The sequence below is a fragment of the Schistocerca gregaria genome, chromosome X (genome assembly GCF_023897955.1).
Source record: "Schistocerca gregaria isolate iqSchGreg1 chromosome X, iqSchGreg1.2, whole genome shotgun sequence".
In the NCBI taxonomy this organism is placed as follows: domain Eukaryota; kingdom Metazoa; phylum Arthropoda; class Insecta; order Orthoptera; family Acrididae; genus Schistocerca; species Schistocerca gregaria.
This window is the reverse complement of record NC_064931.1, coordinates 63,883,691-63,955,779: the sequence shown is the minus strand read 5'-3', so window position 1 is coordinate 63,955,779 and position 72,089 is coordinate 63,883,691. Positions and strand designations below refer to the sequence as shown.

The window sequence follows — 72,089 nt, the reverse complement described above, 5'->3', positions numbered from 1 at the left end:
GCTAGAAAATCTTGTCATTAGGGGGACAACCAACAACAGGGAACAATATGTGGAAATAGATCAGGAAATGGATAATGTCATTAGGAAATATATTTCCAAGCTACTGACTGGTAAATATGGTGTGCCACAAGGATCAGTAATCGGTCCTGTTCTGTTCTTACTCTATGTGAATGACCTAAATATAAGCAACGACAGCAGTAAAATATTTCTATATGCTGATGATACAAGTGTTCCAATTACAGGAAACTCAGAAGAAACCCTTGTAAAAAACCGTAAGAGAAGCCACTAACAGGCTAACATATTGCTTTTATAACAATGACTTAATAATAAACACTGGAAAAACTGGAGCTATGTATCATAGCACAAACAAAAAAATCTAATATCACCCAATCTAGAGCTATATGGACAGACAATTACCAAAACAGTCTGTACCAAATTTCTTGGACTTCATCTACAAGACAACTTGAAATGGAAACCGCATATTGAGCAAATGAACAAAAAATTAAGTACTTCTTGTTTTGTGTTACATACATTAAATAATTGTACCAGCTACATCAATCTTCAGTGTGTATATTATGTGGTCATGCGCTCTCACCTTCGGTATGGTATTATATTGTCGGGAAATTTTGGAGATGCGATCAAAACATCCAGAATTAAAAACAAATAACCATGATGGGAGGGGTAGATAACTGCAAATAATGTAGACCATTGTTTCAAACAAAAGATGATTTTTTTGTCCCACCTACCATTAAACACATACAGAACATAAGTCACTTCAAATCTAAATTGTAATCATATTTGGTTGATCACTGCTTTTACACAGTAAATGAATATCTACAAAAATAATTTTTTCTATATTAACCCAATGTAGTCTCATACACAAGAACATTTTTATGTTATCTCTCTGTATATGGCGTAACAACATTTATCCAACTATTCATCATTAATTGATACACTAATGTGTGTTATTATGTATAAAGGTGTATTATATGTAATATTGTCATGTAGAAGAAGGTGTAATTAGATGAATGACGAACACTAACTTCACTTAACAAAGGTTTATTGAGCACTTGCGCATACAAGAGTGCAGAGCAAACTGCCTCCGGCCAGAACACATGCAGTATATATACAGCTACAGAACATTCCAGTACAATGATTCTTCACATTTGTGCATACTTCTAGAATGTACTCAAACCAAATATAGAAATTAAAATTATAGAGTCAAGGTGAATTTCGAACTCACGACCCTCCATGCAACAGTTCAGTACCATATCCACTACACCATGGTGCAACTTCTTTTTTTGGGGGGGGGGGGGAGGGGGGGAGGCGATAGTGGACCGGTGGGGGCTCGGGGGGGGGGGGGGGGGGGCAAAGTGCGCAGGGGTCGAACCCCAAGGCCTGGCCACAGTGTCCCCATCACCCCTCACCACCACCGAGCCTGTGGTGCTTACGGAAGTGGGAGACACAGGAATCAACAGTAGTGGAAGGCGGCGTTGTTTATTTATTTGCATGTGTTTTTGTAATATTCACTATTATCATGAAATCACATGAATACATCGGCGAAATAGAAAAGAAATATAAATTCTGGTTAAAGAAAAAGGAAAAGTAAATAGAAATAAAATCCGCGCAATCTGCGACCTGCTCTCCCATCCGCGGAGGTCAGAATTAGAATCGATCGTAGGCGGTTTAAACTCAGACACCGCCGTGGGAGGAGGAGTAGGTGCCCTCTGAGCCAGGCACCCCCCAACTCAGTGGAGGTCTAACAAAGATTGCTCGAAGATAGTTAGCAAATAATGTTCGGTAACATGGCGTGTTTTCGAGAGCTGCATGGGCTGTTCGTAAATAGGTTCAGAAGTCGAGGTGGGATTTAGGTCTCTCATGAAAAAGATAAGTGACGGCCCACCCTTTGACCCACATAATAGCATGACATTTGGCGACGGGAAAATGTCTGTCCTCCGGGTATAGAAACATACGAGGTTCGATTGTGTCTGGTGGCACCTGGAGATAGCAGGCAATGATTTGCTGCACAAAGCGCCATACATCTTGCGATGAGGCGCATGTCAGACGGTGTTCATCAGTGTCCAGTTGCTGGCAAAGGAGACAAAGAGGGGATTGTGACAAGCCAATGTTGTGCAGTCGCTGCTTTGTGGCAAATTTCCTGTTGACTATGTGATACCACAGTGCCCGGACGGTCGTAGGGAGGAAGGGCTGGTGGACGGTAGTCCACACTATGGGTCACTGGATGGAGGGATGTTTGGTCTCCATCACATTCCAGGGATCACAGCGCAGCAGCAGGCTGTAAAAATCCTGTCCTGGGTGGGCGCGTATCTGGGAGACTGGTATGTATGTAACTGTAGTCGACGAAAAAGGTCGCAATATGGGACAAATGAGGCACGATATGTCCGACAGACACCGGTGGTGAGGTGGAAGCAGGTAGGAGGACCTCAAGCAAGCTGCCTGTTAGAGATGTACCCTGGCCGATCCACTGTTTTCTCATGGTACTCATGTACAAGGCCGCATATCGCATACGGACATTGACGAGCCCGACGCCACCATCCCGTTAGGGCAGGGTAAGTTCTCATAACGGACTTTCAACATTGAACCAGTCATGAGATAATAGCCAAAAGCCGTCTGAAGGTTGCGCCCAATTGCAGTTGGCAGGGGGAGAACTTGCGCGATGTGAACCAATTTTGATGCCACATAAAGATTAAGAAACTCAACCTGTTGAAGTGTGTCCAGGCTGCGCAAGAGGTTCTGGCGGACGTCGTTGCGGGATGACGTGTAATAGGTGACAGAAATTCGTTGCCGCTGTGCGAGTGACCGTGGGGGTAAAGGTAATGCCCAGGTTCCGGAAAGTCCGCACAAGCGGCAGGGGTGCCACTTCACCCTCCTGGAGGCCTCTTCCAATGTGCATTGCAGAAAATTTGGCTACATTCATGGCACTGCCAGCGGCAGCCCCATGACAGGTAATCAATTCGAGAACTTCTCGAATCTCAGAGACGGAGCAAATGAGGAGGAGGAGGAGGTCATCAGCATATGCCCGACAGCGAAAAGAGTGTTGGCGTAGGGTTAGGCCAGAGAGCTTGGTCGTCAAGCCCCGAATAAGGGGCTCAAGGGCAATGGCATACAGGAGTGTAGAAAGGGGGCACCCCTGCCGTATTGAACGGCAGATAGGTACCGGCCCTGCTAAACGTCCATTGACTTGGACACGTGAACTGACACTGTCGTAAAGACGCCGGATGACTTCGAGAAACGGAGGGGGGATGCCCATTCGGGCTGCCACCGAAAACAGGAAACGATGACGCACTTTATCGAAGGCGCTGTCGAAGTCTATAGCGACGACCGCTGCACGGAGTCTGCAGGCCGCCGCCATCGCTCGCGGCATTCCCCTGTGGCAGTCTGTATGTTAACCTGTCCTCCGGGCGTCTTTTTCTCTGGCGAGAGGATGTGAGGGAGTATTGTCCGGAGCCGCATTGCCAGTAAGCGCTTGTAATCGGCATTGTGTAGGTGAGCGGTCTGTAACTCGTGACCATCGAACCACGGGCTGGTTTGAGGACTGGTATGATGATGCCCTTAGCAAAGGCGGGTGGGATTTCTTGGTCAGATGTCATCAGTTCTTGATACATAGTCGTCCACCGCGGTGCCATGAGGTCCCGAAAGGTACGGTAAAACTCAATCGGTAAGCCGTCAATGCCGGGCGATCTGTTGACAGCACCCTTGGCGATTGCGTTGTTGACTTCGTCTTGCGTGACCGTCACTGTCAAAGCATCCGCCTCCGTGTGGGGGAGGGTGCGCGTGATGTAATGCAAAATGGAGTCGTCTGCTACAGTTTCAGCGTCTTCTTCACTATAAGTACGACGGTAGTGCTCGACGAATTCGTGGACAATGTCATTCTGAGTGGTCACCTGCGTGCCATGAGGCGTGGTCAGAGCGCTGATCATCTGCCGACGCGCCGTCGTTCGTTGGACACTATATGATGCATGGATGGAATTTCTAAACTCGCGTGATCGTGGCGCCGCGTCCGTATCACGACCCCTTGCAGTTTCCGGCGTGCCAGCGCAATTATCTTCGCCTTAGTTCTTTGCCGTTCCAACTGGTTGTCCAGGGTTGGCGGTTGAGCGTCCAGATCTCGGAGAATCGCATAATAGAAGTCAACAGTGTTGCGGTGCCAGTCGTCCATGTCCTTCCCGTATCTCATCAGTGTCCTCCGGATTGCCGGCTTGGCGCAGTCCAACCACCGTGTTAATGTCGAGTGGTAGCGGGTAAGGGGTCGTTCGCAGGCTGTCAACGTTTCAGTGACTTGTTGGCGACATGCCAGGTCATGCAAGTGTGAAGTATTGAGTTTCCATGGTGCATGGAGACTAGCCAAGTGAACTTCCTGCAGAAGAGCGAAATCAATATCCGAAGCCCAGAACATCTCCTGCATAAGGCGGATTTTCACCCTGGAACGGATGTTGTTGGTGTTGATGGTTGCTATCTGGTAAGCCTGGTGTCGGGCTGCTGGAGGCTGGTCCACTCCGCCGTCCGCACAAGGGCGTGGACGTCGCAGCGGAAGGTTATCCCGCTGGCCCGCAGGGCAGTCTGGGGAGAGTATTAGTGTGCGGTCGTGACGGCGCAGGGTCCCGTAACGGATCCTGCTCCACGAACTCCTCCTCGTGCCACGCCGTGGAAGCGGACACTGGTGTCTCTTCCATTTTGTCTGCAGGAGATGTCGTAATGGTGCGTGGTGTAGCGTCGCCTGTGATACGTCCATGATTTAGTTCAGCGTCAGCACGGGACGCAGGCACACCGATAGATGTCTCCGCGCTCACAACGTCTTCGTCAGCAGTAGCGGGTTCTGGAGCCTCGTGCTGGTCGGCGGTTGCGTCCTCCTAGACTTGTAACGTCTCCTCTCGGCCGGAAGCTGTGCGACGTCTTCGCTTGCGACGTTTCGGAGAACGTTGTTTCCTTGTGCGACCCTCCGTGTCCGACGACGGAAGGGAGTCGCGTCGCTCTGGCAGAAAGTCCGCTGTAGGAACGATGAGCGAGTCGATCTCCATCGTGTTGCCGAGGTCAGGGGCAGCGTCCGGTTGCGTCGGCATCGTCGCAGCGGCGTCGATGGCCGGCCGAGGCGGCGGGCAGTCCGAGGCGCTCTCCGTCGGTGTCTGGTCGGGCTCGTTGGTGGCGTCGTTTGTGGGGACCGGTCGACGTTGCAAAGCGGTAGGAGAAGCTAGAGCAGCGGCGTAGGTCACCGGTAGCACTGTAGGTTGCGACGTGGGTGGATCTTCGGCAGCTCGAAGTTGCGTAATACGCCGTTGTAGGCGTTTGGATCTAAGGTGGCCTTCTTTGCCGCACCCGGAACAGGTCCGAGGCTGGCCGTCGTATATAATTATTGCACGGCATCCGCCGATCTGTAAGTAGGACGGGACGTGGCTTCGGAGATCTATGGTGACCTGTCGGACCCAGTTTATGACAGGATACGTCCGAAACTGTGTCCACTTCTCCGCAGTGTGGCCGTGGACTGTGCCGTATGGGCGTAGGGCTCGAGGACTTCTTCAACAGGAAGTTCGAATGGCAATTCGAAAATGCGTGTCGTTCGCATACCTAAGCCTGCCTGCGTGGTCGGCGGTTACCTCCCCCACATTGCCATCAGCATGACAGAAGCGGAGCCCCTGTTTGGTCTCACGTAGTATGCGTTCACACGCTGCGTCGTTAATGATTTTTAACATAGACCGTGCTGCTCACGATTGACCAATGTATGCCGATAATATCGCTCGCCGGGATCTTCACTTCCTCTCGCAGAAAACGCTCCACCTCGAGTGCTTTGGGTCGGGCATAATCGTCGCAGAAAGTAAATCGGAGTGTTGATTTACGGTAACGGTTCGCCATGGATCGTACACGGTAAGCCGGCGCTTAAGCAACGGCCGGCAGAATGTAAACAAGGCGAGCTCGCGCTCCGCACGCAGGCAACACGGACGCGTCCGCTCTGTTGCCCTGCCGAAGGCAGACTGTTACTCAGCTTCTGCTGTGTCATTGCTCTTTCCTTAAGGGAACAGTGTCTCTGTGTTACGTCCTCCTAGTCCGGGAACGAGTCATTGGTCCTGCATACTCCGGCTCCTGATGACTGATTTTCGCCCTGGTGATGATCTTCTTAGAACTTCTTTTGCCACTATGCTCTTCGGCACCTTTCCGCTTGTTGCCTATCGCTGGAGCTTCGAATTTACCCTGGGTTGCAGGATCCTTATAAGGCTTCATTCGAAGGACGTGGACCATATCTCTGATCTTTCGTCGTCTTGTGTCGGGGTCGAAATCTTCAACTTCTTAAGTAACATGAGGCAACTGTGTTAAAATCTTATAAGATCCAAAGTAGCGCCTGAGGAGTTTCTCAGAGAGACCAAACTTCCGAACAGGAGTGAAGGAGTCACAAGTTCAAATACCCAGCGTCTCCACCAGAATAATGTCACGCCTAAGAAGGTGTATTTAGATGAATGACGAACACTAACTTCACTTAACGATGGTTTATTCAGCACTTGCACATACAAGAGCGCGGAGCGAACTGCCTCCGGCCAGAACACATACAGTATATAGTACAGAACATTCCAGTACAATGATTCTTCACATTTATGTATACTAGTAGAATGTACTCAAACCGAATACAGAAATTAAAATCGTACGACCCTCCATGCAACAGTTTAGTATCATATCCACTACACTGGTATGTTACGCTACACGTTTTCTTTTATTTTCAAATTTATGGCGACCCTCTCTGAGTGATATGTTAATATATATTATACCAAAGAGTGGCTAATCTAAGTCTGGTCTTCTGTAACTAAGTGTAATTGTATGTGCTTCGTACTTACAAAATTTAAAGTGCTGTTTTGGACGTCTGGCAACTGTGAATGGGGTTTATAATATTAATTTTCTACTGTTAGTAATTAATAACACAACAAGGGATTAGTTAGTAAAAGGACTGGACAAAAATACGGAAATACAGACAGTAATGCATGCTTGAACATAGATGAAGATGTTAGCCAAGTCTTCAGGTTGCTCTGTTATTTGTCCAGAAACGGCACTTGTGTAGTGTCCTCAGTACACTGATAGTCAGTCAGTAAGAAAAGTGTTCTGTGTAGTCAGCAGTGTATGTTGGAGCTAAGTGAATTCAAATGTGGGTAAACTGTTGGTGTTCGTATGGTGGGTGCTTTCATAACCAAGGTAGCCAAAGTGTTAGAGAGGCAGTGTCTTCAAGATTTATACCGCTTTCAGGGAAAGCGGAAAACATCATCCACTAAGACATAAAGCGGGTGAAAGTCTGTGCTGAGTGATTTTGATGGACAGTCACTGAAGAGGATTGTGATGAAAAGTAAAAGGGCCACAGCTGCAAAAGTCTCTGCAGAACTGGATGTTGCACTCAAGGATACTGTCAGTATGAAAAAAAAAAAGAGCTCCAGAAGTAGGGCAAGCTGGAATTTCAAAACCACTCATCAGTGATGCAAATTTTTGTAGTAGGAAAAAGAGATGCCGAAGCCATAAATCATGTACTGCGGAACTATGAAAGAATGTCATTTGGTTGGACAAATCTTGCTCCTCACTGATTCCGACTTCTGCTTGAGTTTACATGTTTGGTGATGATTTTGGCAGCCATACCATGGTTACTCTGCAAGGCTGCACGACTGTCAAGAATTATGTGATGATTTTGGCTGATAAGTTCCATCCCATTGTATAATGTTTGTCCCCCAGTAGTGACTCTGTTTTCCAAGATGCAAGGCTCCTGTTCACACGGCTTGCATCATCTGGGACTTGTTTTTTGAGCACGAGAATGAATTTTTGCATCTCCTCTGGCCACCATAGTAACCAAATCTCAAGAATAAGTTTTTTTTTATATACCTTGGAGAGAAGGTTGCAGTTTTCTGGGCAGGAAATGCTTCATCTCCAATGAAAATGGTTCGCAAAATTAAGGCGTGTTTGAAATTAAAAGGTTTCTTAAAGCTCCCACAGACTCCATATTTTTGCTGAGTAGCTTACCTAAGCATTAAATAAGACAATACCTACACGGCTGTTTCGTTGTGGTCGTGAGATATAGATATCACCAGTTATCAATGTATAAACTTCTGAAAAGTTCAGGATGGAATAATGACAACGATAAATTGCTACTCACAATATACACTATGTGATCAAAAGTATCTGGACATCCCAAAAAACATATGTTTTTCATTTTAGGTGCATTGTGTTGTGCCACCTACTGCCAGGTACTCCATATCAGCGACCTCAGTAGTCATTAGACATAGTGAGAGAGCAGAATGGGGCACTCCGCGGAACTCGTGGACTCCAAGCGTGGTCGGGTGATTGGGTGTCACTTGTGTCATACGTCTTACGTGAGATTTCCTCTCTTCTAAACATCCCTAGGTCCACTGTTCCGATGTGATAGTGAAGTGGAAACGCGAAGGAACATAAGCACATAAGCGTACAGGTTGACCTCGTCTGTTGACTGACAGAGACTACTGATGGTTGAAATGGGTCATAATGTGTAATAGGCAGACATCTGTCCAGACCTTAACTCAGGAATTCCAAACTGCATCAGGATCCACTGCAAGTACTATGACAGTTAGGCGGGAGGTGAGAAAACTTGGATTTCATGGTCGAGCAGCTGCTCATAAGCCACACATCATGCCCGTAAATGCCAAACGACACCTCGCTTTGTGTAAGGAGCATAAACATTGGACAGCTGAACGGTGGAAAAAACGTTGTATTGAGTGACGAATCACGGTACACAATGTGGTGATCCGATGGCAGGGTGTGGGTATGTCGAATGCTTGGTGACTGTCGTCTGCCAGAGAGTATAATGCCAACAGTAAAATTGTGAGGCAGTAGTGTTGTGGTGTGGTCATGTTTTTCACGGAGGGGGCTTGCACCACTTGTTGTTTTGCGTGGTATTATAAGACCACAGGCCTACATTGATATTTTAAGCACCTTCTTGCTTCCCACTGTTGAAGAGCAATTCAGGGATGGCGACTGCATCTTTCAGCACAATCGAACACCTGTTCATAATGCACGGCCTGTTTCACAACAATACGATTCCTGCAATCGACTGGCCCACACATAGTCTTGACCTGAATCCTCAAGAACATCTGTGGGATGTTCTGGAATGCCGACTTTATGCCAGGTATAACCGACATCAGTACCTCTCCTCAGTGCATCACTGTGTGAAGAATGGGCTGCCATTCCCCAAAAAATCTTCCAGTACCTGACTGAACGTATGCCTGCGAGAGTGGATGCTGTCATCAAGGCTAAGGGTGGGCCAAAACCATATTGAATTCCATCATTACGGGGGGAGGGGGGGGGGGGGGGAGTGCCACAAACTAGGTAAGTCATTTTCAGCCAGGCGTCCGGAGTCCGGATGCTTTTGATCACATAATGTAGAGGAGTCTTTTTGTTGTGCCTTTCTGTCACTCACCATCTACACTATATTGTGAGTAACAATCTATCCTTTTCGTAAGATTATCATTTACAAACTACTGAAAGTGTACATCTGCAGCTCCGAGGCCGTCTTTCATCAGGCCTGAAATATCTCACCAAATACTACGATGTATCGTCCATAAATTCTATCCAGCACTTAACAAATACACAAAATTTTTTGCACATGTATTATACTTCCAGAGTTTTGGTCATAATGGAGTAGGTTGTAAAGAGAAAAGGGATACGTTTAAAGTGATAGGTTAGTAGCAACAAATCTGTTGTGAAACAGCACTAATAATATTGACGAGAGTGGATGAGACCCCGCAGTTCTTGTCACCCTATCATCTGATCATTAGAGGGAGGGAAGGAAGCATCACCAGTAAATGTCACAAATATGCCAGTGAAACATAAATGGAATCAGAACACACGGAGGACACAGAATTTTAACATGGACATCGCCAAACTGAGGTCGGGTATGGAGTTTAATTCTCTCAGGGTATGTCATTACCGTGTACACACTGCTGCAGAGAAATTGTGATTCCCATTGTAAACTTTAGCGCTGTACTCTTAGTGGCGAAGGGATCTTTTTTTTTTTTTTTTTTTTTTGACAAAAATCATTTCTGATTTTTTTTTCTTTTTCATTGCTGAGAAACAGGTACTATTCTTGAATGTGCTTTCTCAGGGGGGAGGGGGCGTAGGGATGTATAAAAGGGAGCGAGGGCATGGCGAGCAGTACCAACGTATTACGTTATTAAAAAAGTAGCTATGTGATGAAGCTAAATGTGCTAGTACTTAAGACGAACTATCTACTGGCTATCCAGAATTTCCTGTGTACTCTGAAATTCATTTTCTTCTTAGATCATCAGACTGTATGTAAGCACAGTAACTGACCGAAGCCAGCCCGACCGCCGAATTCGTAGATGCGAAAACTTGGTCAATCGTCACACGTCGCCAAAATTTGGAACACTTCGTGCCAACTGTCTTCTGTATAGGATTTTTCACAGCGTCGACGATATAGTAATTTGTGATTCTTGAGTTTCTCCCGGCGTATTTGATAATCAAAATATCCACGGGTGTACTGCCGGTCTATAGTGTCCAACGGGCACAATATTTCAGCGATCAAACATGTCGCCATCATCAGGTGAACTGACGGACTGAGCTCCTGTGAACGTGCCGGCACGGAGATCCGTACGCTATGGCTGCTCAGGGGGAACTGGGTTCGGTCGCTGACGCTGACGCTGGAATGACGAGCCTGTCGTTGGCTCGAGGTGATGCAGTATAGACATACATATGTCGTTCCTGCAGTTCCTGTAGGGGAGAGAAATATTAATTAACAGTCTAGTCGAATGGTCCTGTCTGGTTTTACCTGAAAAAGAGAAAGACACACTCTGTTGAGGGATTTGTAAAAACTTAATCCCTCAGCAGGTCAGGCCAACGCGTGGTTGGCCTGTGATGTGGTTGTTGGCCCAGTCCACGGATGAGCCGGTTGCGGGAGTGTTCCGTCCTCTCGTAGAACTTCCTGGCGATGGCGCGGAACCTTTCTCGAAGAGGCAGGATTCCGGTGTCCTCGTGGAGTTGGCGCGTCGAAAAGCGCCTCGGAAAATGCATAGCAGTCTTCAGGGCGCGGTTCTGTATCCGTTGCAAAGTCACAATGTAAACATCTGCGGCTTTCCCCCAGACCACGGCCGCATACTCTAACAGTGGGCGAACCAATGTTAGGTAAAGCGTGATGGCGTGTTGCGGTGGCAATGTCAACTGCGGGTTTAGCAGTGGATACAGGGCGCGGAGGCGTCCAATTGCTCTCCCTTTCACATCACGGATGTGATGCTTCCAGGTGAGCCTGCGGTCTAGGGTAACCCCTAGGTATTTCGCCGTCCCACTCCATGGGATGGGTTCTCCCAGGATTTCGAGCGGCGTAAGCCCTGGCGGCAGAAGTCTTCGAGTGAAGACGACTGCCTGGCTTTTTGTGGCGTTGAATTTCAACCGCCACTTTGTTGCCCATGAGCCCAAGGCGTCGCACCCGCGTTGGAGGCGGTTTCTCAGCACCTGGGCATTCATGCTGCGCGTGAACAGGGCTGTATCATCAGCATACAGCGCCAGTTCGACTCCTGCCACTTTCGGCGCGTCTGCAGTGTACAGGGAGTACAGCGAGGGGCCGAGAACCGACCCCTACGGCACCCCTGCACGTATCTGCCGGTCTGTGGACGTACCGTCGTCAGCCCTCACGTGGAAGGTTCGTTCGGACAGGTACGACCGCAGCAACGTCATGTGAGACGTCGGTATCCCTTGTTCAAAGAGTTTGAACTCGAGACCGTCGTGCCACACCGAGTCAAACGCTCGGGAGACGTCGAGGAACACTGCGCCAAGGAATTCCCTTGTCTCCACTGCCCTCATGGCCGGTTCTACCACCCGCAACAGCTGGTGGGAAGTGGCATGCTCTTCTCGGAATCCGAACTGCTCGTCCGGGATGATGCCCTCCTGGGTGACGTGTCGCATCAGTCTTCTCGCGTACAGCCTCTCGAAAACTTTCGAGAGGGACGGGAGCAGGCTGATGGGTCCGTAGCTCGATGCCTGGCGTGGGTCCTTGCCAGATTTCAGGATGGCCACGACCTCCGCGTGTTTCCACGCAGAGGGGTAGTCACCCGATCGGAGAATCTCGTTGAAAACATCGGCAAGTTGCCGGTGTAGGCCCGGTGGAAGGTTCTTCAGCAGGAGGTTTGTGACGCCATCGCTGCCTCCGGCCTTCTTGGGGTTCAGCGAGCGAAGTTGTACCGCAACTTCCTCCTCCGTTATCCGCTCGATAACGTCGCCTTCCTCCCTTGCGCCGCGGAAGGTTGGCAGTTGCTCGTGGACTCGCCGTATGTGGTCGTCGTCGATGACGTCGGCCACCGGTGTGAAGTTGGCTGCAAAGGCGTCAGCCAGGACGCTGGCTTTCGCGTCGGGGTCGCTGGCGAAGTCGTTCCCGACCTGTAAAGGCGGTATTCGCTGTCGCCGGCGTAGGAAGGACTTTACCACCCTCCATGCACTGCCATCCTCAGGATTGAGGGTAGACACAAGGTCTTCCCATTCCTGGTTCCGGTGATGCTCGACTGCTGCCTTGATTTCCCGTCTCATGCGGTTTAACCGGCGCTTCGTGTCTGGTAGGCGAGTGAGCTGCCATTCACGAAACAGTCGGTTCTTCTCGGTGATCGCGTCCAATATAGGGCGCGGTAGCTGTCGCGAGAAGTCTCGTGTTCCTTGGCGACGTCTCGGCGTGGCTTCCTCAGCTGCTCGGAGTATTCTTCGGGTGAAGAATGCTAGGGCGGCGTCTGCCCCTACCACGGTGGGGTTTGGCGCGTCGTCGAGCAGTTCGAGCGCTTTCATCCGAAAGCGCTCGGCGTCGAGCCTGCGATAGCTCGGACGGCTGTCTGGAAGAGAAGTTCCGGCCACGTCGAGGCCAAAAATGACCGGTACGTGGTCGGAGGAGAGAACGTTCCGCGTCTCGGCGGTCGCGAAGTGCCCGATGCCCTTCAGAAGGGCAATATCGAGCACGTCGGGCTGTCCCCGTGCAGGGAAGATCGTGGGGTCAAACGGCCCCATGGTGATCGCGCCGTTGCGGTGAACAACGCGAGAGAGGCGGCGCCCGCTGCGGCTAACAGTTCGCGAGTTTCATTCGGTGTGTTTCGCATTGAATTCCCCGGCAATGAAAACTCGCCCCTCCAGCGACAGCAGGACGTCGAAGTCTTCTTCGTCTAGCGGTCTGCTAGGCTGCCGATAGACCGACACGAAAAGAATCTTTCCGGCGGTGGTGTTGACGGCCACTCCCGTGGCTTCCAGCGCGTTGAGCGCCGGCAGTTGAACTCGGTGGTGGCGCAGTGACTTCTTCGCGTAGATGGCAGTGCCGCCCCCATGGGTGGCTCTGTCATCTCGTTAGCAGCAAAAGTTTGCTGCTCGCACGTCGACCCCGGGTTTGAGGAAGGTCTCCTGCACAAGGCAGATGTCGACCGCCTCGTCCCGTAGGAATTGGCGAAACTCGCCTTGCTGGGGGTGGAGACCCCGAGCGTTGAACGTGCAAATGGTTAACCCATAAATATGGTCGTTATCCATATTAGGGCTGGCTTCTCCCGGCGGTGGCCTGGAGGGCCGCCGTCACTGCTCCCACGAGGACTGGTAGCTGCGTCATCAGCTGGTTGAGTGACCGCAGAAGCGCGGCCAGCTCGGTGGTGTCGTCTTTCGCCGTTTTGGGAAGACTTGACTCCCTCGCGACGTTTCCCGCAGCCGGCAGCGGAGCGGCGCGATGGGAACGCCCCGCGCCGGCGGCAACCCCTCCTACAGCCGCGGGCGCCGGCAAGCCGGCCTCCCCGACTGCAGGCGGTGCCGCGGGCGAGGGCAGCTGCGACGGCTGCGGTGCCGGTGCGGCCTCTCCTGCGAGCGGCCGTGGCCTCTCGGAAGGGGCGGCCGGCTTCCCCTTAGCAGCGTCCGCGAAGCTGCGACTCGGGTTTACGCGGCTCGTTCGTTTCCCGCTCTTGAATGCGGCGCATCCCCGGTAACAGGCGACGTGGTCCCCGTTACAGTTGCAGCACGTCGGTCGCTCCTTCTTCTTCTTCGGGCAGTCACGCGATGGGTGCTCCTCGGCGCACTTGCAGCAACGCACAGGCATTCTGCAGAACTTTGCCACGTGGTCCATGCGTTGGCAGTTGAAGCACTGGGCTCGCCTGCCTTTCGCGTGGAGTGGCTCGACTTTCACGTCGAAGTCGGCAATGTTTGCAACCTGAAAAATTTTCCGGTTGTCCACATTGTCGACTAAGACCACAAGGAACAAGGGCATGTCCTTGTGGCTCCTGGGCGACCTCATCAGGCCGACGTGGCGGGTCTGGAAGCCGAGTTCCTCCAGCTGCCGCTGTAGGAACGCCGGTTCCATCTTCATCGGCAGGTGACGGATGACGACCTTCAGCTGCTTTAGCTGCTCCGTACTCTGCGTGTAGCAGAACAACTTCTTGGCCTCGCAATGTCTCATGAGTTTCGCATGATCCTCCAAGGACTCCGCTCTGACCTTGTAGATGTCTGTCCCCGCGAACATCTTCAGCGGTTTTGCGATGGAGTACAGCATCTCTCGGAGTTCGCTGTACTCCTTACTCCAGTGAATGGTGATCAGCGGAGGGCGGCGGGGCGGTTTCGTCGCCGTAATCGGTGTTGTCCCGTCCCCGTCGATCTCGGCTACCTCAGGTAGATCTGCAAAGCGGTTTGCAGCCTCGACCTGTTCCGGCGTCACCGGTCCAAACGACCTGGGTTTCGCTGTGTGGCGACGGGAGGGCGCGGTGAAGCCTTCTTCATCCGGCTTCCTCGGTGATGCAGTCGTCATTCTGCGGCGTACCCTCCTCTTCTTCCGCCTGGCACGACCGGAACTTGCCTTGGGGGAGGGAGTGTCCTCTACGGCCGCGGCTGGGCGCTTCCGCGAGGTTTTCTCGACCTCGACAGGCTTGTCAGGTGTTGCCAGCCTGGACGTCGGTGAGGGCGTGGCGGCTTCAGTAGCCACCACGGCTGGTGCGACTGCTGGCGCTGGCGCGGCAGCTGTCGTGGCAACTGCGACAGGCAAATGACTGTCGCGAAACGCAGGTAACCGAGACCGGAGTCTCGTTATCACCTCCACCCTATCCGCGTCTGTTCCCATAGCCAGACGTTGCACGGCGATGCAGTACTCGTCGGGAGTCAGCATGGCCATGGCGGCGGAGAGTTCCTCCTTTGTCAGGTGGATCGGCGGCCTAATCCGGCGTCTCGGCAGAGACAGCGTGCGGGCGCGGCGCCGTCCGTTCGCGGAAGTTTCCACGTTCGTCCGACGCCCGCGAGCAACACTCTCACTCGTCGGTGGTGGGGGGCCAGACGCTGCCGTCGTCCGGGAAACTTCCCTTAGACCGCCATCTGCCTCATCCTCAGTCTCGCCGGGGCGATCGCCTCGTTCGAGCTCCTCCTCCATGTCTAACCCCGTACACGACAATTTTGCCTCTTTTGGAGGGCACGACAATTTGCTTTTTCAGACAATGGAGTCACGCCACGTGGATTTTGCCGCACGAGTTCCTAAAGGCCGTTGCAGGCTGTCGACTCTGAAAGAGAAAGTCGCTGGTTTGCGAGAACACGCAAGGCGAGAAGCCAAATGCGTGAACCCGCGCAGCCGATTGCTACAAAACCGCAAACAAAGGAATAGCCTCGGCAGCGTCAGCTAAGAGCGTCCGCTCGCTTCGGCATCCACAGCGCAAGTGCGTCGCGTGCGTGCCTTTCTAAAGAGATGTCGTTCCGAGAATGTTGGCAAGAGTACTTAGCAAACGACATCTACGGTGGCGCAACTTTTCAAATTTCTTCATGCTGCGATACATCTCCTCCCCGTAAAGGTGTATGATGTTCCAAATTTTGTTAAGGTTATCCATCACATCGATTCTGCAGCAGGTAGGAGAATCAAGAAACGAGCCAGCCTCGCATTGGTACGTGAGAGAGTGCAATTCACCCGCCGGAGCCTTGAGTTTATCTCACAGGAATTACTGAAATTACATTTGCAACTGGCTACTAAGTTCACTTCTTTTTCCTGGGATTGGATTGATGGTGTCACCTGGGTGTCAGCTGATTCCGCCCATAAGAAGGCTACGGGACGTCAAACAGCTAAGTTCTCACGTCTCCTGGACAAACCATCTCTGCAGGTTCCGTGCAAGACTGTCATCAATTTGAGTGGCATGGTGTTGAGTGATGATGCGGTCTCGGTTTTGCAGAAAGGTCTCAACTTCGCTCCCACCCCCAAGTTCACTCCGGTCCCAGAAATTGTTAGTGCTGTTGAACAGGTTGCAGCTCGACTTCCGCCAGAATCAGCCGAGGAAATACGTCGTGAAACTTGTCGTGCGTTGACGAAATCCAAGCCCATGAAGTCAAATATCAGCAGTAAAGAGAGGGCGGCCATTCGTGATCTGAGGGAACGCTCTGAAATTGTTGTCTTACCGGCTGACAAAGGCAATGCTACAGTTGTTGTCTCCCATAAGGACTACACTGATAAGATGCAGAGCCTGCTAAATGACGATTCCTACCGGAAGATCAGCGTTGACCCTACAAAGAAGGTGGAGAACAAGACGAGGGTTCTTCTCAAGGACGCAGATTTACCGAAGGGTGACGCTAAGAAATTGTTACCCCAAGGTCCGGTACCGCCTAGACTATATGGACTCCCGAAGGTTCACAAAGAGGGGGTACCATTACGCCCCATTGTCAGCAACATCAGGGCACCTACATATTTGTTGGCCAAATACCTGACGGGAATATTAAGTCCTTATGTGGGTAAATGCCCTCATCACATCCGTAATTCCGTGGATTTTGTTAAACGCCTTGATAGCTTCAGGTTGGATGAGCCAGATATCATGGTGAGTTTTGACGTCGTTTCCTTGTTTACGAGGGTACCCCTGCGAGAGTCGCTAGAGTTGATTGGTCAGAGGTTTGACGAGAATACCACTGAACTTTTTAGGCATGTCTTGACTTCCACGTATTTTCTTTTTAATGGAGAATACTACGAACAAACGGAGGGAGTCGCCATGGGTAGCCCACTCTGACCGGTGGTAGCGAATTTGTACATGGAGAACTTCGAGGAGGAAGCCCTGTCGTCATCCGAATGGAAACCTACTTGCTTTTTCCGTTACGTGGACGACACGTTCGTCATCTGGCCACATGGTATGGATAAACTCCTTGACTTCCTTACACATCTAAACTCCATACATCCCAACATCAAATTCACTATGGAGACTGAAACGGAGGGTAAATTACCTTTCCTTGACGTCTTGGTCAGGAGAAGGGCTGACGGCACCCTAGGTCATGGGGTGTATCGAAAGACAACACACACTGATCTGTATTTGCACGCAACAGCTGCCACCACCCTTCACAGAGGAATGGGGTACTTAAAACACTAGTACATAGGGCGCGCACTATCTCTGACACAGAGAGTCTACCCCAGGAATTGGAACATCTGAGAACTGTGTTTCGAAAGAATGGGTACTCAGAGTGGCAGATCCAACGTGCTCTCCGCCCAACCACTGCAGCACAACATGTTGAGATGGATGAAGTCACGAGGGAGGAGGTAGGCACTGCATTTATTCCATACACAGGCGCACTCTCGGGGAAAATCGCCCGCATTCTGAAGAAACACCGGGTTGGAACTGTGTTTTGTCCTCCGAATAAAACTCGTGCACTGGTGGGGAGCACCAAAGATGACCTCGGTTTGAGGAAGGCCGGCGTGTACCAGATTCCGTGTCAATGTGGCAAGTCGTATATTGGTCAGACGATGCGTACCATCGAGGATCGATGCCGTGAACACCAGAGGCACACTCGACTGATGTATCCGAGCAAGTCGACGGTCGCTGAACATTGTTTGTCGGAAAATCACGCTATGGAGTATGACCGCACGAGGATTCTGGTACAGACGTCGAGATACTGGGACAGCGTTGTTAGAGAGGCTATCGAAATTCGCACCAATGACGACCTCATAAACCGTGACTGTGGCTATAATCTTAGCAAGGCTTGGGAACCAGGGATTGGGTTAATCAAGAGTAAATCGAGCAAACGCATAGTTGTGACGACCACGGCGGACAGAGCCATCACACCGACGTCATCTCAGACGCCGTCGCAATCTGTTCCACCGCGCTACCGTGGTGCGGGGCGCGGACGGCGGAGGGAGCGCGCCGCGGGCGGAGGAACGACAGGAACGACATATGTATGTCTATACTGCATCACCTCGAGCCAAGAACAGGCTCGTCATTCCAGCGTCAGCGTCAGCGACCGAACCCAGTTCCTCCTGAGCAGCCATAGCGTACGGATCTCCGTGCCGGCACGTTCACAGGAGCTCAGTCCGTCAGTTCACCTGATGATGGCGACATGTTTGATCGCCGAAATATTGTGCCCGTTGGACACTATAGACCGGCAGTACACCCGTGGATAATTTGATATAGTAATTGTTTACAGTGGTGGCTTAGTTTCTAAGCAGCGTTGGCATTCGAGTCTTAGTTAGACTGAGTTTTTGAGTCACTATCGATCAAACAAGCAGTTTAGTCATGTGTATGTGTGATGTGAAAGTGAACTGTCGACTTGCAACGCTATTTTTTTATTTACATCATCATGAGTTTGTCGAAAAAACGGAAATACAGTGCTGATTACATTAAATACGGTTTTGTTGCTGTAAAAAAAAACAATGGTGTCGACCTGCCGCAATATGTTATTTGTTATGAAGTTTTGAACAATGATTACATGAGACCTTGTGGTCTCGAACATCATTTGTGGACTAAATACAGCTCTTTAAAAGATAGGCAGATGGAGCTTTTGCTGCTAGACGTGCAAATTTGAAACATATGAAGTTGGGTAGTACTGGATCCATTGTTCAGTCTTCTAAAAAGCTATCCTAGGTTCCTATGAGATATCGCTACTCATCGCAAAAGCTAAGCAGGGTCATATTGTTGGAGAAACGCTTGTCAGGCCCTATTTGTTGAAAACAGCTGATATTGTTCTTGGACCAGAAAGTAAACAAAATCTTTCACATACTGATAACTGAAAACACTGTGAAATGTCGGATTGATGATATGGCTGTTTACATAACAAATCCTGTAGTGCAGGCAGTAAAAGAATCAGAATTTTTAGCGATACATTTGGACGAGAGCACAGATGTTGCAAACTGTTAGTTTTTACTCGATACACACAAAACGAAAAAATTAAAAATGAGATGACATTTTCTACAGAGCTAGCGCCTACTTCAAGAGCAGTTCATATAATGATAGCTATATCTAAATTCTTTTGCAAATATGAACTGTCATGGCAAAAGCTGATCAGCGTGTGCACAGACGGCGCCCCATCAATGCTTCGATCTCACTAATGATTCGTACAGATGCTCAGAGAAAAGACTCCTAAGATTATTTCAACTTAGAAATAAAGTGAATCAGTTTATGGAAATTAAAAACCAAACCGCCAAGTGTTCAAGTTGTGTTGCCTTGTCTGGCAGATATTTTCGATTCATGGAACTCCCTGAACTTGAAATTCCAAGGTGAAGATTTGAACATAATTTATCATCGAGATGCCATAACAGCTTACACTGATAAGTTGCAACTTTGTAAACTGTGGTGTCACCGCCAGACACCACACTTGCTAGGTGGTAGCCTTTAAATCGGCCGCGGTCCGTTAGTATACGTCGGACCCGCGTGTCGCCACTATCAGTGATTGCAGACCGAGCGCCGCCGCACGGCAGGTCTAGTCTAGAGACTCCCTAGCACTCGCCCCAGTTGTACAGCCGACTTTGCTAGCGATAGTTCACTGTCTAAAAACGCTCTCATTTGCCGAGACGAAAGTTTATCATAGCCTTCAGCTACGTCATTTGCTACGACCCAGCAAGGTGCCATATTCAGTTACTATAAGTATTCTGAACAAATAATATTGTGAATCATGTACCGTCAGGAGCTACGTTCATCATTAATGGGTTAAGTATCAAAGTGATTACGTCTGCTTTCTGAATTCTAATTCCTTGTCATGTTCCAGACCTCACATCAGTATAGTGCTTCCCTCCTCACGCCAGTCTGTGTGAGCTAAAAGGCGTGCATTTTGGCACGGTGTTAGCTCTTCAGCCAACACAACATTGGCGACGAGTAAAAACGGTGTTCTTTCCTATACTGACATATATCGTTGATCCTGCCCTGATTTAATTGTGTAATGGCTTCGCCACAATCTCCAGATGTACTGTCAGAATTTTATCTCTTACAGAATCAGCAAACGCAAGCATTACTGGATGCCCTTGGACAACTCGTCCAGGGTCAACGTGCAATGCAAAACGATGCAGCAGCCGCCGCTTCACCGCTAATGCAGCCACAACACGCAGTTGCACCTTTTGATGCAGCACTGGAGAGCTGGACTGAGTGGTCACGCCAATTTGGCTTTCATCTCGCCGCCTACAGAATTCAAGGTAACGAGCGGCAGCCTTTTCTTTTGTCGTCCGTCGAAGTGCAAACCTACCATGTGACAGTCAAATTATTTCCCCGATGCGACATAGCAACTCTGTCCTACGAAGAAATTTTGTCAGCATTAGATGCCTGTTTCAAACAGTCAATGTAGTTGTGAAACGGTATACCTTCTTTCGTACAAAATGTACGGCAGGTCAGACTAATCGAGAGTGGTTTGCAACCTTGCAAGGCCTTACTAGGGGTTGGGCTTTTGAGTGTCAATGTGGACTCCCATATTCAGATACTATGGTACGTGATGCAATTGCACAGAACGTTTCTGATGTTCGTATAAGGGAACAGATTTTGAAAATAGCCAATCCCTCCCTTCAACAAGTGATGGACATATCGAATCGACAGGACACATTTGACTTTGCTCAGGAATCATTTGAAACTTCGCCGCCCGTGTGTCAGGTTAACCGGCCCGCCGGGCGAATTGCACGGAGCAGTAAACAGCTCTCGCACCAAGCCGCGCCGCTGCCGCCAGGCTCTCAGCCACGTGTGCCGCGCCGGCAAGCAAATGCAGTGCTCAAATCATGCCCGCGGTGCGCTACTAAACATTCGCGTGCGAATTGACCGTCACGCCTAGCTATTTGCTTTTACTGTAATAAAAAAGGACATGTTCAGAGTGTTTGCCAGAAACAGCTCAGATCGGAAACTCAAAACCATTCCGGGCCCTTTGCTTCGCGCCGGAATCGAACCAAGGATATTCAGGCTCGCGAACCTTGCCCATGGAAATTCATGTAGTTCATTCCACTCTGCCCAGTGCCACTCTCTCTAACAGTGACTGTGTTCGTCCCAAAAATAGTGTGCGTCGACATCGCCGGAACTCCCGTCAAGTCGCAAGTGATTATGTACCAGTGTCAGTTCACGTTGCACGAGGCAGTCGCTCTTGTCGTCAGCAGGAGAATAAACTTTTTGTAGACTTGGACATTAACGGCAAAGTGATACCATTCCAGCTCGATACCGGAGCTGCAGTTTCACTGGTCAATCAAAACACTTAGAAACTGCTGGGCACACCTCCGTTGCGTGCCGCAAATGTTAAGTTTACTAGCTATTCAGGTCAAGAGATCCCTGTGTTAGGACAGTGCAGCCTTCTTGCAACATACAAAGGACAAACAAAACTTGCGTCATTTTACGTCCTTCGTTCTTCTTATGCAGTGAACTTGTTCGGTTTCGATTCATTTCAGTTGTTTAACTTGTCTATAGTAAATCATGTCCTATCAGTGAACCTGACTGTGCTTTCAGACAGTGTTTCTCGTCTGCGAAGAATTTGCAGACAGTTTTGCCCCGGGCCTCGGTTGCGCTAAGAACACATTTGGAACCGAAAGTAAATGCGCAAACGAAATTTTTCAGAGAGCGCAATGTTCCCCACGCATTGCATGATGAGGTTGCAAAAACATTACACGATTTGGAATCACAAGGTGTAATTGAACGTGTGCAGGCTTCTCTCTGGGCAGCACCCTTAGTAATTTTGCCAAAACCTTCGGGAAAATTGAGACATTGTGTGGACTTCAGGGCAACAGTGAATCCACAACTAGTGATTGCAACTTTTCCTTTACCCCGCCCGGAAGATCTTTTTGACAAACTGTGCCCGGGTAAATATTTTTCGAAGTTGGACCTAGCAGATGCGTACTTGCAAATACCGATGGACGAAGAATCCCAGTGCGTTTTGGTGGTTAACACACACCTTGGTTTGTATCAATTCCAACGACTGCCATTTGGGTGTGCATTAGCCCCTGCATTGTTCCAGCAATATCTACAAACTCTTTCTGCATCGGTCCCTAACGCAGCAAACTATCTGGACGATATTGTGATCTCCGGAAAGACTGGAGAAGAACATTTAGCCACTCTCACAACATTATTTCAGGTCTTGGGACAAAATGGTCTTCACTTACGGAAGGACAAAGGTGTGTTTTTTGCTCGTGACTTGCCATATCTGGGCCATGTACTCAATGTCCAAGGAATACATCACAGTCCCACGCACATCATTGCCATACAAGATTTGCCTTCGCGGCAGAATTTGTAGCAGCTACATAGTGTACTGAGAAAAATTAACTATTATCACAGATATGCGCCGTATGCCTCTTCCATTTCAGCTCCGCTTCATCGCTTACGCCGTAAAGGTGTTTCGTTAGTCTGGACGATGGCATGCGAACGCCCCTTTCGCCAGTTCAAATAAGAGTTGCTTTCCAATACTTTCCTTACGCCATTCGATCCCCGGAAGCCCCTTTTGTTGATGGTGGATGCATCGGATTTCGGGATCGGTGCTGTGCTTGTGCACAAAGATGGCTCGCACGATCGCCCTATTGCCTTTGCGTCCAAATTGCTCTCGTCTGCGCAAAGAAATTATTCACAGATCGAGAAAGAAGCATTGGCTCCCGAATTTGGTGTTACAAATTTTCATGACTTCTTGTATTGTCGTCGCTGTACCATAATCACAGACCACAAACCTTTGACATCGCTTTTTCAACCGAACAAGCCTGTACCTCCACGTACAGCGCAGAAATTCATTCGCTGGTCTATTTTCCTCTCGCAGTACCGCTACGATATCTTGTATCGGTCCACTGCTAAGCACGGAAACGCCGATGCGTTGTCCCGTTTGCCTGTTGCTGAGGACAGGGCATTCAATTCGTCCGAACTTGCTTGAATGTTCATTGATCCGGAAACCGATGACGTGGTCGAATCGTTTCCGCTTGATTTTCGTTGTCTAGCTACAGCCACTACTGTCGACCCTGCCCTGGCTCCCGTTCTGCGTTTTGTTGCTATGCAATGGGCCTTGTCAATGTCACGGATCGGGGAACAGTTGGTTCGCCGATTTTTTGCACACAAGGAGAGACTTTTTGTTCGACGTCGTGTTTTGCTGTTGCGTTCTGATAATGATCAGTCCAGGGTCGTGATCCAACGTTCGTTACAGTCCTCTGTCTTAAAGCTTCTCCACTAAGGACGTTGGGGTATAGTGAGAACGAAACAACCTGCTCGTCAGCACTGTACTTGGTTCGGAATCGACGCCGCAATTACGTATATGTGCTCTTCTTGCATGGTGTGTGCCGAACAACAATCAGCACCACCGCATAAATTCTTTGCATGGCCAAAAGCCACTTTCCCTTGGCACGCTTACACATCTATTTTGCTGCTTGATTCTGGAATGCTCGATGGTTGGTTGTGATACAGTAATTTTCCTTTTGTTGTCCGGATGTCTTCCACGACATCATCTGCCACCATCCAAGCGTTAACTGCTATCTTTTGCATTGTCTTCCACAGACAATAGTTTCCAACAATGGCCCACAAGTCATGTCCGCAGAATTTTTCATTCTGGAATGCCAGTGGTATTCAACATTTGAAGACCGCGCCATTTTCGCCACAGTCAAATGGTGCCACTGAACAATTGGTCAGGACTTTCAAGTCACAGAAGTTGAAGTTGAAAGAATCGCACTCTCGGGAGGACTCGAGTAGTAGGGCAACCTTCATGTCACCCCACTCTCCATTTTTACAAATTTATTCAAGATGGCGGCGATGACGTCATCCAAGATGGCGGCATGTAGACTTGGCAAAATCGCATTATGTCATCCAAGATGGCGGATTTTGGCGGGAGAAGAGTTCAATTGTGCTATGTCCACTAACCTAACCTCAACCTCGGCGGGAATTTTGAATTTTGGCGGGGAAAATAGGCCAATTGTGCTACGTCCACTAATCTAAGCCACCAGAAGAAAAAATGGCTGGAAGTCTGAATTCCAACAGGATAATGCATGCAAAAACAGTACTTGTCTTTTTATTATTATTGATTACCATTTATTAACATTCAATATCATTTATTATTATTTATTATCATTTATTATTATTATTTATTATTATTATTATTGACCTGCCTTCACTAGAAAATTCCATCCAAATTCCAACACGATAATGGCTGCAAAACATTACTTTTTTCATTATTATTCATTATCATTCATTGTCATTTATTATCATTTTTATTATTTATTATTATAGGCCTACCTCCAATAGAAAATTGCCCCAAATTCAAATTCGAACACGATATTGTCGCGAAAACTGTACTTATATTTATTATTGTCATTTATTACTTATTCAAGATGTCCGATTTTCCCAGTGAGAGAGCCATTATCCTTACATGCATAACAAAAACCTATCACAAGTTCAAATGCCAACACCATAATTGATCACACGTACGAACTTTCTCCGTCACTTGTCTTTTTTCACTGGTATCCTATCAGAATCGCTTCAAATAATAAGCTGCACTTATAGTAACGTAATTTACGTGCTTTGATTTTGCAGGAGCGAAGGGACTTAAGACTTTATTTCAAGCAGTACGATCATCACTTGTTCTTCAACACAGTCAGCACACACATCGTTGATATCGTAGTGCAGTCGCCACGACGTCCGCGCTCCAACTGAAGTAGTTCAAATCCTCGCCACCCCCTTGCCAGCGCACAGAGACACTGCCGACGTCTGTCACGTGAGGCGGCCGGCCACTAGAACTGGAGGCGAGCCCAGCGATCGCTCCCATGTCGTAAACATGTTTTCGCAGGACACGCTGGAACTTGCCAAGTTTGACGTCACAGCGGCCCCTTGACCGCTCACCACGTGTATTCGTCGCCTCCGCACGTTTCCCGCCATAATTGTCTGCCTCGGAGCTGAAACACACGACGGTCGACCGTTCGCTGCCAAAGTTGTTTTCCTCAGCACGTTCAAACCCGTCGATGCCAACCGCTCATCGTCCACCATGTGTCCCTGTGCGAGCGAAAAGGCAATGCTACACCTTTGGCGGCAAAAGTTTGCTCGACAGTGTAATCCGCCATGACTATATAACAGCACGTTTGGACCACACTAGAACGCCCGTTAATTGACTTGCTACGCGCGCACGTAATAACTGTACAATCGCTACGCCTCCGCCTCACTTACGTCACACACCCTCCATACTTGCGAGTCCGCAGCTCGTGGTCGTGCGGTAGCGTTCTCGCTTCCCACACCTGGGTTCCCATGTTCGATTCCAGGTGGGGTCATGGATTTTCTCTGCCTCGTGATGACTGGGTGTTAGTTAGGTTTAAGTAGTTCTACGTTGTAGGGGACTGCTGACCATAGATGTTAAGTCCCATAGTGCTCAGAGCCATTTGAACCATACACACGACGGACATAGCCTTCTGTAAACACCTGGAAAATGACTCTTTATTTCAGACATTACGGTCATGCAGGTGTGTCCCAACTGACTTCTCCATGCTCACACAGCGAAACTCCAGAGCGCAGCTGAGGTACACGCGGCTGGCTGAGCCCGCTCCATCGGCAGCTCCCTGGCTGGCAGACGTCAAGCGACCAGCGGTGCCTGCACACCCCCACGGCCACTGCGCCAGGTAGGTGGCGAGCGGCATCTCAGAGTTCGACTACGTAACCATCTTTCCGTGACCGCGAGCACTTAATTCCAGACATGATGGAACCTGTCGACCGCGTGCCGGACAAAAGATACATTTGGCGCCAGAGTTTGACCGACAGTGGAATCCACCATGATGGTATAACAGCGCGTTTGCTCGGCGCGAGAACGCTCGCTAATTCACTCTCACCACCCCGCTATATTAAAGAACTGAATTTACAATTTCATATACCTATGCAAACGTGTTCAACTCCCTAATTTCAACTGCTTTTCGAGGACCAGACTGCCACCTCCTACTCCTAGGAACGAGTGCCAAGTTTGAAATCCGCCAATAAACAAAGCTCACTTTCGCTTCCTCCACCAACCTAACAAAATTGTTTCTAACTAAGCCACCAGCACTCAATCTCTTCCAACACGTTTCTGGTAAACGGACTCACCCTGCATTAGCTTCATGGACGGAGGAACGAATTTACTTTATTTAGGAATCGAGTATATGTATCAAAACTACATGTCCCACATCCTACAGACCTGCAAAACACTCCTACGTAACTCATTTATATTATACACACGGTTGCTAATTGTAAACAGATAAAAATAACTCATAGCACAGCCTACAGACATGCGAACTGCTCGTAAATAATGCAAAACATTTACCTCCAAACAGCCAAACAACTGCTAATTTTCGAAAATAATTTCAGTGCATAGGCTGATGGAAGGAGGAAGAAGTGTACGTTACTTATTTGCGACATATCTTTTTGAAATTTTTGCTTCTCATAGGTTTCGATATGTAACGCTCACATAAGGCAGTTTCTGAACTCCAGTAGTGCACTACATGTGGCAACACAACCACACCCATCAACATATTCATTCCAATCCAGACCTCTAACTCCTCGACAGATAAATTTGTCCATTTATTTGTTGACTCACTCACAGTCTGACCAGATTGCACTTTTTGCGCAAAAACCACTCAGACTGCGCTGTGCTGCTCGGGGAAGTAAAGAAGGGCTGCACTCTATTTATTTGGAGCCCTTTTATTAGGTGGTGGAGTATATTTGTCACAAAACATCTGCACTGATCCGACTGTGGTCATCTGGCACAGGCCACAAACACGTAAACAACTCCTAATTTCACCACACAATAGCAAACAGCTCTTAAATAATGCAGTACACAATATCAGCAGACGAGCTCTGTACTCTTAAATTCTCCAAATAATGCACCGCACAGTGCACAGACATGCTCGCAAAATAGTGCAACAGACGCGCCCAAACAACCTCAGCTGCCAAACCGACCGAAAGTCTCTGCTCAGCCTCCCCCAAACATGACCTCAACACAGTCGCATTCGCACCTAACACCAGAGAAATTGATATTGCCTATGCGCCTTAGATTACGCTCCAAGGCAGATAGAGAGCATGCGCGGGGAAGCCAAGTTCAGCTGCCGAGCACTTGTGACAGCCGACACATGTGAAAGCTGCATTGTTCTTCTCATGTATACCGCCGGAGTCTCAGGTCTGGACCTGCCTTCACGTCTATTGTCAGAATAGCTCATAGCTCGTTGACACAAACGATTAACGCGGCCAGGAAAACATTTACTACTCGCATGCAACCGAGATGGTGACGGAAAACCAATCACTCTGATCTGCACTGCAGGCGCTTCTAATCATTGAGAACACTCTATTTTTTCGAATAACTTATTTAACCATACAGTGTATCTATCACGCTATCACAAAACACCAATCCCAGATGTGCCCTGGACCATGTTGCACAGCCCACAGACACACACCCAATCATAATTTCAGTACACACTATAGCAAACTGCTGCTAAATAATACATCACACAGATGTGTAGATACGCTCAGTACTCATAAACTATCCTAATAATGCATAGCAGGTAGGAAGCTGTCCTTTATTTAAAATCATAAATGTTATGTTATCGACTGTAAGAATATGATGTACAAGGTGCAAGGTATAGTTTCCTGTGAGAGGCCGTGCATCAGCCTATGTTAATGTCTGTTTAGAATTAGACAATGACTTCGAAGTCGCGGCAGAAAGACGAAATGCTCGGCAGTGTCCAAAGCGTGTTAGAAAACACTATTTGAACAAGGGCCAGAGGCAGCTTCTCATTCACTTAGAGTATGGGTGATCAAACTTTAAAGGGGTCTCTGCAGTGTGTGTGTGTATATTTAATATGATCTTCTTCATACAGGCATCTGCAGTTTGAGGTGTTGGATTTGGCGAGCTGTTAGGAATTCTTGTATGGTTGCACTCTGAGTTATTCGGGGGGAGTATTGTGAATTCCGTTTGTCTGCGCTGGAGGTGGATCGCATTGGTGCCTTCATGACTATTTCACTGTTTGATGGTAGAGGATAAAGATAGTGTTGAGGATCTGTTGTACTTGTGCCTAGTTTGAGGCGTACAACATTGCACGCAATTCCAGCGAATGGTCAAAACAAGGACCTGTTGTAGTAACTGAGATCGTTCTGTTTATAGATAGGTTGCAGAAGGTGAAAGATATGTCTTTCTCTAACTTAAATTGCAGAGATCAGATGGGTGAAGATACAGGGTGTTTCAAAAATGACCAGTATATTTGAAACGGCAATAAAAACTAAACGAGCAGCGATAGAAATACACCGTTTGTTGTAAAATGCTTGGGACAACAGTACATTTTCAGGCGGACAAACTTTCGAAATTACAGTAGTTACAATTTTCAACATCAGATGGCGCTGCAAGTGATGTAAAAGATATAGAAGACAACGCAGTCTGTGGGTGCGCCATTCTGTACGTCGTCTTTCTGCTGTAAGCGTGTACTGTTCACAACGTGCAAGTGTTCTGTGCACAACGTGCAAGTGTGCTGTGGACATCATGGTTTATTCCTTAGAACAGAGGATTTTTCTGGTGTTGGAATTTCACCGCCTAGAACACAGTGTTGTTGCAACAAGACGAAGTTTTCACCGGAGGTTTAATGCAACCAAACGACCGAAAAGCGATACAATAAAGGATCTGTTTGAAAAATTTCAACGGACTGGGAACGTGACGGATGAACGTGCTGGAAAGGTAGGGCGACCGCGTACGGCAACCACAGAGGGCAACGCGCAGCTAGTGCAGCAGGTGATCCAACAGCAGCCTCGGGTTTCCGTTCGCCGTGTTGCAGCTGCGATCCAAACGACGCCAATGTCCACGTATCGTCTCATGCGCCAGAGTTTACACCTCTATCCATACAAAATTCAAACGTGGCAACCCCTCAGCGCCGCTACCATTGCTGCACAAGACATATTCGCTAACGATATAGTGCACAGGATTGATGACGGCGATATGGATGTGGGCAGCATTTGGTTTACTGACGAAGCTTATTTTTACCTGGACGGCTTCGTCAATAAACAGAACTGGCGCATATGGGGAACCAAAAAGCCCCATGTTGCAGTCCCATCGTCCCTGCATCCTCAAAAAGTACTGGTCTGGGCCGCCATTTCTTCCAAAGGAATCATTGGCCCATTTTTCAGATCCGAAACGATTACTGCATCACGCTATCTGGACATTCTTCGTGAATTTGTGGCGGTACAAACTGCCTTAGACGACACTGCGAACACCTCGTGGTTTATGCAAGATGGTGCCCGGCCACAGCGCAGGGCCGACGTCTTTAATTTCCTGAATGAATATTTCGATGATCGTGTGATTGCTTTGGGCTATCCGAAACATACAGAAGGCGGCGTGGATTGGCCTCCCTAATCTCTATTCGCCAGACATGAACCCTTGTGACTTCTTTATGTGGGGAGACTTGAAAGACCAGGTGTACCGTCAGATTCCAGAAACAATTGAACAGCTGAAGCAGTACATCTCATCTGCATGTGAAGCCATTCCGCCAGACACGTTGTCAAAGGTTTCGGGTAATTTTATTCAGAGACTACGCCATATTATTGCTACGCATGGCGGATATGTGGAAAATATCGTACTATAGTGTTTCCCAGACCGCAGCGCCATCTGTTGTTGACAATTGTAACTGATGTAATTTAGAAAGTTTGTCTGCCTGTAAATGTACTGTTGTCCCAAGCATATTGCAACAAACGGTGTATTTGTATCGCTGCTCGTTTAGTTTGTATTGCCATTTCAAATATACCGGTCATTTTTGAAACACCCTGTAAATGCATACGCATCTATGTTTAGAAAGGGAGAATGCTTTATTATTATTAAGTGAGTTTTGGCAGGAGTGAATATGGTTTTACATATGCGAGTGGAAATTGTGAGTGAAGGGTGAATGATGTCGAGTTTTCTGGCTGGGGGAGACACTGTTTACATGTCCTGTTGGGATCTGAGCTATTCAGGAATCCATTTTTGCACTGTATGTCGTTAGACAATAGCTGGAGAGCAGGTATAGGGAGAGCCCACTTCAGCATTCTGGTCCTGGGCTGAGTGGATGGCTGTTCAGATGGACAGCTATGTGGCTTTGACATACCGCCGGCGGCGCTCGTACACTCGCTTTGTAAGGCGCTATTGGATTAGTTTGAGCATTTAGTACTTGTTTCGGTGGTTATTGGATTAAGAACTGTAATACTGAAGATCATGTCCTCAGCGGCACCGCTGTGTAATTGAGTAAGTGTGTTTACATGTTTGAAGATATGTTTCGCGAATGGTGATGTTAAGCTGATGGTGCAGTTTCGCTACCACTGTAAAAAAAGTAGCTGTCTGCTGCTGAAAGAAAGAAAGAAAGAAAGAAAGAAAGGGATGACCTTGCCCCCAGACCTGATGGATGAGTTATTAGATAAGAGCAAGTGATAGTTGAATGATGCTATGTGTTCGGATATAGGAGTCTCTAAACGGCGGGGCGAAATTTTTTTATGTGGAAATTAATGCAATCTATAGAAAGTGATATCCGACCGCTAGTGACAACAGTTAAGAGCGGAAAAATAGGTACAAATCGAGCGCTGGCAGAATGTTGTGGCAATGGTAATAATATTTAATTAAAGGTGGAGCTGGTAAATATGGACCAGGCTTTAAATATTGGTGTGATTGTGGTATGTGCTTGATGCTCTGTGTAAAAGTTTGACTCTTTAATTGCGTTTGATATTTCTGGGTGTGTAAAATTAATTTTACTGTTGAAAGTGCGAGAACGATGAGTTGATTGGTGTTTAGATAGAGGCTACGTTTGTAATTCGAAAAGAGGGGATGAGAATGGTAAATTGATTGATTGGGCATGGTTTGTGGGGTGATACGAGTGTCAATATAGAGTTGAGGACGTTTGCGTATGTTGATGATGGGACGGGTGTCAGGTTAGGTGCAGTGGGAGGTGTAAATTAGATCTTACTTTTAAAAAAAAGTTGTAAAGTAAGAATAATATTGAGAAGGTTTTAGATGGCTGGTCACACAAGGCGAGAGCAGGGATGTGTAGTTATGTTTAGTTAAAGGGCAGTGTGATGTCGTGTGAGGAGCAATGCACAGTGTCATAGGAGGTAAAGACATGTGCTGCTATGATGTGTCTAGCGTATGGAGGCTGTGCTTTGATAATTATGCTGCGTTGATATAAGGTTGACTCTCACCCGCGTTCGGTGGTCGCGGCTCGGGATCGTGGTCCTGGACGGACGTATGTGGGTGCTTTGACCACTGACGAGCGCGTTGACCGCGCCAACTCACGCTTGTGGAAGCCGAGCAGGGACTGTGCGAGGTCTGAAATCAGACGGATGGGTGACTTCACGATCCTGTGGGCAGGGTCCAGAGTGGGGGTACCAGCGCACGTCTGCAGAGTTATTTTGCGAGCGGATCTGTCCGGCGTTAAGTGCTCGCGGTCGCGGAAAGATATTTACATAGTCGGACTCTGAGACGTCGCTCGCCGCCTACCTGGCACGCTGACCGTGGGGGTGTGCAGGCACTGCTGACAATGGAGCGGGCTCAGCCGGCTGCGTGTACGTCAGCTGCGCTCTGGAGTTTCGCCGTGTGAGCATGGAGCTGTCAGTTGGGACACACCTGCATGACCGTAATATCTGAAATACTCATTTTCCAGGTGTTTGCAGAAGGCTATGTCCGACGCGTGTATGGTGGGTGTGTGACGTAATCGGGGCGGAGGCGCAGCGATTGTACAGTTATTACGCGCGTGCGAGAGCGAGTCAATTAGCGGGCGTTCTAGTGCGGTCCAAACGTGCTGTTATATAGTCATGGCGGATTACACTGTCCAGCAAACTTTTGCAGCCAAAACTGTAGCACTGCTTTCTCGCTCGCACAGGGACACATGGTGGACGATGAGCGGTTGGTATCGACGGGTTTGAACGTGCTGAGGAAAACAACTTTGGCAGCGTACGGTCGACCGTCGTGTGATTCAGCTTCGAGGCAGACAATTTTGGCGGGAAACGTGCGCAGGCGACGAATACACGTGGTGAGCGGTCAAGGGGCCGCTGTGACGTCAAACTTGGCAAGTTCCAGCGTGTCCTGCGAAAACATGTTTACGACATGGAGCGATCGCTGGGCTCGCCTCCAGCTCTAGTGGCCGGCCGCCTCACGTGACAGACGTCGGCAGTGTCTCTGTTCGCTGGCAAGGGGGTGGCGAGGATTTGAACTAATTCAGTTGGAGCGCGGACGTCGTGGCGACTGCACTGCGATATCAAAGATGTGTGTGCTGACTGTTGAAGAACAAGTGATGATCGTACTGCTTGAAATAAAGTCTTCAGCCCTTCGCCCCTGCAAAATCAAAGTACGTGAATTACGTTACTATAAGTGCAGCTTATTATTTGAAGCGATTCTGATAGGATACCAGTGAAAAAAGACAAGTGACGGAGAAAGTTCGTACGTGTGATCAATTATGGTGTTGGCATTTGAACTTGTGATAGGTTTTTGTTATGCATGTAAGGATAATGGCTCTCTCACTGGGAAAATCGGACATCTTGAATAAGTAATAAATGACAATAATAAATATAAGTACAGTTTTCGCGACAATATCGTGTTCGAATTTGAATTTGGGGCAATTTTCTATTGGAGGTAGGCCTATAATGATAAATAATAAAAAATGATAATAAATGACAATGAATGATAATGAATAATAATGAAAAAAGTAATGTTTTTCAGCCATTATCGTGTTGGAATTTGGATGGAATTTTCTAGTGAAGGCAGGTCAATAATAATAATAAATAATAATAAATGATAATAAATAATAATAAATGATATTGAATGTTAATAAATGGTAATCAATAATAATAAAAAGACAAGTACGGTTTTTGCATGCATTATCCTGTTGGAATTCAGACTTCCAGCCATTTTTTCTTCTGGTGGCTTAGATTAGTGGACATAGCACAATTGGCCTATTTTCCCCACCAAAATTCAAAATTCCCGCAGAGGTTGAGGTTAGGTTAGTGGACGTAACTTAATTGGACTATTGTCCCGTCAATATCCGCCATCTTGGATGACGTAATGCGATGTTGCAAAGTCTACATGCCACCATTTTGAATAAATTTGGCAACAATGGAGAGTGGGGTGACGTGAAGGTTGCCCTACTACTGACATGTTATTGCTCTTTTTTTTTCCTCGTATCGCTCTCAGCCCCGAGATGGTCGCTCGCCGGCTGAATTGCTCCACGGTCGCCATCATCGAACCTCGATGTTTTTTCAACATCCGCCTCATCAGGTTCCTGTGCAGCGGCAGATACCTGCTTTTGCCCCATGCGACGTTGTCTACTACCGCCACTATCGAGGTTTACGTCGTTGGCTCGAAGGGCGCATTCTTCGCTGCCTCAGACGCGCTATGTATCTGGTTTTGGGGGCCTCTTGTGAGGTGCGCCGGCATCTCAATCAGCTGCGCCTCTGTCGTCGCACGGAATCTGCCGCTCGCCGTCTGCTTTCAGCGACAGTGCCGTTCGGTCAGCCCCCCGGGAACCCATCTACTGGCTCGCCTCAGCCCCAGGTGTTACCGACGCTGCCTTCCAGTTTGCCCCATGGCGACGCGCCGCCGCCGCCTGTTCTCCCGCCAGCGACGCCCACAGTGGACGCTCCGCTGCAGGTGCCGGGCGCCCCCCTGGGTCACACGCCGCCGATCGCTCCCCGGGGCCAGTTGTCCTCCGACATGGAACTCTCGCCTGCTCCGGACCATATGTCGTCTTCGCCCGTCGGATGCCCAGGCCCGATGGAGGTCGACTCTTCGGCCCCTCCTGTCTCTCTACGGGCGCATGCACCGCATGTTGGCGTGCACCCTGGAGTAAGTTTTCAGGCGTTCCCTAGCTCCCCGCGATCCGAATGGCAGGGTGCGGTTCTGAATTCTAATTCCTTGTCATGTTCCAGACCTTACATCAGTATAGTCCTTCCCTCCCCACGCCAGCCTGCGTGAGCTAAAACGCGTGCATTTCGGCCCCCTCTAGTAACACGGTGTTGGTTCTTCAGCCAACACAAAAGAAACATAAATTTTTTTGCAGCAATTATTGCTCTTTTCCCAAATTATTCGGAATTCCGGAAGAAGCACTCTTTATGGAGGTCTTAAAGCAAACTGATACTACGAAATAAGTATTAAATCCTTTTGCAGCATCTAATTCAAACGCTACTTCCCTAGCTTGTTGGATAATAACATTAGATTGGCAACAGGTACTTTTCACATTGAGACAGATGTGCTATAGGAAACACAGTAATAAGCTGTGGAAATTAAAAACGATCCTGTGACCAAGTATGACTTTAAGGATACAGGGTACTTTTCTGGCTCAATATTGTGTAAAAATCAACACCTATTTCTTTCAGACACTGTTTATAATGTATTTGTTTTACAGATTTTTTTGTTGATATCAGGTAATGCAGCACACTTTCTAAACAGATTAGAAGTATTTTGAATATTTTTGAACCTGCTTAGTGTTATTTTTTTAAAAATCACAAAGAAATTGATGCAATTTTGTTTTCCAAAGTGCTTCCTCCAATTGAGGTACCATTTAATCCAATGTTATACATTTGAAGGAGACCAAATATTTACCAGATGTGCATGACATGATGGCTGAGGTACTAGACCTATTTAATTCCACCTATGACGTACATTACAAAGATAAAAAAAATATCACGTCTACATTTTTATTTTTTTCCTAATAAAACTTTTATTTTTTCTATAATTTAGTTCATTGTGGAATAAACCTTAGGTGTACTACGTAAGTATGGACTATTGCATGTTACAGAAAAAGATTAGAGCAGTGCTTTATAAACTTCAGGAAATATTTGTACCTGACTTCTGAAAAATACAACTTCTGGAAAATTGCGATTGAAGATATGAGTCCAATTAAACTGTGCCTCAGAAGATTCCTGAAGCATAGTCTTCATCCTCCAGCATTTCTTCATCTTAAAGCTTCCTCTTGCCATTCCTTTTAACACTTCATGCTTCTTTGGTAACTTGAAGAGCGAATCTTTCAGCTTCATGCACCCGTTAACTGTCACACACAAGCATTTGATCTTCAATATTAGAGCCACATTTTATGCCTAAATTTCTCAGGACTTCATACCTTCCTATGACGCCATCATTGAAATATATCACTGCATCTAGTACACCAACTTTCAATGTATTTAGTACTACAAAAACATTCTTGTGTTATCTTTCCTATATGCAATGGATGAAACCTTCATTTGAGGTGCCCCCATGAAGACATTTACTAAGCAAAACGGGGTCACTCAGGTCTCTAAAAATTGGTTTTATTTCATTCCTAACAGGCACAGGGAGAGAATGCTTATGATGGTTGCGCCATACAGCTTTTCTCATTGCAGTAACATCATTCAGAGGCGCACTTCGTCTAATGGCCAGTCGATAATAACTCTGAAGGTCTTTTTCAGTTTCTGTCACACTGCCTCGGCAAGACAGAGATTTTACATCAGATAGCTCACTGCCTCGTGATGCCTGGGTGTTGTGTGATGTCCTTAGGTTAGTTAGGTTTAAGTAGTTCTAAGTTCTAGGGGACTGATGACCATAGATGTTAAGTCCCATAGTGCTCAGAGCAATTTGAACCATCAGATAGCAACTTTGCTTTAATTTTTCTTCGTAGCTTCTTCAAACTATCACCCACCGTCTTGCACATGTCTGCAACACTCCAGTTCTGTTACTAAGGTATCACCATAAACAATGAACTCATTAACTTTATTGAAAGCTTCAGAGTCCCCATCGCCTAAATACTTCATATATCTAACGTTATTGACTGGCACCGACCTCTAAAATATTTTTGAAGCTCCATCAAACTCCATACCTTCACTGTAACCATCATAGTTCTTAGAGCACTGATATTCAATATGTCCTTCAGTGTTACCATGGCGGGTGTGGCAGTACTTAGATAAGCACTCAACATCAACATCAACAGCTTTCCCATTCTCTATAGAAGTGGCGCTTACAATACCATTCAAGGAACTATGTCCTCGATGTGGACATGTCCCATCAAGTGCAACAGCAATGTCCCTGGTTCCACTAATATTTAGTTTCTTCTACTGCAGGATCTACACAGAACAAGTAATTTTGACGCTAAACTCTTCCTGCTTCTTTGTTGTTCAGTTATTTTCAGGCAGCCTACAACATCACATTGTTTACATTTCGGCACTTCCTTTACCGTGTAGTACGTAAAGAAATATGAATGTTTTAGTTGGACCACTTTTTTCGCTTTGTGATAGATGGCGCTGTAATAGTCACAAACGTGTAAGTACGTGGTATCACGTAACATTCTGCCAGTGCGGACGGTATTTGCTTCGTGATACATTACCCGTGTTAAAATGGACCGTTTACCAATTGCGTAAAAGGTCGATATCGTGTTGATGTATGGCTTCTGTGATCAAAATGCCCAACGGGCGTGTGCTATGTCTGCTGCTCAGTATCCTGAACGGCATGATCCAAGTGTCCGGACCGTACGCTGGATGGTTATGTTACTTAAGGAAACAGGAAGTGTTCAGCCACATGTAAAACGTCAACCACGACCAGCAACAAATGATGATGCCCAAGTAGGTGTTTTAGCTGCTGTCGCGGCTAATCCGCACATCAGTAGCAGACAAATTGCTCGACAATCGGGAATCTAAAAAACGTCGATGTTGAGAACGCTACATCAACATCGATTGCACCCGTACCATATTCCTATGCACAATGGATTGCATGGTGACGACTTCGAACGTCGTGTACTGTTCTGCCACTAGGCACAAGAGAAATTACGGGGCGATGATAGATTCTTTGCACGCATTCTATTTAGCGACGAAGCGTTATTCACCAACAACGGTAACTTAAACCGGCATAATATGCACTATTGGGCAACGGAAAATCCACGATGGCTGCGACAAGTGGAACATCAGCGACCTTGGCGGGTTATTGTATGGTGCGGCATTATGGGAGGAAGGATAATTGGCCCTCATTTTATCGATGGCAATCTAAATGCTGCAATGTATGCTGATTTCCTACGTAATGTTCTACCGATGTTACTACAAGATGTTTCACTACATGACAGAATGGCGATGTACTTCCAACATGATGCATATCCGGCACATAGCTCTCGTGCGGTTGAAGCGGCATTGAATAGCATATTTCATGACAGGTGGATTGGTCATCGAAGCACCATACCACGGCCCGCACGTTCACCGGATCTGACGTTCCCGGATTTCTTTCTGTGGGGAAAGTTGAAGGATATTTGCCATCGTGATCGCCGGCCTATGTGGCTTAGCGGTTCTAGGCGCTTCAGTCCGGAACCGCGCTGCTGCTACGGTCTAAGGTTCGAATCCTGCTTCGGGCATCGACGTGTGTGCCGTCCTTAGGTTAGATAGGTTTAAGAAGTTCTAAGTCTAGGGGGACTGGTGACCTCAGATGTTAAGTCCCATGGTGCTTAGAGCCATTTGAACCTTTTTTTTGTTTGTTTTTGCTATCGTGATCCATCGACAACGCCTGTCAACATGTGTCAGCGCATTGTCAATGCATGTGCGAATATTACGGAAGGGTAACTATTCGCTGTTGGGAAGAATGTCGTTACACGTATTACCAAATGCATTGAGGTTGACGGACATCATTTTGAGCATTTATTGCCTTAATGTGGTATTTACAGGTATTCACGCTGTAACAGCATGCGTTCTCAGAAATGATAAGTTTACAAAGGTACATCTATCACATTGGAACAACCGAAATAAAATGTTCAAACGTACTTACGTTCTGTAGTTTTCTTTAAAAAATCTGTTACCAACTATTCGTCTAAAATTGTGAGGCATATGTTTGTGACTATTACAGCGCCATCTATCACAAAGCGAAAAAAGTGGTCCAACTAAAATATTCATATTTTTTTACGTACTACATGAATATGTAATAAAAAATAGGGGTTCCTATTTTAAAAAACGCAGTTGATACCGTTTGACCTATTCGGGAGGACGACGGTTCAATCCCGTCTCCGGCCATCCTGATGTAGGTTTTCCGTGATTTCCCTAAATCGTTTCAGGCAAATGCCGGGATGGTTCCTTTGAAAGGGCACGGCCGATTTCCTTCCCAATCCTTCCCTAACCCGAGCTTGCGCTCCGTCTCTAATGACCTCGTTGTCGACGGGACGTTAAACACTAACCACCACCACCACCACCACCACCCTTTGACCTATGGCAGCGCCATCTAACGGGCCAACCATAGCGCCATCTGGTTTCTCCCTTCAAGCTAGACAAGTTTCTTTCTTTTTATTTTTTTCGTTTAACGCTTATTTCGTAAGACATTTGGCCCAGTCACGATCAATGGACCACCCTGAATATCAATGTAATCAGGAAAGACTATAGAATTTAATGAAGTCATAAAAAAATTCGATTTTTCCACCATTTATAAGTACCCTGCATCCTTAAGCAGATTGATAAGTCCTCAAAGCTTATCCCTGCATAGCATAGTAAAGCAAGCACTGCAACTGTACTTACCATTTTAAAGCACTTATTTGTGCGAAAGGGCGTTTTCAGCAGTTATAGAAATGAAAAGTAAATACTGAAGCAAACTCAATATTGCTAGTGATTTACATTGTGTACTTCCTTCTACTCACCCAAGAACTGAAAATCTTTCCAACAATGTACAAGCTTGTCGATCACATTGATTGATTTGTTTTTTATTAACAAATGTGTGTGCAAATCGTATATGTACAAAATGACACATTTATACCATAAAGTTTATGAACTTTTTTTGCTCTTAAAACTCTTAGTCGGGCGAATAATTGCGACAAGTCGGCCAGTATCGCGCACATTCGAAGCTCTTTGTGTGAACTGTCTTCTGTTTCAGACTGTTCGCAATCTCACCGATCTGTCAGCAGTCGCCATTTTTCTTCTATTCATTGCGATGTATTCCAACAGACTCAATTATTTTCACGTTATTTGCTACAATCAAGCGTCGTGTTTGAAACTGTCTATCCCTGTTACGAGTAGAGCCCGAATAACACGCAAATGCGTGTATTGACCATTTTACGAAATAAATGCATAAGTCGAAGAATTTTTTATTGAATATCTTGCATTTAGAAATTTATATTGGATACAAATCATTTACCTGTGTTCAATGGAGATGTTGCAATAACTTGCATAGGCATAATAGGTACTCTCTTTACTCATGTTTGACACAACCTAAAATGCTCAATGCGTTTTTGAAATGTCGTTTTTCTCTACTAATTGCTTAGTGCTACAATACCTTTAATGGCCAGTCGTATAATCTCCGGTTAGCAGCCGATTAAGCTCTGTTCTCGGAATAGTGCGAGAAACCGGAGAATAAACTCGAAATAACTTAACCGGTGATTTCTGGCCTGTTACCGAGCTTAACCGGGGATAACTTTTCAAGATGCAGGGATAATGACAGATGCAAACAGCAATGACGAAATTTTGGCTGAACTATTCATGAGAATGAGGAAGGAAAAGAGAGACGGCACCTATTCGGAATTTATATTCAGATTTTGCATATCAAAGGAAGCCATACTTCGTCTTTTCAAATCTATACTGAGAAACTGGAGCATACGTCTACATACACACTCCGCAATCCACCATACGGTGCGTGGCGGAGGGTACCTCATACCACAACTAGCATCTTCTCTCACTGTTCCACACCCAAACAGAACGAGTGAAAAATGGCAGCCTATATGCCTCTGTACGAGCCCTAATCTCTCTTATCTTATCTTTGTGGTCTTTCCACGAAATGTAAGTTGGCGGCAGTAAAATTGTACTGCAGTCAGCCTGAAATGCTGGTTCTCTAAATTTCCTCAGTAGTGATTCACGAAAAGAACGCCTCCTTTCCTCTAGAGACTCCCACCCGAGTTCCTGAAGCATTCCCGTAACACTCGCGTGATGATCAAACCTACCAGTAACAAATCTAGCAGCCCGCCTCTGAATTGGTTCTATTTCCTCCCTCAATCCGACCTGATAGGGATCCCAAGCGCTCGAGCAGTACTCAAGAATAGGTCGTATTAGTGTTCTATAAGCGGTCTCCTTTACAGATGAACCACATCTTCCCAAAATTCTACCAATGAGCCGAAGACGACGATCTGCCTTCCCCACAACTGCCATTACATGCTTGTCCCACTTCATATCGCTCTGCAATGTTACGCCCAAATATTTAATCGACGTGACTGTGTCAAGCGCTACACTACTAATGGAGTATTCAAACATTACGGGATTCTTTTTCCTATTCATCTGCATTAATGTACATTTATCTATATTTAGCTTTAGCTGCCATTCTTTACACCAATCACAAATCCTGTCCAAGTCATCTTGTATCCTCTTACAGTCACTCAACGACGACACCTTCTCGTACGCTACAGCATCATCAGGAAACAGCTGCACATTGCTATCCACCCTGTCCAAAAGATCATTTATGTAGATAGAAAACAGCGGGCCCACCACACTTCCCTGGGGCACTCCAGATGATACCCTCACCTCCGATGAACACTCGCCATCGAGGACAACGTACTGGATTCTATTACTTAAGAAGTCTTCGAGCCACTCACATATTTGGGAACCAATCCCATATGCTCGTACCTTAGTTAGGAGTCTGCAGTGGGGCACCGAGTCAAACGCTTTCCGAAAGTCAAGGAATATGGCATCCGTCTGATACCCTTCATCCATGGTTAGCAAGATATCATGTGAAAAAAGGGCGAGTTGTGTTTCGCAGGTGGGATGCTTTCTAAAGCCGTGCTGATGCATGGACAGCAACTTCTCTGTCTCAAGGAAATTCATTATATTCGAACTGAGAATATGTTCGAGAATCCTGCAACAAACCGATGTTAAGGATATTGGTCTGTAATTTTGAGGACGGACAGGTGAGACTATTTCTGTTTTTTTAACAATACTGTTTATTTGTAGTAGTATGCATTCGATTTCAGTACCTCGTAAATTCTGTCCTGTTATTTGTGTAAAGCAGGTACATTAGAATGACGGTTCATACAAAATCATTCTTCTTTATCTGTCGTGTGTTACAACTGTTGCAGTAGCGAAAAGGACTGCTTCGTTTTATATAGTAGACAGTGTGGTAATAGACTTAACCAAATCAAAAGACCATGCCAGTTATGTGTACTACTTGTATTAACAGCTTTTTCTGTTTTTTTTACGAAACATGGATTTTTTGCGTTGCAAAACGTACTGGTAAAACAGCAGTGTGCCAGTTTCATCGATAGCAGATTATATAGGGTGTATCAAAAAGTCATCAGATTTGGCACGTCTATTTTTGAGAACCTTTTAAACAAGTACAATGAATTTTGTATGTTGGTGAACGGGAAACTCAGTTTTTATTTTTCATACCTTTTCATACGTGTTCAGTATGTCGGCATATGTCAATGCGGTTTTCAAATTTTCCCACACTGTAGTGAGCATATCATGAGTTACACCTTCCACAGCTAGTGTTATGTGATGCCTCAGTTCATTCGTTGTTGTTGGTAAGGAATGCACATAAACAGTCTTTCTTATATCTGTACAAGAAATAATTACATACAGTCAGGTCCGGTGACCTCAGAGGCCAGTGGCCGCAGCTCATGGTCTAGTAGCCCGTTGATGCCTCTGGATCATGGGGTCCTGGGTTCGATTCCCGGACAGGTTGGGATTTTCTTTGCCTGAGGAGTGGGTGTTTGTGTTGTTTTCATCATTTCATCATCATCATCTTCATAATCATCATCTTCATAATCATCATCTTCATAATCATCATCTTCATAATCATCATCTTCATAATCATCATCTTCATAATCATCATCATTCGTGACAGTGCTAGATTGGAGTGTGTAAAAATTGGGACTTTCTGCGGGCACTGATGATCTTGCAGTTGAGCGCACCGCAAACCAATCATCATCATTATCATCACCATCATCACTGGAGACCAGTAATGTAAGGCTGAATCATTTGGTACAATGCGACCGATCCATCGTTCAGTAGTCCTCTGTTTTAAACATTCCTACACTTACAGATGCCAGTGTGGCAGTGCCCCATCCTGTTGGTAAATGAAGTCGTTTGAACCAGTCTCTAACTGGGGGAAAAGAAAGTTCTCAACCACATCAAGATATATGCTTGTTGTAACAGTGTTCTCAGCAACGAAAAATGGACCATGCACCTTTTCCTGTGAAACTGCAAAAAACAGATTAAATTTAGGAGAGTCCCTCTAATGTTGTACAACTTCAAGTGGTTGTCCCATATCCCAAATTCTCACATTATAGACGGTTCATTTTTCCATTTAAATTGAATGTTGCCTTATCACTAAATACCGAGTGTGGAAGAAAACTGTTATCCGCCATCTTCCCAAGAATGAAATTACAGAACTCCACACGCTGTTGTTCGTCACCTTCATGAAGAGCTTGCAGGAACTGAATTTTGTATGGTTTCATGAGTAAACGTTGACGCAGCACACACCAGACGGACATCGGAGGCATGTTGAGCTGTCAAGCTGCACATCAAATGAATTTCTGCAGGTTCCTTGTGAAACAAACACAGTTTTTACTAGAACTAAAGTGGGTGCACACTGCTGATACCTATCAGGAACCATGTAAAACTCAAGTATGTTATTTCCTACAGCTCTTTGTTCGTGCACATGTCACAAATAATGTAATTGTTATGAATTTTTTAAAATCAGATGATGCTTTTTGATACACCCTGTATTGTTCCACTGTTTTCTATTGGGAATGCTCATTTTTGTAAATGTCAGAACATTATCAGAATAACTTTCCGTTTTTTAATGAAAATATTAGGATCGCAGGCCCAACAGTTCAGAACAAGAACGTTGTCTCTCACCAACCATTTTGCACTGAAACCACTGAACTATTTGTTCTTACTCAGGCTAAGATTAAGAAAAAAATTAGTTTTTTTTTTAATAAGCAAAGGTGATGCTTCCCCAGCTACAGAACGTAGCTGTTGTTCCTCAGTTATTAGTGTTATCAATATAAGCCCACTCATATTTATCATAAAATAATAGCTATATTTGTATGTTATAAGATCATAATAGGAAACTAGTTATTGAATCTGGATAGTAGTATCACGTGGAAGAGGTGCCTGGCATGCTATGTTTTTAACTTTCCTTGAATATCAAGTTATTTTCAGTGTTCTTCTTCTTTATGTAAAACTGTAGCTAGTTGAAGGTAACTTAACCTAAATTGTCTTATACTGTACTTATGTGAAGTACCATTTTTCTGAAATTGCTGGCCTATTATGACTGTTTAATGTAAACCAAAAGTTTGATAGCACACTAGTGGCCCTAGTTCATTTAGCCAAATCTATAGCCGAAAATATTGTTTACTCTTATGTCCCATTGGGACAGTAACTTTCCATCTTTTAGTCAATGCTTCAGAGCAACAAAAATGTCCAACACCTAGCATGATTCCCATAAACATGTAAACTATTTGTGTTTACTCAAGTAAGTTTAACACAGTAAGATTAACCCGAAAGTCAGATTTTTTAAAGAAAGCTATAGCATATAGCTGTTGTACCTCTCAGTTATTTGTATTATCCACATAACCACATACATATTTATCATAAAGCAATTATTTCTGTGTTACAAGAACATAGGTACTTTCCATTCAGCTAAAAGGAATCTTTATTTATTGAATCTACGCAATCATAACAGTGGAAGGAATTGCTGGCAAATTATGTATTTAAAATTCTCTTAAATTGTCTCATGTTATTCTTTTTTGCTTTCAGGAATGACTCTGTTTTGACAATGAACTACCTACTCAGATATTTTGCCTCTGGTGATTTCTTTCTGTCCACTGGAGACATCATTGTTATTGGCAAAGGGATAGCCAGCACGATTATTAACAGGATGTGTATGGCATTGGACAACATGCACAAGAGACATTTTTTTTTGAATTATTTCAGTTCTTTGATGTATTTAAAAAATGAAATAAACAAATGTATATGGATTAATACATTTTTATTCTGAAATAATTTGTATTAATTTCTATTTTCTGATCCTAATTTTGAGCTTTATGATCATTTTTTAACCAATACAGTGTTCTTTCCTTCTCTGGTTCATGTCAAGCTACTTTTGAAGTAGCAGCATCTGAAACTCTGCTAACTCTTTCACATTTGAGAACAGATATCTTTATTGTGAAAGCAAAACTGACAGATCTAAGCTGAGACAACAAAAAAAGAAGGAAGCATGCAGTGATGGTGTCACACCCCCGGTATTTCTCCTTCCCCTCCCAGATAACATGCAAGTGCAGAGATGACTGGAGAAGCCAAAATTTACATTTATGGTGATATAACAATAACGGCAGCCTCCAATTTGATGTGTACTATAAGTACATTTCTACCCCAGAATCATAAAAAAGATAATGGTTGGTCATTGTAAATTTTGTCATCTCACTCTTCATAAATAACACAATATAATTAATAATCACCACATCATAGAAACGTGATTTATATATGCCAAACAATCGTTCAAATGGCTCTGAGCACTATGCGACTTAACTTCTGAGGTCATCAGTCGCCTAGAACGTAGAACTAATTAAACCTAACTAATCTAAGGACATCACACACATCCATACCCGAGGCAGGATTCAAACCTGCGACCGTAGCGGTCATGCAGTTCCAGACTGAAGCGCCTAGAACCGTATGGCCACATCGGCCGGCCTACATGCCAAAAAACCGCAAAAGTGGATGCCGAAATAGTGTCAGTAATTCATTGCTGCTGCAATAAACTAATCATTCTAGGGCGTAAATACAACAGCAAGCTAACCAGTAACGCCCTTCAGAATTTTCACTCAAATCAATCTCTTTTGTGACTGTGTTGTCACCGTTTGTTGGAGAGGCCAAAAAGACCAACTATTTCACAAAGCAGACCAGCTTCCGTTTATGTGCCTACTTAAAATTCACTATCTACCATACAGCTACCTTTGATGTAATACTACCATGCAGAAATGTTGCATCTGAATGGAAGTGACTGTGGCGTCCTTCTGTTAACAACTTCATACAATTGTGTATTTCATTGCACACAATTGGAACTTAACAGTCGACATATGGGGGCCACCAATCTGTAGCCTCTGCTACCTTAGCTGTGCATAACATTTGTATGGTTCTTTCTTTAATAATAATAATAAATAATAGTAATAATAATATGTCTATTGTAGCTGCTCTGTTGATCTATGTGAAATTGTTTGTGAATGGAAACTATTACACATTTTTTCTTATACTTTTTTTCTGAAATCTAGAAAGATCTCTCACTGGTCATATAACAAATACCTAATCATTCTATTAAATTCAAGATATACATATAAGCACCCTACTAATTTAGTTAAATGTTTTGTATTAATATTTTCCTGAATGAAATTGCAGCAGTTTTCATGTTTTCTGCTATACTCTTGAACCCATATGCAGTATCTACCACCCTCGAAGTATCTTCAAGCGAAAAGTTTTGTAATCTGTAATGCTAACACTCATGTTTGACACACTATTTACGCAGTTAATATGAAATGACATACACGAAAATACCCAGAGTACTCTTCACTTATTGCCAACTTAACTGGATGTGAACGCTATTCCAGGAATAACTAACTGAGGAATAAAATGGCAATGTACAATGTGCACTCCAAGTTAACCTATTCTTCAGTTAGCCAGCCTGGAATTATCCCAAGATTGTACAACTAGCCCTAAAACAGTTTCATTTTCCTCGATATATACGAGTGACGCATTTACAGATGAGCATCTATCTGCATAATGTGCAGTCTCGAATCTATGTTTCTTTCGTGTCAAATTTATAGATTGCAACTTTTTGGCATGATGCCCGCGAACTCGTAGGTTGGCATCTCTGAACTGGAGACAGATAAAGATTCCCCTCTCACGTTACCCCTCGCTGCAGTGATAATGGTGCTGTCTCGCTTTCTTTCATCTGCACGCTATTGTAATAAGACACTAATTTCAAATGACCATACTGTAACAAATACTCTACCACTCATAATCAAATGAATGTGGGAACATCAATATAAATTTTTGTACAACTATGAAGATACTGATCACTCTTACCAGTATTGCAAGATGAAGCCTTGTCCCAAAATTAACTGAAGAGAAAATTTTTAAGAATGGACATCATTCTTGTGGTTGTTGTATGTGCAGTTTTAGTTAGTTGCTTACCTCAAAGGCATGTGTAATGCAGAGGGAGTGTTGTTTAGCAGCCATGTTTGTAAGAGGCGGAATATGAACTTGGCTCCACATTGGTGGTGCCAACCCACAGTGCATGCACTTCCTGACGAGTGAAACTGGTGCCCGTCAGCCAACGTTTTGGATAAAAGCATATGCCAAAGTGAAGTAAATGCAAATATAAATATAAAACGGAATTATGATAATACGTATTTTTATTGTTTTTTGCTTCATTGGGCCATTTTGGACTTGTGGCAGTTCATTAATACCTGCATGTTTAAGATATGATAGTGTATGGAAATTGTGGCTGTAATAATGAGTCTACACGAATCCATGTTACTTCTGTGCAGTATTTATACCGTAGTGGCTGATCGACCCAAGGCTCATGCACCACCTTTATGTTGGCAGTGCTGAGAGAGAATTTATTACATACGGATTTCCCTTTTCACAAACGTCCCCCCTCACCAAATCCTTACTACTTTACCTTCAAAACACCCCTCCCCCGCCCCAAGACAATGAGCTAATCGCTCGCATTTTCAGATGCTTGCTTTAGGTAATACAGAATGAGATCTGTTCAAAAAATTCCGGAGCATTGTCCACAAATTATTCTATGCTTACCTTTTGCTTATTGTTCATGGTCTCCTTCAAAATACTCTCCTCCACAATTGATGTACTGCTGTCAACACCATTTCCACTCCTGGAAGCACTCTTGGCATGCCTCTTGCTGGATCTCACGAAACGCCATCTACAAATTTTCTTTTATCTCGTCTATCGTTGCGAATCTTCATACTTTCAACAGGGTTTTCAACTCTGGAAATAAAAAAAAAGTCCACAGGGCCACGTCTGGAGAGTACGGAGGATGAGGCAGCTCAGAGCTTTCGTTTCTTGTGCAATAGTCACGCACCAGTAGGGATGAATGTGTGGGCGCATTATCGTGATGCAAGTGCCTTAATTGTCTCGCCACATCTCAGGTCGTTTCCTACCCACATTTCTCACAGGCTTCACAACACGTTTCAATAGTACCATCGATTAACAGTTTGTCCCTGTGGCACAAATTCATGATGAACTAATCCTTCAAAGTCAAAGAAAACTATCAGCATGGTTTTGACATTTGACCTGATGAGCATTTTTGCTATTGGAGAACCTTTTCCTACCCTTTATGAAGACTGAAGTTTGGTCCCAACATCATATCTATAGTTCCACATCCCATCACCACCTATGATTCTCTTAAGGAATGTCTCGTTCTCGTTTGTGCGATCCAAAAGCTCTTCACAGATTGTGAGGCGAAGGTCTTTCTGGTCTTGACTCATGAGCTGTGGGATGAACTTGGCAGCAACATGATGCATTCCAAGATGCTGAGTCAGGATTTAATGAAGTGCTGGAGGAAGCTGGCGCCAGCACACCAGTGGTAAAGAGGTTGCGAGAAGATCGATAGACTCACAGGAAACGCGCCAGCAATGCCCTCTTCGCAGACAGTATTTAGATCGCCACTGTGGACTGGAGAGCCAGTCTGTCATATGGAGTGAGTTCCAGTCAGTCATCCTGCAAGTCACGAAGATGGAGCTACAGTCACAGCCTGTAGCGCAGAATAAGGCAGCACATAGCGACCAGAACAGAGTACATATCAGACCTTGTACTTCACCAGCGGCGACGCTAACGTGTACTATTACCGAGAGCCTCTACCACAATGACTATCTTGAGTTAAGTAACTGTCTATTTTTATGAATAAGGAGCCCAGTTAATATATGTGTGCAGTTTGTGTTAAGGAAAGAGGATACTGGCCACCAAAAATACTCTTCTTGCTTCCCATGGTACAGCTCTACAGAGACAACGAACGAGATGACATAAAAGATAGCGATGAACATAATTCAGAAGAAGCCTTTGCTTGCTTCTCTGGTGTTTTAGTTTGCACGGGTGCTCATTGCTAATTTACTGCTGTGTACTTACATGTATTCGAGGAGGGGAGCTGCAGAACTATTTAAATTTCTCTTTTGAGACATTGTGCTTACTTTTTGTGTAAACTATGGCTACCCCGTCTCCACCACACTCTGCCCCCATGCCTCAGCCGCTGACGGCCAATGTGATGGAACTAACACAAGCTTTTCAGTTTAAGAACTAACAAATTGCTGCTTTCCTTATGAAAGTACAACAATTTCTGGCTGTACAAGCTGTGTTGGCCGCACAACATCCGACAAACTGACCCACCTAACAATTGCCGCCAACCAGTATACCACCATCCTGACAATTTAATTTCACCAAAGAGGTATGGCTCGTATACCTGACACAGTTCCAAGGTCATTGTGTTGTTCATCAAGTTCAAGGTACTGTGAAACTACAATACTTTCTTTCAGTTGCCTGGTCGCTAGTGTTCGGGTTAGTACAAGAACTATTCCCGAGTGCGTCTCCCAACAAACTCAGTTATGACGAAGTAATCGCTCTGCATTAACTCAATATTATGACAAGCAAATCCAAGTCGCTGCAGCCAGATACCAGTTCTTTCGTTTGCAGAAAAAGCTGCAACAAATGTACCGTCAATGGTATGCAATATTAATGGACATGACTAGGAAGTGTAAAACTAAGTTTAGTTGTGGCTAGTTTTATGGTGACTTTATGATTAGAGATGCTATAACATTTAATGTCCCAGATAGCAGAATATGGGAACAGATCTTAAAGTACTCTGATCCATTAACTTCTCAAATGCTGCAAATGTTAGAGCAATACGATTTGGGTCGAGTTACCCCTTGCTCACATTGAGTGTGTACACAGCTGCACGAACAGCCACGTAGATATGTAAATAAACCGGTGAACTTAGTGATGTCCTGCCCTACATCTTTTGCTCGCCATAAAAGACAGGACTGCCCATCACGTAATGCAAAGTGTTCCAACTGTGAAAAAAAAAGGCCATGTCCAAGCAGTTTGTTCGCAATGACACAAAAACGCAAATTTTGCCCGCTCCCAGAGAAAAACAGGCTCACGCACATGCACTGAACATTGCTCTCCAAACCTTAAACGGGTTCTGACCAAAGTACGATTAAGGTTCTGCCACCTTCTCGCCCTAGTGCTGTGCAGCGACAGTCTAACAAACTACTTGTTTCATTACGAATTGCTGGGGTTGTGTGAATTTTCAGTTAGACACAGGTGCTTAAGTAACTTTGCTTAATTGTACCACATATGAAGTTAGGCTCACCATGCCTTTGTAAATCAAGTAAGCACCTCACTGCTTACAATGGACAGGAAATTCCAGTGCTTGGACAGTGTAGTTTGCCTGCCACTTACAAATGTCATACTAGAACAGTGAATTTTACTGTGTAGAAATCCAGAGAAAGTGAAACATTTTCGGTTTAGATGCCTTTGATTTTTTTGGTCTTAGCATCCACAACAACATACTTTCCATATTTGGCTTGTTATCCAACAGGCAGTGTCACTATCTTGTTTGAAGAATTTCCTTATATATTTTCAGAAGGAATGAGAAAAGCTAATAAATTTATAGCGCATGTTACATTGAAAGACAATGCACAACCTAAGTTTCTTCCCCCCCCCCCCCCCCGTTCCAATTGCTTTAAGAGACAAAGTAGTCAGGGAATTGAAAGAATTGCAAGGTAGTGGTGAAGTAACTCCCATGCAAGCTAGTCAGTGGGTAAGCCATCTCGTTTTGTTCCCTAAGCATTCTGGCCGCATCCACGTTTGTGTTGACTTCAATCCACAGAGAGTAGTTGACACTTGTCCACTGTTTCGCGCTGAGGAACTCATGGACAGATATGGGGCAGAACGTTACTTTTCTAAGATAGATTTGCGTGATGCCTCTTTGTAAATTTCATTGGATGAAGAATCGCAGAATGTGTTTGTTGTAAATACACATTTAGGACTGTTCAAGTTTTTGTGTTTGCCCTTTCGCAGTGCTTTCATACCTGCCAATTATCAATGTTACTTGGAACAACTGACTGCAAAAGTGCCATTTTGTTCATGTTGATAATATTTATTCAGAACAAAGGTTAAGTACAAATCATGGTACAACTACACAGATCCATCTTTTTGGAGAGAAAACACACGAAGAACAAAACAGTTGTGCTATAAAGATCTATCACTCTTCATTGGATTCCATATATCGATATAAATGTACGAACATTCCAAAACGCCTCCTTAAATTTATACCATAATCAGATTACATTTAACATGTCTCGAAATTTTACAAACTTATGCTTCCTCTGAGATTTGGTAAAAATGTCTGCTACATCTCTTTCTGAATCTACTTTACAAATGTCTATAATTCCGTTTTTAAAACATTCATTCAGAAAATGGGAATGCACTTTAATATACTTTGAATTTTTAGTATGATTACCATACGTAGCAATATTGACTGCCCCTGAGTTGTCTTCATAAACTTTAATGGGCTTGTCAGACTCTACATCAAATATATTCAAAATATCTAGAAATAACTTAACCTCAGTGACAGCTTCTGACAATGATACATACTCAGAGAAAGTAGATTTTGTAACATTTCTTTGTTTCCTGGATTTCCAAAATATTACATTTCCAAATAATCTAATTACATAGCCTGATGTGGACTTACGATCCACAGAATCACCTGCCCAATCTGCATCTACAAAACAATCTAACAAATCCATATCTTCAGTCTTTCTATATGTTAACTTCAAATCTTTTGTTTGATACAAATATTTCAGTACTCTCACAGCATACGTAAAGTGAGTATCATTGTAACTGCTTTGAAATCTACTCAAATAATTCACACTGTAACTTATATCTGGCCGTGTTCCAGAACTAATGTACAGGAGAGAACCTATAAAGTTCCTGTACTTGCTATCAAGACTCCCATCATGTCCTACATGTAGTTTCAAATTTTCTTCCATTGGTGTACTGTACAATTTTGCATGTTTAATCTGATATTTCTTAGCTAGAGATTGAATATAGCTACCCTCACTCAGAATCATTACATTTTCTGCATAATTATATTTAATATCTATCCCAAGATAATTCTTTACTTAACCTTGTCTTTCATCTCAAATCGCTTGGATAATAGACATTTGATTACTTGTATTTTCTCTTTACTTTTACAACAAATTAGCAAATCATCAACAAACACAGTTACATAGACAATACAAAATTGAAGTCGTCAGTACATACAGACAATAGTCACAGTTACTTCTCCGAAACCCTTGACTTTTTAAAAACTCATCCAGACAATCATACCATGCTCTAGGGCTTTCCCTCAAGCCATAAAGTGCCTTAAATTACTTACAAACCCTAATTGTTCCATCCATGTTTCCAGGGGGTTGCTTAACATAAATTTCTGACAAAATTTTTCCATTAAGTAATGCAGTTTGAACATCTATTTGTTCTGCAATTAAGCCCTTTTGACAACAGAATGACAACAAGATTTTGAACGTTTGCATCATAGCAACTGGTGAATAAATATCATTCACGAATTCCTTTTGTTGGAAGCCCCTTACAACTAATGTTGCTTTACAAGTGTTATCTGATTTAATTGTAAAAACCCGCTTTACATCAAGAACATTTACATTTATTGGTTTAGTTAGTAGTTTCCAAGTTTTATTTTTATTTAAACTTCCACATTCCTGACTCATTACTATTCATTGCCTCCTCAAAACTTTCTGGACTATCAGCACAACAAAAGTTTACATAAATGAAGAGGTAATCATTTACTCTGTGAGACATTCTTTGTTCCCTAGTTGACCTTCTCAACTCTTGTTCCTGGTTTTGTTTCTGCTTACTTGGACAACGCTCGACACCTCTTCCTTCCATATGCTCATTTACTCATTCATTGTTTATCATTTTGCACTGAGAAACACTAAAATGTTCATTCCTTGAATTGGATGTTTTAATATCAATACACCTGACATCCTCTTCCACGCCGGCCGCGGTGGTCTCGCGGTTCTAGGCGCGCAGTCCGGAACCGTGTGACTGCTACGGTCGCAGGTTCGAATCCTGCCTCGGGCATGGATGTGTGTGATGTCCTTAGGTTAGTTAGGTTTAAGTAGTTCTAAGTTCTAGGGGACTGATAACCACAGCAGTTGAGTCCCATAGTGCTCAGAGCCATTCTTCTTCTTCCTCTTCCACAACATCAACATGTCTGGCAATGATAACTTTGTTATTAAACAATACTCTGTACCCAACTTCACTGTACCCTATTAATATTCCCAAGTCTGCTTTACCATCCCACTTTGACTTCCTCAACTCTTCTGGTACACGTACAAAACCCCTACTTCCATATAACTTTAAATGTTTAACATCTGGTTTCTTCTCAAATAATATCTCATAAGGAGTTTTCTTTTCAGTAGTATTAGCTAAAGTTCTGTTTTTAAGGTATGCAACTGCACATACCACTTCTGGCCAAAATCGCCTATCTACTCTTGCTTCAGGCATCAGACATCGTGACATATCCATAATTGACCTGTTATATCTTTCACCTGTACCATTTAATTCATGTACATAGGGAGGGCATGCATTTAATATGATTCCTTTCTGTCTTATAAACTGATACACATCTGAATTTAAATGTTCTTTCCCATTGTCAAATCTCAATTTCTTAATAGTTTTACCAGTTAAATTTTCAATTACATTTACATATTCCACAAAACAATCATAAACCTGACTTTTAGATTTGATAGTATAGACTCTAGCTGCTTTACTATAATCATCAATGAAAGTGAGAAAAATCTTTCCCCATGCAAACCATAAGTTGAGGGAGGCCCATGTAAATTACTATGAATAATGTCCAATGTTTCTTTTGCTTTGCTTCTTTTGTTTTCGAAAGGTAAATTGTGCATTTTATTTTCAATACAGACCTTACACTTCATAAATTCTGATTCTAAATTTGTTGGCAATCCATAAGCTAACTGCTGTTTACACAATGTATTGAAATCGTTACAATTTACATGTCCAATTATATGTGCCATTTCTCCTTAACTGACATACTATCTCCACTACTGACAGTGTTTACATTTATCTCCTCCTTGTAGATTTTACTTTCCACTTTATACAGCCTATCTTCCTTCAAATCAATCACAAGTAAGTTATTGTATTTATCGAAAATCTTTGAAGTATTGCCCACAGATACAACTTTATGTTTTTCTGTTACTTTAGCATAGCTAATCAAATTTCTGTACATGCCTCTGACATAAAACACATTTTTCATGTCGATTGCAACCATATCATCATAAACTGGAAAATAACTAATTCTGTTTACTATTTTTGTAGCCTACAAGACTTTTCCATCCGCAATTTTAACATTTACAGGCTCTCTTAAGGTTACGGACTCAGAAAAATAACTCTCATTATTAACAACATGATCTGTACAACCGCTATCCAATAACCAATCAATCTGTACATTGTTACCTGACTCAAGGTTGTTACACATCACTGTAGGTTATACCTCTGTTACAACACTCATGTTGACTCCGTTCTGTTGAAATACTCGGCCTCCAGGATGATGGCTTCCTCTTGTACCGTGATGTTTACTCTTACCAAATGACCAGTTGTTCCCGCGGTAGTGATCACTCTGCCCATGTTGCTAACTACTGCGACCGCCTCCTCGGTGATGTCCGCCATGTATCTTTGAATCTCTGCTTGTTCTTTAATGGCGACAGTGCCTCCTTATATCACCTGGTTTGCCACATCGGTAACACAATTGCTCTTAGTAGCTTATACTAGTTTTCTTTTTGGCGTGAAATGCATTGGACTTTACACATTAACTTCCATCCTTTTCTTTTGACCAATCATCTGAAATTTACTTTTAACACATTCCACTGTCTGGTCTTCTTCTTTCAGAACATCGATCAAGTCCCCAGTATAGCTCAAGGTTTCCGGCAATGTTCTCAACATATAATTTAGCTTCTCCTTTTCTGTCACTTTTGCACCGGCTAATTTTTATTCATTCACTGTTTTTCAAAGACACTGAAGAATTTTGCCATATCACTATAGTCTTTTGACCTCAGTTTGTCAAACTTGTTTCTGCCCCCAATTTGCAGTGCTTCTGATTCCTTGCAGTATAAATTATCAAACTTTTTCATTATTTCAAATGCAGTTTCCTTATCACTCACGAATTCTAGTTGCTTGTTCGAAATTGCTCCATATATGTAGTTCATTGCAATCAGATTTTCTTGTTCCCACATATCCGCTTTGCCCACGCTTGTTTTCGCTGCCCGCATCTCGTGGTCGTGCGGTAGCGTTCTCGCTTCCCATACCCGGGTTCCCGGGTTCGAGTCCCGGCGGGGTCTGGGATTTTCTCTACCTCGTGATGGCTGGGTCGTTGTGTGATGTCCTTAGGTTAGTTAGGTTTAAGTAGTTCTAAGTTCTAGGGGACTGATGACCATAGATGTTAAGTCCCATAGTGCTCAGAGCCATTTGAACCATTTTTTTGTTGTTTTGTTTTCGCTCTTGAAGCCACTGTATAGCATACCATTCTTCTTTTCCAGTTCCCGTAGTCGTCTCCATCAAATACCGGTATCTTAACATCAGCCATGTTCAGTTTCACAAATCACACTTTTTCGAATAGCAGTTTTCTATTTCATTTACAACCGATCACAATTATTTTGTGGGACACACTTCGTTTGTGGTTTACAACCGCGAACTACTACCATGTCGATAATATATATTGAGAACAAGGTTAAGTACAAATCATGGTTCAACTACACACATCCATCTTTTTACACTGAGAGAGAAAACACACAAAGAACAAAACGGTTGTGCTACAAAGATATATCACCCTTTATTGGATTCTATATATCGATATAAATGTACGAACATTCCAACAGTTCAAACTACCTTGACGATATTGTCATCTCAGCCCATACACCAGAGGAACACATTGCCAATTTGCGGACTCTTTTTCGAGTGTTGTGAGAAGCAGGACTCAAGTGTCGTCTTGAAAAGTGTGATTTTTTTCAGAATGAACTACAGTACAAAGGTCATTTGATAAACAGTCAGGATGTGCACCCCATCCAATCTCATTTGCTTCCAATCCGTGACCTGCCTGTTCACTCAGTACTATGCAAGATGACATACTACATACATTCAGTTCATACCGAATGCCACTCAGATCGCAGCACCATTGCATTGCAAAAATGTACCTACTGTGTGGACTAAGGACTGTCAAGATGCATTTCAGAAACTCAAAAGTGCCTTGCTTGGTGACAGATGTGTAGTACATTTTGACCCTGCGAAGTCGATAGTTTTGCAAGTCGACGCTTCTTCCTAAGGAACTGGTGCTGTGCTTTCACACAGAATTGGTGCACAAGACAGACTTTTTGCTTTTACCTCAAAATTGCTTACTCAAACTCAGTGAAATTATTCTCAAATTGAGAAAGAAGCTCTTGCTATTATGTATGGTGTGACGAAATTCCATCGCTATTTGTATGGTCGCAAGTTCTATATGGTGACAGATCACAAGCCTTTGCAGTCCTTGTTTCATCCATCACAGCCGGTTCCTACATGCACTGCCTAGAAACTGCAACGATGGGCTTTGTTGCTTTCATAGTACCAGTATGAAACTGTGCACAGACCTACTGCAAAGCATGGCAATAAAGACGCCCTATCTCGCTAGTCTATTGGACCAGACTCTGATTTTGATACATCTGTGGCATCTTGTTGCCAAATCGATGTGCAGGACTCTGAATTGCTGGAATCTTTTCCGTTACACTACAGAAAAATTGCACAGGCCACAGAAGCAGACCCAGATCGCAACATTTTGTTGCATTACATCGCACACCTGGGCCTCATTCATTGAACAGTGTTCAGAATTCAGTAGTGCACCTATACTTTGCAAGTCAGTATACCCTTTTTGTAAAACAAGGAGTGATTCTAGTTCAAAATGACAGTGGGCAACCATGTGTACTTATTCCCAAAGAGTTGCAAAAGGATGTGTTGCGATTGCTCCACCAAGAACATAGGGGGATTGTTCGCACTAAACAGTTAGCGCAATGGCACTGTACTTGGCAGGGCATGGATGCCTGCATTGAACAGATGACGGCACAGTGTCATACATGTGGGGAGAACTAATCTGCTCCACCACAGACATTCTCATTTTGGCCTAAGACTCAATCACCATGGCAACGATTGATTGCACATTGACTTTGCAGGACCATTTTGGAACACTCGTTGGCTCATAGTGGTACACTTTTTTAGCAAGTTTGCATTTGTGGTGCCTATAAACTCTACCATGTCATGCAGCACCATTCAATTGTTGTACACAACGTTTTGCATAAAAGGGTTGCCAGGAGTAGTTGAGTTGGACAATGGACTGCAGTTTGCTTCATGTGACTTTGAACACTTTTGGGAACACAACGGTATTCATCATGTAAGAAGTGCTCCATTTCACCCACAGTCTAATGGAGAAGCAGAAGCCTTTGTACACACTTTCAAGCAACAGATGGCTGAGCTTCACATCACCCACACACAGGAACAGGCGCTGCAAATCTTCCTCGCATACTATCGCTCCCACTTATGATATGGACCATCACTGGCGGAACTTCTGCATGGCCACTGCCGTTGAACACTGCTACACTTACTGCAGCCACAACAGCATCCGGTGCCACCAATGGTCCGCAAGTATCACTTTGTGCCACTCGATCTTGTTCTTTTCTGGGTTTATGGCAACTGTGGGCGCTGGGAAAGAGGCATAATCCAGGAGTGCACCGACTCTTCTATGTATTTGACTGCAGATCCCAATGGTTTTCAGCGCTGCCACCAGAACCAAATTTGCGCCTGTCCTTTGCCCCAGGACTCTGCTGCTTTTCTTCCCCCCTATTCATGGCTTCAAGGGACCACTCAGCCTTCACAGTCCCTGCTGGTGCCACCAGGGCACTCAAGGATGCACAGATGGACGATGCACCCTTGCTCCCACCATCCCCGCTCGCAACCCCATGGGCCTCGACCCGCCATTGCCATCGCCGTCATCACCCCAGCACATACCCTCAGGCTTGGACATGTGCTCTGGTAGCAGTTTTACCAGTGAATGTTCTTGTTGCCTCACAAGCCAGATGATGGGGTAGAGTCAGGTGTACACCATCCTCCACAGTCATGGTTCCTGGGCCAGCTCTACATCCAGCATCCTGCCTTCCTCCCTGTTGTGGTTCACAGCCTCACTACACGACAACAATGTGGCAGTTTGGGGGGAGGGGGAATGTGTTAGCATAAGCTGGCGCCAGCACACCAGGCAGCAAAGAGGTTGCGAGAAGATTGATAAAAGCCAATGACACTTGCAGGAAACGTGCTGCCAACGCCCTCTCAGCTGCCAACATTTAGATTGCTGCTGCAGACTGGAGAACCATTCCATCGCACAGAGTGAGTTACAGTCTGTCATCCCGCAAGTCACTGAGTCAGAGTCGCAGTCACAGCATGTAGCTCAGAATCAGGCAGCACATAGCGACCAGAATAGAGTAAATAGCGGACATTGTACTTCACCAGTAGTGAGGCTAACATGGACTATTACAGAGAGCTTGTACCACAACGACTATCTTAAGTTAACTGACTTTCTATTTTTATGAGTAAAGAAGCTAGTTAATATGTGCATGCAACTAGTATAAGAAATAGGATACCAGCCACCAAACATCCTCTCCTTGCGTCCCATGGTACAGCTCTACAAAGATAACAAGATGACATAAAAAATGACTTGATCCTACTGAAAGGTTACGTTCTTGTGCAATCTCTTGGGCAGTCAGTCTCCGATTGGCACCCACAATTTCGTTGACGTTACTGACAGGAGCATCGCTGGTAGACGTTGAAGGGTGTCCTGAACTAGAGTCATCTTTAACTTCTGTCCAGCCATTTTTAACTGTGTGAACCATTTGTAGTACCAAGTATGTCTCAAGCACTCATCATCATAGGCTTCCTACATCATTTGGCGTGTCTCTGTAAAGGTTTCCTTGAGTTTCACACAAAATTTAATGCATACACATTACGCCTCTACCTCCGCCATCTCGAAATTAGCAAACTATGCAACGCAATGTTCTGTTCAATACAGCACTGAACAATAACTAACACACATACAACAATGAAACTTCCCACAGTTATACATTAAAGACAGGCATGTGCAGGGATGCCAATTGCATTTCGCTCCAACACCCCAATGGCGCGAAATTACAAATGTTCAGGAATTTCTTGAACATACATCGTACTATTATTATGAATGGAGATGGGAAATTTCCATATTTGGCAGTAGAGGGGCGCAAGAAACAAAAGTTCGGCAGCCCATGCTTTAGATGCTTTTTTATACACTAAAGATGTTAAGGGATGTCGCCGATAGGAAAGTGTAGTGACACTTGTCTCTCTTTAAAAAGGCAAAAAATGAACAGTTCTTCGTGTAGAGAAAGCGAAAAGCGTGTATTCTGTGTATCAAATGCAGCTACTGGTTACACGAAAAGTGCGCGAAACTAAATCTAAAATTCGTCAGCAATGACTTTCCGTTGACCTGTCACGGTTGTTTACGTGACGAAACGGTCGATCTTGTAAGTGCAGTTGATACAAAAACGAAATTATAAAGTTACTAGAAAGTGACGTTGAGGCAATAAAAACCGAACTTTCGATCAGCAAGAAAGAAAACGATACATTAATACAAGAAAAGAAGTTCACATTCAGATTCATATTCTTTATTGGTAATTCAGCATTATTACATGCAATAGACTTTGTCAGTTCACTTAACCTATTGATTTTACAAAATAAATTTTTACATATTTAAGTTGATATTGGGCATTTCTAAAAATTCTTCTAATGAATAGAATGGATTAGTTAACAAGAAGTTATGAACATTGTCTTTAAGTAATTTGTCAGGCTTGATTGACCCATTTTTAGACAATTTGTTATATATTTTCATTGCCATATACTTATGACTATTGTTAGTTTTAGCTAATCTATTTTGTGGTAACAGCAGAGAAGTACACATTCTTGTATAGTAGTCATGTCTTGCATTTGTTACACTTAAATTAGGTAGTTCAGCAAGTATGTAGTTAACACTGTCAAGAATATATAAATTAATAACTGTTAAAATTCTATATTTAATGAACAATGGTTTACAATGTGTTCTATTATCTACCTTAGCCATTACTCTGATTGCTTTCTTGTGGATCACCTTAATTTCATTTATTTTTCTGCTGTTTCCCCAGAGTATTAACCCACACCTTAAAACAGATCGAAAAAATGCAAAGTACACTGTCCTTACATACTCAAATGTCACAGAACACATCAGTCCCTTCAACAAATATATAACTCTTGACAACCTAACCACTATGTGATCAACATGAGAGTTCCATATTAGGCTGTTTTTAAAGTACAATACCTAAAAACTTTGCCTTTTGTTTTTCTATTTTTGTAGTCTTTGGCAGACTGAACTACATATTCTGGGTCTTTTCCTCATTGAATACCAAACCATTGGCATTAAACCATGATGTTGCATTTTCTTTTGCCAATTTCATACCACTTACAAGGTTATGAAGCACATGGTTTACAGACAGAAAAGTTGTGTCATCTGCATACATATATGTCTTTACATCTATATTTCCTGGTAAGTCATTTATGTGTACAAGGAAAAGAAGTGGTCTCAGTTTAGATCCCTGTGGCACTCCGTGTTGAACCTTGAGTATGTTTGACAGATGACTTCCTGAACTCACCACCTGTTTCCTTTTATTGAGGTATGATTTGATGAGTTTTAAACTTTTATCCCATATTACATAGTACTCAAGTTTAGAGAGCAGAAGTGAGTGGTCAACACAGTCAAAAGCTTTGCTCAGATCACATAAGGTTACCTGTGTGTGCACATGGTCCTCAAATGCTGCTAGAGTGTCTCTGACTAAGAGCTCTATGACATGTATAGCTCACCTTCCTTTTCTGTAACCAAATTGTGAGGCACTTAACATACCATTTAGTTTTAGGTACTCATTTTTTGCATCCCTTTATTTGCAGTTTCAATTTCTTTATTTACACAGGACTATTCTATCAAGTCGTAACGGTGTGGCACTGAAAAAGCAATAACATTTGTTCCTCTCAGCTCATACAGTTTTCTTTTTAGCGAGATTAAGAGATCGTTTTTTTCGTGCCTAGCTATATTATTTGATCCCGCCAGGAAGATGGGAAAGTCCTTTTTGCTCAATGAGGAAATTTTTTCTTGACTCATTGACGTAGCAGCACTGAATTTTGCTACTGGTTTTATTGTACAGTTAAAATTAAAATTCTGACTACTTGTACGCCGAAATTCAGTGGCTATATTTTGTCCTTGGCTGTCGGCATACAGTTCAATTTTACCGGTACTCGCTGTTCCGAGATTACCTGTTTTCTGCCTACCTTTGTAGTAAGCGAAGTCTTGTTTAGCACTATTTATTATGTCTTTTTTGCTAACATATGTCGATATTGTCTCAGTAGAGCAGCTTAGCGGTGGATGATTTTTCGTGAGCACTTTCGCATATGATCTTTTACTTAACTGCTGCTGAAATATTCCATGTTTTACCTTATTCACAAAGTGGTTTGGTTTTCCACATGGTACACTCGCACTGTTAACTTCACTTTCACAATCAGTAGTCGAAAGAGCTTGAAAGTAATTTTCGTTCACCGTCCAATTCTGCGACATGTTCGTACTTTCGTGGCGAGAGTTTTTCATGTTCCGTTCACTTTTTTCTTCTTTCAGTTTTTTGAACTGATAATAAATTGTAAACTAGACACCCGTTCGCTGAGCTTTGTAATTTCATCCTTACAACTGTCACAAGTTTTCTTTTTCACGGCAAAATTCACACTTTTTCTCGGAGACGCACAACGAATTTTTACACTAGCCGCCATCTTACTCTCCAATGTGTGTTTAAAAACCATCAGACGGAAAAGCAAGAAGATCGCGAAAATACGAGTGAACGATCGGACTTTGAAAACAACAACATTTCAAGTGTTCCCGGTGATGTCTTGGTAAACTCAGTAACCCAAAAACCGGAAGACAAATATAAATGGAAGGTGGTGACATACAGCAAAAGGAAAAACAAGGCGACAGATACGCAACAAAAGGAAAATGACTCTTTAATAATTGGCGATTCGCTGCTGAAGAATATCGCTGTCTCCAATTGCAAGATCGACGTATGACTTGGAATTAGAACGGAACAAGTCGGTAAACATTTTAAAAATATGGTAAATGTAACCAGATTTAGTAACCAGACATAATTATAAATAGGTGTTTATACATGTTGGAACGAATTCGTTAAGGAACAGGTGAGGAAGAAATGGCAAGCGAAACAAGAAACATGATTCGTTCTGTAAGAAATATGTATGCAGGATCTCGGCTAATACTTAGCGGAATCATAAAAAGACGGTCAGTAAGTGAAAAATATATCGCCAAAATAAACTGCGCTCTTAATGAACAATGTGATCGTCTTGGGGCAGTTTTTATAGACCCAAAAAATTCCCATGTGAAAACTCACTATCGAAGGATGGCTTGCATTTAAATGGACTGGGGTCTGTAACATTCAGCAGAATGTTTGCAGTTGTCTGCAAAATCATTAGAAGCAAGGGAAACTAATATGGCCTCAAGGGGGTGAAGAATCATACACTCTAGCTGGAAAAGAAAAAATATAAGCATCATACAAAAAAGACGATACTAAAGAATTTGCCTCAGAATACAGCTCACAACATGTAAACCAACAAAAGAAAAATTACATAAAAGTAGTTCATCAAAATATTCAATACTTTGGTAACAAAAAATTAGAAGCAGAAGTACTTCTGATTGAAGTAAGACCAGACATATTATGCACCAGTGAACATGGACTAACTGAAAGTAAAATGGGTAATGTTGCAATAAAGGACTACAAACTAGCTAGTTACTTCTGCAGATCCAAATATAAGGGTGGTGGCGTTTGTATGTACAGTATATTAAAGCAGGTACTCTCCTAAGAATGTAAACAGTGAAGCTGCTACATTGTCCATAGCTAAAGAAAATGATTTTGAAGTTACTGGTATAGTGACTGAGGATTCTAGAGTGTTTTGTGTGTATTGATCACCATGTGGCAATATTAGCATCTCTCAGAAAAAAAAAAGTGCTAGCTTCTTGAGAATAAATATGACAAGAAACCTTATTATATGTGGAGACTTCAACATTGACATGGGAAAAGGCACAAAAATAAGACAGGATTTTGAAGAACTGTTAATACTGCATAACATGAAAGAAACAATAACTGCATCAAAAAGAGTGACCTAACAAATTGAGATAGTTATTGACAACATAATTACTAATATGTATAACTATGAGTCACATGTGCTTCAGACAGAAATATCTATTCATCATGGACCACTAATCAGCTTTTGCAGAAGTAATGACAGGTTATCAGAACCAAAATGAACAACCAAAGAAATCAGGATCATCAGTGATCAAAATATCAACATCTTTAGAACAATGTTAAGTAAGGAAACCTGTAATGAAACCCTACAGGCCCAGAGTGTAAATGAAAAATATGATACATTTATTTCAACAATTAAATACCAATTTAATGTAGCATTTCCCAAAGTAAAGAGAAAAGAAAGGCTGCAAAATCAAACACAGTGAAATACTAGAACAGCAAAGGAAGCCGTAGGATCTGAGATGGATGGGTGAAGCTGAAAACTATAAAATGTTAAAAAAGAAGTATAGAAAAACAATAAGAGAAGCAAAAGGAAGAGCAATTGACACCACCAAAACGAACTCAAAAAACAAGGCAAAGGCAGCTTGGAATGTAATTAATGCTGAAATATGGGTAAAAAAAAAGAAGGTATCAGGTCAATTAAAATAGACAACACAGTAGTCACAGATGGTGTGGAAATAACAAACATTCTGAATAACAACTATATCTGTGTAGTAGAAAACTTAAAATTGGAAAGAAATAGTCAAAAACAGAAGAGTAGGAAGGTACCAAAAAGATCATGCAGTACTATGTTGTTAAGACCAGTCACACAAGATGAACTGCAGAAAACTATACAGAAACTGAAGTCCAAGAAATCAGCTGGTGATAATGAAACATTAAATCATGCAATAAAGCTGGAAAGGGAGCAGATAATAACACCACTGCTGAACATAGCAAACTGTTCTTTCAGAGATGGAATTTTTCCAGAAAAACTGAAGATAACGAAGGTGGTGGCAGTGTATGAGAAAAAGGGTAAGGATGACTCCAACAACTACAGACCAGTTTCACTTATATGAGGTTTCTCAAAACTCCTAGAAATACTTATGCATACCAAATTAGTTAATTATTTGGACAAACATAACATTCTCATACCATAACAACATGGTTTCAGAAAGGGTAAATCTACAGAATCAGCAATTGCCAGTCTAACAGAATACATTTTACAGTACTTAGATGAAAAAAGGTTTTCTCTGCAATGTTTCTGGATCTTTCAAAAGCATTTGACACCATTGACCATGAAATGCTGATTCAAAAATTAGGCAACTATGACACTCGAGGGCAACCAGGTGAATGGATAAAATCATACTTGTGCAACTGCAAGCAGTATGTATCATTAGGAAACTCATACAAATCAGAAACCAAACCCATCAAATGTGGAGTGCTGCAGGGTTCGGTAATGGGGCCACTGTTATTTAAAGTGTTTGTTAATGGTATAGGTGTTGAGAAGGAAGAAAAGAAAATACTGTACGCTGATAACATGACAATACTAAATAGTGACCAAAATATGGAACAGCTTGTGAGAAGAGCATACATATCTGCAAATGTCACAGCTCACTGGCTGTTGGAAAAAGAACTGGCTATAAATCTAAAATAAGTCTATGTATGCAGTAAAAACAAGGAGAACACTGTAGACATGGATTTAGAGGTTGATGGAAAAAGGGTGGAAGATGTAGAATCTGCTACATTCTTAGGTATTCTTGTAGATAATGAACTGAAATGGAAAAAAACATGTTAATAATGTCTGTGAGAAACTGAACTCTGTCATATTCTTAATGATGCAGCTATCATAGTATTCAGACAAGAACCTTCTGTGTACAGTGTATCATGGACTTTTTGAACCGTACTTACAGTATGGAGTGAGTTGTGGGGAAAGTCAAACAAACAAGAGACAAAACGAGTGTTTATATTACAAAAAAGAAAAAAAGCAATTAGGACCATTTTAAGAAGAAAGAGGTCTGAAACGTGGAGAAACTGTTTCAATAAGTTAGGTATCTTAACATTTTCATCATTGTATGTATACAAAACAATAATGTACATCACAAAAGTCAGTGAGGAGTGGATTACAAATGCTAGTGTACACACCAACAGTACAAGAAGGAAGAATGAAGTACGAAGCATGCCCCACTGACTGGCAATGCTGGAAACCTTCAAGATAGTGTACTTGACAATGACTTTCCAAAGAAACTTAAGGAGTATCTAATTGAAAAAGAGTTTTATAGTGTTGCAGAATACTTATGCCATTAAATTGTTATATATTGTTATTCATTATCAATAATGTAAAAATGTAAGCTAAAGGGGTAGAAAAATAAGTGATAATGAATGTTACTACTTTGACATATTCTATATTGCACGTATATTTACTGTACACAATGTAATCTTACAGGATCAAATAAATCCAATTCAGTTCACAATCTATTTTCAGTTTTACAAATAGTCATTATGGTCTCATAGAATAGTGAATAGCTTGTCACAATCTCATTAGCAGTGAGCTGCAGGTGTAGGCCAACTGCCTCAGGTGAAATTATGCAGTTTTTATTGGTGCCAATGAAGTTGTTGTGAATGATTTTTACTGTTGTTTGTGCTTTCTCCATAAGCTAGCATATTGGCAGGTGAGGTAATTCGCCATTCATAAAATTTGTTGTTGATCTAAGAAACACCTAATAATTAACAACACTAAATAATTTACAAGCACCATAAAGTTTACTTGAGTCAGATGGCACATTTTTTAGGTTAGAGTCAGGTTGTAGAGCCTCTTTAAAAAAATTAGAACAGTACAGACCCATAATATATGTAACAGTTTCCATTTCATCAGAACGTTAGGGTACCTGAGAAACAAGGTAGATGAGCTGTACGTTTGTCTAGAAGATGAGGAAATCCTGAAGTGATAGATATTCTTTGCCTCTTTGAACAATGTGTAAACACAGGCACAGAGAAGTTAGATACCAGAGATTATAGACTAGTAACATTTTTGTGTGGAGTTAACATGGAAAGAGAGCAATTGTAACATATGGAAAAGTTTGACACACAATCAAAAGTATAGAAACAAGTAGTTTGTATGTAGATCAGAATACAGAAGCGTGTCGTCGTGAGTGGTTACTGCAGAATATTTCTCATGTGATTGCAACAGTCTACAGATCCCCTCTAGGAAACTTATAGCTATTTATGAGAATTCTAGATGCATTATTAAGCTACCTGTGACACAAGAAAAAACAGTTAGTAGTCAGTGTAGATTTCTTAAAAAGGTCTGATAAGATAAATGATCTAGAATAGGTGTTTGGCTGTTTCAGTCCTATTTCAGTAGTGAATATCCCAAATAATGTGCAGCAAAATAGGATCCTTATTGATAACATTATTATAGCCTGAAACAATGAGTATGTTAAACTAAATGACAATGTTGTGACTGACAATGCACAAGTTGCGAGTATTCTTAACAATCACTTTCTAGACATAGCTGTAAAAATAGGATTAAATTCTGTATGTCACCTGAAACTGCCAGTAGAGTTATGCGACCATTATTATTAATATAATTATTGGATTTTAGAGAAGTTGAGTAGTTGCAAACAAACAGGTGCTAGTTGTTTTTTGATACACTTATTCCAAATTATATGTTTCAGGCTCTGCCCATCATCAGACTTCCTGGTGTAAACAATATCACAAATGATTAGTTATACATTTTTTTATTGATTTTTCACAGTAAATGAATACCTACACATAATTTTTTCTATGTTAACCCAATGTAGTCTCATACAGAAGAACATTTGTATATTATCTGTCTGTATACAGCATAACAACATTTATTTAAGTAGTCATCATTAATTGATATATTAATGTGTGTTGTTATGTACAAAGGTATATTATATGTAAAACTGTTGATATTAACATAAAAATCCAAATATCCCTTACACATTGTGCAGCTGTAGATGAAAATGTATCAAAACTGGCAATTTCAATTTGAAGTGGCCAATGTTTTGTATGTGTTTAATGGTATCTGGTAAGGTACTGTATAGTTTGATACTAGAATGCATAAGACCTTTTTGAAATAACTTTGTGTTGGTGCTTTTTTAACATAAAAATCCAAATATCTCTTGCACATTGTGCTGCTGTAGATGAAAATGTATCAAAACTGGCAATTTCAATTTGAAATGGCCAATGTTTTGTATGTGTTTAATGGTATCTGGTAAGGCACTGTATAATTTTGATACTAGGATGGATAAGACCATTTTGAAATAACTTTGTGTTGGTGCTTTGAACATGTACATCCAATTTTTGTCTTGTATCATACCTGTGTATTGTGTGATTTTGAGTGATGAGTGGTCTTTTTGGATGTAAGTTTTGCTTTAAATACATTATATTTTCAAGTATATATATATATATGCAAGGAAGTGGCAGGATCATCCTTTTTTGAAACAATGGTCTACATGATTTGCAGTTACCTAACCCTTCCATTATTCTTATTATTTTTTTCAATTTTGAATGTTTTGATGGCATCTCCAGAATTTTCCCAGAACATAATTCCATACCAGAGGTGAGAGTGTATGACTGCATAATATACACACTGAAGAGTGTCGCAGCTGGTACAATTTTTTAATGTGTGTAACACAAAACAAGAAGTACTTAATTTTTGATCATTTCCTCAATATGTGCTTTCCATTTCAAGTTGTCTTGTAAATGAAGTCCAAGAAATTTTGTACAGGCTGTCTTGGTAATTGTCTGTCCATATAGCTCTGGATTGGGTGATATCAGATGTTTTGTTTGTGCTGTGTGAATATCCGTAGCTACAGTTTTTCCAGTGTTTATTATTATGTCATTGTTATCAAAGTAACATGTTACCCTGTCAGTGGCTTCTCTTATGTTTTTTCTTCTGAGTTTCCTGTAATTACAACACTCGTATCATCAGCAATTTGAAATATGTTACTACTGTCATTGCCTATGTTTAGGTCATTTACATAGAGTACGAACAGAACAGGACCCATTACTGATACTTGTGGCACTCCATATTTAACAGTCAGTAGCTTGGAATTATATTTCCTAATGATATTATCCCTTACCTGATCTATTACCACATATTGTTCCCTGTTCCTAAGATAAGAGCTGAGCCAGTTGTTGGCTACTCTCCTAATGCCAAGATTTTCTAGCTTGCATAGCAATTTGTCACGATTTATGGTGTCAAAAGTTTCAGGCTGACGTACGTAAAACAATGCCCAGCTGGGCAAAACAGGAGGTGAATACTTATTATCAGGCAAAAAATCCATCATCAAAAATCAAATGAAAATCTTGTTCAACAAGATATGTTTGAACAGTAAATTGATACCAGTGCATGCAACAATTAAATTGCAATATCGTTCGTGTAGTGCATGAAGCGTAAAAAAATTGGTGGAAAAGTTCTGGGTTAAAAGTGAAATTAGGGCAGCATACAACGCAAAATAATTGAAACCTTTTATATTTGACTCTGCAGCCAATTTAATGGGATGTGCTCCAAGAGAAATTGATAATCTTGTTCAGTACTAAATAAACTGGGGGCGAGATATCATATGCTGGAAACACTGGTGGAAGTTGGACCACTTAATCAATGTAACGGCAGCCGATACTCAAACAAGTAAACACAAATTTGCAGATAAGTTGGTCACTTGACTGACTGTGACTTTTCAAACAAGGGAGTGGATATCTTGGGTAAAGGATCAAAGTTTAATCTCCCAACAAACATTGATGACAGGCTTGTGTAGAAAGCTATAGTTGAAGTTCAGAATGGTTGTGACCAGGCTAAACTCCCAGCAGCAGCACAAGCAATCATTGCAGTTGGAACTGGTAATACTGTTAGGCGAATTACCAGTTAGAAAGCACCTCCAAGTAATGTGATAATGAGGTTAAAAGCCCTTAATGAAAAATTGCATGACAGTAAGATTTTAGTGTCCAAGGCAGTCAAGAGTAACTCTTTGATGCTAATTACAGATAATGACTACATTATTAAAACAGTGGACTTTTTTGATGAAAATAATATTATGGAAGTTAAAAAGAATCCTCTCATTAAATATGCCAATGAAATTAGATCAAAGGTTAACACTAGTGACATCCTCTTGGACACAAGTTGGAAGAAATAATGACTTATTATAATGAATCCTAAAACACCTATCTTGAAATCCCAAATTAAGCTACATAAATTGCAGATGCCTAGATGCCCAATGGTGAGTGCCTGTCAGAGCCCCAATTACTTTGTTAACAGATTATGTCAGAATAAAATTAAGGAATTATACACAATTCAAAAAGTATTTACAGTGAATAATAATTATGACATGGTACAGCATTTGAAAAACTTTACCCTGTCAAAAAATACCATCCTTATTTCTCTTGATATAAAAAAATTGTACACAAGTATACTGATAGAAGAAACATTCATGATTGTTTATGGAAATCTTGTTAAGTATGAGAAAGCTGCCCGCCTGTACACAACACATCTGACCTAACTTAAAAGACTTCCACTTCCTTTTAGTTATTTCACACTCAACAGAAAAATATTCTTTCAGAAAGAACCTGTGGTTGCATCCGACTCCCACATGGAGGAGATAGTAATAGCATTCTTTGGCATAGAGAAGCAACTGAAGGAGTTGAAAGGCAATAAGTGGCCAGGTCTCGATGGAATCCCAGTTCAATTGTACAGAGAGTATGCTGCAACATTGGCCCCTTACTTAGTTTGCATTTATCAAGACTCTCTCACTCAGTGCCAAGCAACTAGACCGAAAGTGCAGATGAGTCCTGTGTATAAGAAGGTAAAAAGAGTAGAACCACAAAATTACAGACCAGTATCCTTAACATATGTTTGTTGTAGAATTCTTGAGCGTATTCTAAGTCTGAATATAATAAATTTCGTTTAAACAAAAGCTTTAGTCCACAAATCAACACAGATTTAGAAAGCTTCACTTGTGCGAAACTCAGCTTGCTCTTTTCTCACATTATATTGTGTGAACCATGGATGAAGGGCAACAGGCAGATTCCATATTCCTAGATTTCCAGAAAGCATTTGACATTGTGCTCCTTTGCAGACTGTTAACAAGAGTCCGAGCATATGGAATTGTTTCTCAGATATAGGAGTGGCTCAAAGGTTTCTTTCGCAATAGGATGCAATATGCTGTGCTAGAAGCATGTTTGTCAGAGACAAGGGTATCTTCAGGAATATCCCAGGGAAGTTTGGTAGGAGCACTCATATTCTCTATATACATGGACGATCTGATGAATAGGATGAGCAGCAATCTGCGACTGTTTGCTGATGACACTAGCGTACAGGAGAGTGTTATCTGAATGATTGTAACAGGATACAAGATGAATGAGACAGAATTTCTATTTGGTGTTATGAATGGCAGCTCACTCTAAATGCAGAAAAATGTAAGTTATTGCAGTTGAGTAGGAAAAATAAACATGCTACTTGACACAGTTACATCGATTAAATAGCTAAGCATAACATTGCAAAGTGATATGTGATAGAATGAGCAATGAAGATTGTCAATAGGTAAGATAAATGATTGACTTCACTTTGGAGAGATCCAGGAAAGTGTAGCTCATGTACATTGGAAACTACACTCCTGGAAATGGAAAAAAGAACACATTGACACCGGTGTGTCAGACCCACATACTTGCTCTGGACACTGCGAGAGGGCTGTACAAGCAATGATCACACGCACGGCACAGCGGACACACCAGGAACTGCGGTGTTAGCTGACGAATGGCGCTAGCTGCGCAGCATTTGTGCACCGCCGCCGTCAGTGTCAGCCAGTTTGCCATGGCATACGGAGCTCCATCACAGTCTTTAACACTGGTAGCATGCCGCGACAGCATGGACGTGAACCGTATGTGCACTTTGAGCGAGGGCGTATAGTGGGCATGCGGGAGGCCAGGTGGACGTACCGCCGAATTGCTCAACACGTGGGGTGTGAGGTCTCCACAGTACATTGATGTTGTCGCCAGTGGTCAGTGGAAGGTGCACGTGCCCATCGACCTGGGACCGGACCGCAGTGACGCACGGATTCACGCCAAGACCGTAGGATCCTACGCAGTGCCGTAAGGGACCGCACCACCAAATTAGGGACACTGTTGCTCCTGGGGTATCGGCGAGGACCATTCGCAACCGTCTCCATGAAGCTGGGCTACGGTCCCGCACACCGTTAGGCCGTCTTCCGCTCACGCCCCAACATCGTGCAGCCCTCCTCCAGTGGTGTCGCGACAGGTGTGAATGGAGGGACGAATGGAGATGTGTCGTCTTCAGCGATGAGAGTTGCTTCTGCCTTGGTGCCAATGATGGTCGTATGCGTGTTTGGCGCCGTGCAGGTGAGCGCCACAATCAGGACTGCATACGACCGAGGCACACAGGGCCAACACCCGGCATCATGGTGTGGGGAGCGATCTCCTACACTGGCCGTACACCTCTGGTGATCGTCGAGGGGACACTGAATAGTGCACGGTACATCCAAACCGTCATCGAACCCATCGTTCTACCATTCCTAGACCGGCAAGGGAACTTGCTGTTCCAACAGGACAATGCACGTCCGCATGTATCCCGTGCCACCCAACGTGCTCTAGAAGGTGTAAGTCAACTACCCTGGCCAGCAAGATCTCCGGATCTGTCCCCCATTGAGCATGTTTGGGACTGGATGAAGCGTCGTCTCACGCGGTCTGCACGTCCAGCACAAACGCTGGTCCAACTGAGGTGCCAGGTGGAAATGGCATGGCAAGCCGTTCCACAGGACTACATCCAGCATCTCTACGATCGTCTCCATGGGAGAATAGCAGCCTGCATTGCTGCGAAAGGTGGATATACACTGTACTAGTGCTGACATTGTGTATGCTCTGTTGCCTGTGTCTATGTGCCTGTGGTTCTGTCAGTGTGATCATGTGATGTATCTGACCCGAGGAATGTGTCAATAAAGTTTCCCCTTCCTGGTACAATGAATTCACGGTGTTCTTATTTCAGTTTCCAGGAGTGTATGTATAGAATACTAGTGCTTAAGGGTTTGAGATACTCACCAGGTTGAATTAAAGGAAGACATCAAAGCAATTCAGAGGTGGGCTGCTAGATTTGTTATTGGTAGGTTTGATCAACATGTGAGTATAATGAAGATGCTTCAAGAACACCAATGAGATTCTCTTTAAGGAAGACAACGTCCATTTTGTGAAACAGTATTGAGAAAATTTACAGAACTGGCATTTTCAGCTGATTTCAGAGTGATTCTGCTGCTGCTAGCATACATTTTGCATAAGAATTGCAAAGACAAATAAAAGAAAGAAGGGCTTGCATGGAGGCATATAGGCTGTGGTTTTTCCCACACTCAGTTTGTGAGTGGAATAGGAAAGTGATACAGGGTACCCTCCACCATGCACCGGATGGCGGCTTGCAGACTATGAATGTAGGTGTTGATAAAAGTTCTAAAACGCAAAGCTCATGTGGTGTTGATGGAATTTCAAACACATTTCTGAAAAGTTGTTCTAATTTAATAAGTAAAACCCTTATGCCACCCTTAAACCTCTTTATATGAAAGATGACAAGAAAAACTTATGTAATTATTGTTCAGTTTCCTTAATGATGCATGCTTCCACAAGGTCAAAAAATGTAGTCAAGTAGAAGCAATTTACTTAGTACATCACAGTTTGTGTTCCAGAAGTCTTTCTT

General features: G+C 43.5%; 1 protein-coding gene across 3 annotated transcripts; it reads left to right on the top strand.

Annotated features, from left to right (window-relative positions):
- The first annotated feature begins 19,934 nt into the window (after positions 1-19,934).
- On the top strand, positions 19,935-44,087 carry LOC126298995 (uncharacterized). 3 transcript variants are annotated; one of them, XR_007552704.1, is made up of 2 exons: positions 19,935-20,371; positions 43,842-44,087. XR_007552704.1 is itself a non-coding variant. In XM_049990621.1 (2 exons), the coding sequence occupies exons 1-2, from the start codon at positions 33,361-33,363 to the stop codon at positions 43,845-43,847; spliced, it is 600 nt and encodes a 199-aa protein (XP_049846578.1). In that variant the 5' UTR covers positions 33,023-33,360; the 3' UTR covers positions 43,848-44,087. The 3 variants fall into 3 exon arrangements, 1 of the variants encoding a protein (XP_049846578.1); XR_007552703.1 differs by lacking the exon at positions 19,935-20,371 and adding an exon at positions 32,349-32,461; XM_049990621.1 differs by lacking the exon at positions 19,935-20,371 and adding an exon at positions 33,023-33,954.
- Positions 44,088-72,089: the final 28,002 nt, after the last annotated feature.

Excerpts from the sequence above, each read along its gene's own strand:
- LOC126298995 (XM_049990621.1), top strand. The coding sequence starts at position 33,361 with ATGTTTTTTCAACATCCGCCTCATCAGGTTCCTGTGCAGCGGCAGATA.